The sequence below is a fragment of the Manduca sexta genome, chromosome 26 (assembly GCF_014839805.1).
Source record: "Manduca sexta isolate Smith_Timp_Sample1 chromosome 26, JHU_Msex_v1.0, whole genome shotgun sequence".
NCBI classification, from domain to species: Eukaryota; Metazoa; Arthropoda; class Insecta; order Lepidoptera; family Sphingidae; genus Manduca; species Manduca sexta.
In genome coordinates this window covers 12,864,596-12,925,543 of record NC_051140.1, presented here as the reverse complement: position 1 = coordinate 12,925,543, position 60,948 = coordinate 12,864,596, and the positions used below count along the sequence as shown (strand labels likewise).

Below are 60,948 nucleotides of genomic sequence, written 5' to 3'. Positions count from 1 at the left end.
ACTAAAACTAACATATATTACCTTCCATTTTATACTATATGTAAGCAAATTTTATCCACTCTTAACTCTGTTTATTTGAAAAAGACAAAATACAAACGCACATTCATACTGTTATTAAGGAAGCAGGATTGCGAAAGGGAAGATGTTATCGCTTAGCGCCTTTACATATGACGCCTGTATGTATATTGTACACACCCTTAACTCCTTACCAGTGTTACTTACAACCGTTACAATATTTGCACAGTCAATGCCAGTTCGTATGAACACAGAAATGTTTACTTAAATTCGCATTTTCCGTACAGGAACATAATTTGTTTACTTTCACAAAATTTTACAATGAGCAGGCATTGTTTACTTTTTATATTCTGGTGCAAACACCATGTATTACTATGCAATTGAATGGTCAGAGTGGTTTTTTTATTGATTTTTTTTTTATTGTCAGCACTTACTTTCAGTTTAGCGCCTTGCCCGTCACGTCAGCCAGTAGTAAAAAATATTATGCATAAAAGAATATAAAGAGGAGAAAAAACGGAAGGCTGTGGTTATTTAGGCATTGAAATACGACGACTGACAAAACATGACGTCATCTAAGGCGAGTAGAATAAGAATTTGTACTTTGTAAGGACCAACCCCAATAAACTTTAGCAGTTATGTTGGAGTCATGTAGAAGAAATAACCAGGTAATTAAGTAGTACTTTAAAATATCAATGACTTCCACTTTAGGTCCTAAAACAAAAAGTATGATTTTTCATCTATGTTTTCAATCATCGTTTTTTTTGTATTGAGAATTATTTTAAATATTTAACAAAAGGATAGTGTTAATTAAAAGGAGTCCCCTGTCAAATCATAGGGATCATCAATAGCGACTAGTTATTACATACGCACAGAGGATGCCCGATGCATGCGCGATATCATATCCTAAGAAAATGATGTCCTTTTTCTATAGAGCTTAGTTACCCTAGTGGTTCAGTCGAATATTCATTTAGTAAAAGTGGAGATTAGGTATTTAGTTCGTGAATCATAAGTAACGTCACCAGACGTCCCGTTTTGAACGGGACCGTCCCTTTTTTCGGTAATCTGTCCCGGTGTCCCCAGAAAAAACTCTGGAACACAAAATTGTCCCGTTTTTCGAAACCGTGCGAAAATTTAAGAGCCGACCAGGCTGCTACTTGAGACTACAACGCCTACGAATCTTTTATCTAATGAATAAAATGTAGACATCTGAAAAAACTCAGTTACAGATTCCAGTTCTGAAAACGATGTTGATAACTAATGACAATATATAAAAAAAAACAGCTGTAATAAAATAAATTTGTTCTTCAGACAAATATAAATAAAACTGAACATTTGTATCTTACATAATATTTTTAATTTATAATTATCTAATAATCCAATCCTATCTTATTTTAATAATATGAATACAAAAGTTTGTAAAAAGGTTTGGATGTTTTGTAAGTTTGTCAGACGTTTGTATGTTTGTCAGAAGTAAACACAGAAACAACTGAACGGTTTTGTATAAAATTTTGTATTTAGATCAGGTTTTGCTTCTTAATTTTATCTTTACAGTTGTTCGGGAAAACGCGATTTTCCGAGTTTTCATACGTGCAACGCTCGGTCGCTGAAGTACAAATTTTCTAATAAGCGTGTGTAATTTTTTTTCCATTGTTTTTTTTTATGCTTGACGTAAATAAACCGATGTCCCGTTTTGAGACGAAAAATAAATGGTCACGTTAATCATAAGTTAACACTAGATTAACGCACGGGATTTATTATTGACCGAGGCGATCAAATTTGATAATAAAACTAACATAGTTTCTATCCTTTGGACAAACATTTCTTTAACTTGCAACACCCAAATTGGGATAGTGTAGTGTTTTCAAGCCAAACCTACTTACTGAATAAAATTATAACAACATGTAAGATACATCTTTCTTAGTAATATTATAAATAGAACAATGTGTGATCATCATGGGATGTATCTTAAAAGTAAACGCCGTATCTTACCTTTTAAAGAATTTGAAAGATATGTGACATGCAGATAGAGCATAACCCGAATAATCAAAATGAATTAAAAAGTACACAATGGAAGTTCTATCCCGAGAAAGGTCTTTTCTCAAGGCGGAAAACCTAACAACTAGTTTATATCATAGCTCACAAATCCAAATACAATCTAAATAATTTAAACCAAATTATGTATTTCCACAAGAGGTACTTACTTAATACTTTAATAAAAGTTGATCTAGGTAAGTAGTGTGTTTTTTCTACATAAAAACAAGAATAGGCGTATAAAATATTTCAATACATAATAAAAGTTGTTAAAATTACTAGAAAAATTTGGACTCATGATAACACTGTTAAAATGCCTAGACTTTATAACGCCTGCCTCGCTATAACACTAAGGCGCTGTTTCACAACTTCTGAGCAAATGCTACTCGTTACAGATATAAGTTGACCAAATACAAAACTCATACTTTAATCTGTGATCCGAAATAAATGATAATAAATGAGTATTATCTACTTTAACTCTTAATATAAAGACTGTTAAATAAAATTTTCTTGAAACGTATGAAGCAGGCCTTAAAACTAACAAACTAGTGAATAAAATACTTTGGGTAGTTATGTTTCAAGAATCTACTTATCTTTTTTTATCTTAATACCAAAGATATGGCTATTACGTTTATATTCTAATCTTCAACGTGCAAAGCATTCAAGTTCATTGCCGTTTTATATAAGACATTAGAAAACCTTGTAAATACTACTGGATGGTACGCTCTTGTATGAGAGTCCGTCTAAGTCACAGACTATAGAGTTTTAAGTATGTGGTCTAGTTGGACCGCAGTATATGTTTTTGTCGCTAAGCACCACCGCGAAGTTGTGTTTTAGTTTAAAGGATATGGTAGTCAGTGTATTTACTACGCTTCATGGAAATATGTTGGAAACATTTTGGGATCGTAATGGAAAGCATTACTTTGTAGTTTAAAGTTTTGGGTGCTGTTCTTTTTATTAATGGATAGTTGTGTTACACAAGCGAACGGCTTGCTGTTTACAAAAAAATATATAGTGGTAAACCTCTTCCATTTGTTTTTATCAAGCGCCACTCACCTATGAACAATAGCGATAATAAAAGGGCGTCCAAGGTATAATCAACATTGTCATTCGCCACTGTTGACAAATTTCCGAGGTTACGTGATACATATTTCATGAAATATGATATGAAAATAATCATGACTGATACCAGAAACTGCCAAATGACGTAACAAATTACTGCAATCTACACTTATATTATAAATGCGAAAGTAACCTTGTCCGTCGGCGTGTCGGATTTCGATAAGAAATTGGTATGTAGAGAGTTTGAGATCCCGAGGGCCTAAGCTACTTTTATCCCAAAAAAATAACGGGTCTTTTATCCCGGAAAATCTTTTTCACGTGGGCGGAGCTTCGAGCAATAACTAGTATAAAAAAATCAGTAGCTCGCACGTGGAAAGAAAAATAGCAACAACTTAGTACTAAGTATATCTGAAATTCTTTTGTGATATCAACTGTCATTAAAAAAAGTAATAAAGAATCTATACAACATAAATCTTGTACAGTGAAAAACAACTACCTATCCTGTATAATGAAAATTTACTTATTGGTATTACTAACTAGATTTAGTATATACATAATAAATAACTTTGATCCTATTAAAATCAGCGGGGCATCATCGTATCGCCTTTAAAAATTAATATAAAAACTTTACACAATAACATTATAAAGTTGCCAGTAGCAAATTAAAATGAAAATAAATACAATCAAAGAATTCTACCATAACCAACTATATAGATTAATGTCTTTGAATATAATATTTTTATTCCTTTGGTTCATCTTGGCATCGGAATAGTTAATTAAAAGTAAGTTATATGTTGCGTGGTGACTTTGACTACAAAGTCACCACGCAACATATAATATGTATATAAGTACTTTTCAATTCTTTATTTATAACATACCTAAAAAATATATATTTTGTTTGATAAACGGGGCTATACACCCACCAGGCAACACTTGGCTTAAAACGCATAACTATTTGCCAAGTTTTCAATTCTTTAAGAGTTTGAGAGTAGAGTCGTATGCAACCGTAGATCCTCATATTTATTTGAACCTTGAAGACTTTAAATTTTATCTCTATTCTTTATTTTTTATACAATTGCTATGTTCTCCAAAAGATTTAACCTCTGTAGACGATAAAAACCTAAGAATTCTTATTTGAGTTTTACAAATTTCACATTTCTAGAGCCACAGCTAATGCTTTCCCTTGTTGCATAATTATCTACCAGCTTTAAGAATTTTATTAATTAGATTGATATAACAGATGCGTTTATATTAACTTGGAGTATGCATTTAAAAATGACATATTTCAACGTTGAAATCAAAACAGAGTTTAAATGTGTTGCGACTATCTACAAAGATACCTATTTTGTTAATAAGAAATTCCATTATTTTGTTCTGTTTACAATAATTTATTTTATAGAACCTAGTCTTAATGTTATAATTAATAGATCAAAAGCAGATTATTGTTGATGATAGCTCGATAATAGAAGCTTTAATTGAAGACTGCAACCATCTGACATTTATACAAAATTGCACCATGTGCCATTTATATCTATTGAGAGCACCGTGGTAGAGATTACGTTTAAATATATGAGTCATTTTAAACTTTTTGAACTTTATTTATTTAATAAGGGTACCTATTGGAAATAATTACTATGTATCTTTTATAATGAACACACTATTTGAATAATATTTACTTCTTGTCTTTGTTCCATTTTAGGTAAGGTAAAACTGCTAAAACTCTAAACGTATACTACACAGTAACAGTTTTAAAACCATTATAAGACCCTGCATAAACAACGGTTAATTGTAAATAATGGATAATAAAACAATTTTTTATATAAATATATTAGTAAAATTATATTTGTGTGTCGTACGAAATCTTACATAACTTACAAACTACATATTGTCATTGTGTCAATAATGATACATTTTAAGAATTATTCACATCAAGTTAGTGTACAAGTACAATAATATCCAAAGTGAAATTCTTTTTTTCACTAATCGCTAATCAATAAGCGTGAAATTGTCATTCACAACCAATAGAGAGGTCTACCCGAAGACAAATCTGTCCCCCAGCTGATTACAATAATTTGTTTTATATATTTAATTGGACTTCGAAATAAATAAAGAGTGTGCGGAATTGGATATAATAAAGATTTTACATGAATGTGAGTTGATTTGCGTCGTTAGTCTTATAGATTTTTCTCGTGCATCCTACTCGAAGTTGACCCAGAATACTTTCGGTATCCCCGGTTGTCTCAGGCACTCGTTCCAGCTGTCCGCATATGCAGATTTCTCATCGATGATCGCTTTGCCGAGTATTTCCTTCTTCGCCATTTTCGTTTTACACCCCAAGCTGATGTAAATGCTGACTTTATTCAAATTCGCTTTGAAAACTGTTAGTTTCACGGTTGAAGATTTCGGATCCCATCTGGCGGATATTGTGGGAACAAATCTGTCGCTTTTCCAAAAACATTCGGCTTTATTCGCCTCTAATATGGTTGCTTTAAGGTACAGCGGCGCTGGAAATTAACATCGGATAAAATTAATTACACGGATTTCTAGTAAGACCTACTTTACAAATAAATAGACATTTTTGTTAGCTGTATTTCGTTATTGTTTTAATTTTTTTACTAAGAGGTTCTAGATTTTTTTCATAAAATGTAAAAACGAAAATAAATTGTAAATATAATTCACATACAACATCAGACAACTCACTCAACAATGTTAGTTAAAAATAAAAGTAATATTTATGCACCAGTTACATAAACTAAGACATTACTCAGGATGTGAAGTTACAACAAATGGTCAAACAAATCCATCACTCTTACAAATAAACAAAATTACTTTTTATAGAAACATTCAAAAACCATTATGAACACAAAGAACATTAGTTATACGGCAGCCGTAAAATTTAGTATAAAAACAGCATTAGTTATTGTCGAAACAACCATAGTATCTGAAGATTGATGGCCTATTTTGACAAGGCCTTGAGTTTATTTTGGGAATAGATTCGCCAAAAGAAAGTATTTTGTTGCAGGATTGTTATGTTTGTCGTTTAAACTGTTGTTGTAGCACATATACCGGTAACACAGTTGTTTGTAATGTTATGCGACGCGCGTACGTTTCACTCTCTCCTCTATAAGTATAGTCCGAGCTATGTCGTGTATAAAATATTTATGCTTACATTGCTAGTTTTGAAAATGATAGGTATCAAAATCAAAATACGATTTCTGAGTATTTACATTGCCGGTTAATCCTTAACCTATATTATGACGCCACTATAATTGGCGTATTTGTCAGAATACTTTTTAATTTGCGAATTTTGGGCACAGTAATATCGATTCTATGTTCTTTAGAGAGGGATAAAACTGATGTTGCAGTTTTTTTATTGCTGCTTGAATGGCGAAACGAGCTTGCCGTTCGCCTGATAGTAAGCGATACGACCGCCCATAAACAGTAGAAACACCATCCAACATCTTGAATTACAAAGCATTGTTTGATATTCCACTGCGCTTGCCTTCTTGAGACATGAGATGTTAAGTCTCATTATGTCCAGTAGTTACACTGGCTACAATGTCCTTTGAACCGAAACACAACAGTGACTACACACTGCTGTTTGGCGGCCTAAATAGACATTGCGGTGGTACCTACCCAGGCGGACTCTCACATATGAGAGACCTACCACCAGTAACGGATTGGCGCAATGACGCACATATTTAATCAAATACGTCAAGTTTCGTGCTATCATTAGATTTCTCTTTGTTCAGGTCAAGCAAAGACGGTACTAGAAACGCACGAGTGGCCAATAAGCTATCTGCCACAATATAAAGGGTATCATATACGTTTCCGAATCGAGTGCCCGTGGCCGCATTTTTAACTGACTCCAAATGAGTTTACTCAAGTCGTCGTAATTGTTTTTATGTTTCTTCAGCGATCATTTTTTTACTCCGTGATCCGATTTAAATGATTATTTTTATTGCGTTCAGCATAGCTTCAACATAATACCACATTAGAAATATTGCTGTTTGACCTTGAATTTAGAAGATGCAGCTTGAAAATTATTATTTTTGCGTTGCGTTCAATTAGGTGTGTTTTATAACTAAAAAAAGAATAAAATAAAGACTTTTTGACAAAAGATAAAGCTGATTTCAAACCCTACCACGATCCAAAAAATAATTACTTTTATTATAGTTACTGGTTACTAATACATTTTTAAAACACTTGAGCAATCTTTATTTATTGTTAAAAAGTTATTATAAATTGTCAAGTGTGGGGAGACTCCGTAACATTTGTGTGAATGGGGCCGGTTCCGCTACAGCATTGAACTGAATAAAGTAGCAAGTAATAAAACATTGATTACTCTCTTATATGCTTACTCAGTTACTAACTAAATCAAATATTAATTTAAGTAAGTTTATTTACTAATATAAAATTATTTGGGATAAGAAATATTTTTTTAAATAATGTTTACTCGCCATCTTCATTTTTAAAAAGCTGGCAAAAGATATAAATATTTAAATTTCTCTATAATTTATTATAATTTGCGTGTAAATATTTTACGAAGGTTCCGGAAGCGATTCATCATTACGATACAGTGTAACGACACTCATACCTAATTTAGATAAAATTTAAATTACCTTTCAACGAAGATAAGTCACGTTATGTCGTAAACAATGTGCCTACAAAGAATGGAATGTGTCAACGGGTTTATATTAAACAATTTAAATTATTTCCATTAAGTAAATTATAATGTTTAAATTAATTCCAGTTAATTTTAATTGTGTAGGTACTAATCACACTTCAACGTCAGAGGAAGCCCGCAGCCGTCCCTAATGCGCCGAAGAGGGCCACCGCGGAGTTTTAGCTGGTAGGCCGTGCATAGGTTTAAGTTGTATATAGGGTTAGGGACTCGGCCCGGCGGTCGCCCGAAGGTCATCATCAAATCCGGGCGGCTCTACGCCGGGCCGTAAGGCACGGTTACCCCAGCATAACCGCTCAGTCGCCCCCCACGAAGGCTGGGCGGTAGTAATAAGGGACTTTCTCCGCGAAACCAAAAAAAAAAAAAAAAAAAAAAAAGGTACTAATCCTGATTTTTATTTATTAACACCTATGTTGATTTTGGTGCAGGTAAATATAGAAAAAAATATTTTTGTAACACAATTTTTTATACAATTTAACGTAAGGTTTCGAGTACGATTCCTAGCTCAGGTAGAAATGGTTTAAATTCGAAATATACATACATACTAGTTGTATATCTTTAAGATATTACCTTCTTTTATTGGAGTCGTGTTAAAATAAATAAAGATATATTACATACGCAATCCCAGCGGTCGAATGTAGGATTTGTCACAATATAGATCGCCACATTTGCTCTATCCAATGATCCATACTTCACATCTATTCTGCTTAGACCCTCATAGTGTTACTAACTAAGTAATCTCAAGGTTTGACATCATCCGATATAGCCGGTCGTAAAACAAACAAATCATAATTTAGTACATGAAATGCTGACGCCAAATTAAGGGCAAGTATTTTGTGATATGATTGTGCAATAGCTTTATAAACTGCATCATTAAATCAGTAAAAATAATAGAAGCTTATTAAACTGTTTAAGTATATAACATTTGAAATCGTACAAAAGACGCGTTAGTGTGGCGATGATATCTAATAAATTGCTTGCTTTGTTTGTTTGACCGCTAATTTCTGGAATAGTACCGTTTCTGCAATTTATCACTGATAGGAAGTTACAATGTCAGTAAGCTCGAATATTATACTTGGAACGGACTGTTATCCGGTCGGAGACGTGAGGAGGCTAGTTGTTAATAAGAGGGACAAGTTTCTTGAAACTATTGTATTATTAGTATGATCCTAACTGACTTCTGGGCGCGAAGTTACATAACTCGTGTCGTGTTGCCAAGTAGGTTCGATATAATCCCCGGGGTACAAATTGCAGTGTCGTATGAGAACTAGGGCTGTCGACATTACGCCCACAGCCTGCGTAGCATACAGAATTTAGCCTCTTGGCATGGGGCCCTTTTAATTTACAATTTATTCATAATTTTCAAGTAATGATTTAAATCGTATATTTATCTTTGTGAGTATTTCATTTCTACGCCACATAACTTACCGTTTGTCTTGTTTTATGCACATTTCCCAAGAGTTACACAAAGGCGAACTCATAAACTACCCGACTTGAAATGCATACAGCTATATCATTTGAAATTGCGTTCACTTTACACCGGTTGTCTTAAAGTGCTATTTCATAGCTACTTAACCAAGACGGGTTTACGGGCAGCTTATCACGTTTTCATTAGTTTTCTGGATACAACATAGCGCGTGCGAAGTTTGTAGATGTATTAATGTTTAATGTAAACCTGGACTGCGACCCTGGAGTTGAGTGGCTCATTAAAATTTTGATTTATAGTCACCTTTAAACTGTTCGTGTTCCTGCATTGTTTGCACACTACACCGCAGCCTGTTGACGGTCAGCTGCACCACGTCATTGAAGCTGTCCTCACTCGCCGTGTACATAAGAGTTATCTCCAACTGACCCTTTCGATTCTCCCTCTGTCAACAAATGTCGGTTTTAATTAGTTTAAAAAAAACCTCACATATTTTTTTACCCCATACCGCATTACTGTGCAATGCAAAAATTAAAGGAGAAAGAAGGTATAATGACACGCATGCTTAATAAATAATTCGTGTCATACGGGAATCAAACGCGTCTCGAAACCGTCTTTGGTAGAGCAGTCGACGACTAGCCCCGAAAGTCGTCGATCATCGAGATTGACTTAAAATAATACACGAGTCAAGCGCGAATTTATTATTACGTGGAATGTATGTTTTATTAATCCGGTCTTTAATCAGCACCGGCAAAACTGGTAGACAGCAAGATAAAATGTAACAAGCTTCCAACTAAAATACGTAAAACATTTTTCAATCCAATTTGCAGTGTAAAGTTTACATTGCCATAATGTTTTACCCAATATTTCATTCCGACCTATCAAAGTACATTCACAATGGTTTTAAACCACGGATATTTCTAAACTTAGTTATTCCTAAGGAACACATACTTACTCCTTTATGTATTTTTGCGAGCTCTTATGAAGACTATCAGTACAAGAAAAAAAAATATTTTAGGATGTTAATTTTTGCAATTATACAACTACCGTTAAATTAAATTCATTGTCGAAACCACGGTTATCACCGCAACATGGTATGATGCTGATAATAAAATAGCGAGGTCGTTATTCGACAAGTCCGTATCAAACATCATTAATAACATGCTTTTGTACGAGAACGTGCACACATCAATCAATACAACGCTATCGACCATAGCTACCCCAGTGAATATCAAAGTTCACGTCAAATGTATACGATGTAATCAACTTGTCGATCCTCTAATTAGTTTACCGATGACGCGGGCAACCTTAAAAATCTGTGCACGTGCAGAAAATTGCGTTGATGTATTACCCAACATTATATTCCTTAGCAGTAACACGCAGTACATAGTGAGGTACATTCGAGGTCACAGCTATTCTATTGTCGGCTGCGCCTACATAATAAAGAAGCAAGATTTCACACGATATGACTCATACGATTATTTAATCATGTTTTTTATATGTCGTGGGCCCGTCCTATGGAATTTACAGAATTATTTGTATTTCTAGCTCGTATAAAGAAAACCTTAATGACTGAATATTGACTTTACTTTAATTCCATGTAAATAAGAGGTTTTTAATTAATGCCCAAATATCTTCAATATATAATCTTCGTCTTAATTAAAGCAAACGGGTGTGTTTCTAAAGATCCTCGGCAAAGACAGCGCTTTGTAAATTATCCAAAGATATGACAACCTAAAAATAATTACTCAAGTTCGTCACGAAGAAATTTCTGAGTAAGCTATAAACCTCCGTTAATAACCGTGAACACTAAACCCAAGGAACGCTTTTGCGTCAAACAATTCATAACAGAGTTACAATAACAATGCTATTAAAACGACAATAATATTACACTAACTTAAATTTTAACTGTAATATATTAGTATTCATCACTTATTAATAAATTAATATTTTACAATAAAATTGAATATATACCCTTGCATCAACTGCTGTAAGTCCACTTGCGATCGCATTTATAGGTCTCCAAATATCCGGAGTACCGGTAAGTCCATTTTTGAGATCGTTCTGAAACAATTTTGTATCGAAATTCCACGTCGCAGCGCCAACAGTCCGCCTTTTTTCTAAAATTGATTTCTGGGCTATCGCTTCAGCTTTTGTGGATTTAAAACTATTAAACTTTTCAAGGAAACCGGATTTTGGCTTAGACTCTTCTTGATCGGTCACTTTTGATGATTTTTTCGTGTCTATAGTTTTGCTGCTGCGTTTTTTATCACTTTCCTGTTTAGGAGGTTCTAATATAGCGTAAATAGTCAGCGATAAGAAGTAACCCGCAAGGAGGCTTTGGAGGTCAACTTTATCAGTCGGTTTTTTCGCATCTTTTTGCTTAATTTGGAACTTAAAATCTTCATTCCATACCGGCCAGGAGCTCTCTTGTAATGTCGTTTCATATTTGCTGTCACCAGGGAATATTTTAACCTGGAAAGAAAATTATTTCGTTTAAATTTTCATATGAGTAACGAATAGTGTTGAGTACATCAAGTAATATAATATCTACGTATAATACGTAACTGGGAAAGATTTTATTTTTCCTCTAAGTGCAGTGTTGCCTACATTCGTATAAGGAAAACACGAATAACGATGTTTTTAACCATGTTACCTGATTATTATATAAGCTCAATAAAATACCCCGCGGTCCTTTCATAAGATTAAATAATAAAGTTATTAGTAAAACGTAAAAATTTACGAAATTATAACAAATGCCGAAGACCAGTTGAAATGAAAGTGTATGAACTTAGGATTTAAGAAGTCGGATTCCTTCACCTAACCCTAATAATCCAAGTCAGAAAGAAACACGTAAATATTCTCATGAGTGTAATATTAAACAATAGATAGATTTGCCTTCAATAGTAGCACTAGTGGTAGGGCATTTTAGATTCGATTCCCAGGTCTGCCAACCTTTTTTCTAGAATACCCTTTCGAATACTATGCCAGACCACTAAATTATAATTCTTAAAATCTTTATTATATCCAATGCAAAATTTGGAAGGCAATTTATGATTGTACTTTTTACATGATTTACAAGTTACAAATTAATTAAATTCCCCTTGGAACTGTAAAGCTATCTATTCGTCTCGAAATTGCAATACACTAGCTTATCTGCTTAGTTATTATGCATTTAAGCCAAATTTACTTTCTTTTTTATTTAGTAATTAATATATCGAAGTCCAAATTAGCGGTATGTACCGTTTCTAGGATGATACTTGGCTCGGAGCGTCCTTGTATCAACATTGCATACAAATGAGTAAATTTTTGGCGAGTCCGCATACACCATTTGTAGACCGTTCCGATTCCAAATCAAGGCTACTGTGGAGAAAAGCAAAGGGCATAATAAACGGGTTTCTTTTGTGTTTACTTCAGTTGTGTATATTTTCATTAATTATTTATAGTACTTATCGATTATTTGTTCTTTACTAATAGAGGGCACTGAGTTTTATTGTCAGAGGATTAATATCTTTTCTCAGTCACACCGTATTAACTAGGGTAAATAGAACACAAACCTTCGAAACACTATATTTCTGTGAAAGATTTTTAACTAGTACATAAGTCTATCAGAAGTGGTGAAGTATGTACTATAAGTCCTAAAAAAGTAAAAAGGTTTGCATGACTACCGCAGTGATGTCACCGCCTGCCGCTACTACGCCACCAATATTTGAAACATTAATTGATGACTAATATTTAGACGGCCTGGATGGCGTGGTTATATTGCGTGCGTAGTACGAACGACGCTCCGAGATCCCTGTTTCGAATCCCAGGACACGCAAAGCGATATTTGGTCTCTGCTCAATGTCAGTCCGAAGTCTTGAATTTCTGCGGCATATGCCGATAGGCTCGCCCCCTATCACATCATGGAAGGAACACAAATGGCAAAAAGTGGATGCCTTAATTGTGAGATGTATATTTGTTTTTCTTGATGTCTTTACATTATTTACTTGAAAAAAAAAACTAAATAAAATTTATAAAAATTAAACATCGAAAGCTATATCGTATTAGCCTTAAAAAATATAATATGCTTAATTAAGTATTTGATAAAATATCAGTTTTTTAGTTACTCTTTTTTATATCAAAAAGTCAGCCCAACACAAGTGGGTCACTTGATCGTACGTGACCCCCTCCGACCACAGGTTATCAATGTCATTGTAATTATTTTGGGCCACATGCAAGATTATGGATTGTAGGAAACGCACCACCGAAGCTGTTACTGCACGTCGCCTTAGTTTTTTTTACCGACACTAGCAGCAACACAGTCCAAGCCTTGTATGACAATACAACTAAATAATATTGTCTAATAATTGATTATTACAATATTAAATAAAAATTATAAATGTCTAACATTCGCGTAAACATAAGAAATCATTATAAAAATATTCGTACGATAAAATGCAACACGAACATAATTGAGTGAATAAAGTTGTTCAATTGTCTCAGTTTTATGTTCATTCAGGTTATAATTTAATTAATGTATGTATGTACATATAACGTTTTTTGAATATTTTACAATTGAAAAAGCAACAGCTCAGTCCCCTCCGTAACTTGGAAGGCTGCATAATGCTCGAAATAGCGGCAAAAAATATAATATTAAAACTGCGATATTTTCCGAAAAAATTGTCTTATATTAATGTCTAACACTCGCGTGAACATAAGATATCATTAAGTATGTCTGTTTTAAATCTATTCTTGCACTTCAAAAAAACTGAAGCTTCAATCTTACAAGAAATTGACACTAAACGTCCTGATTGAGGTATAATAAACATTAAACAAGATATATCCTTTACTAGTTTGCAAACTTCAGTATTAGATTAACCCCCAAGCGCCGAATTTAGTAGACCAAGTAAACTTTAAAAACCCTTCCCGGAACTTTTTAATATTTATAATTATTAGATTTTAACTATCATCAAGTTTTTCAGCCATCGGTAGCTAGCGATATTGTCATAAGTGATAAGACATGCGATTTTTTAAAAAATGCATGCGATAACACCGATAATGTTATGTCTGCTTCAACTGCGTGATAGGTTTGTACTTAAACCATTATTAATAGGTATTACGTTTTTTATCTTGTTATAATTTTATTATATTTTCACCAATAATATAACGTTGTAATATCACGGTAATATATACAAAGGTTTCACTGCAAGATTATGTCGAAAATCAATAAAAATATTATAATTTTTTTTACCAGATTGCAGCAAAGTCATAATATTAGGTTTTTCTGCTCGTATCAGCCCTGAGTTTGGTATTTGCAGCTAATACGACAAGTCACGAGACGTTGGCTATCTCAGGTCTCTGCCTACCCCTTTGAGTATAAAAGGCGTTAGTGTACACACACTAACGCCTTTTATACCCAAAGGGGCTATTCACGCACACACTGTGCGTGAGTAGCAATATCAGTAATCTCTCGTGTGGAAGGTGTGGAATATCTGTGCCTAATTTTCTAAGAATGCTTTCCTATCTGTTAAAAAGTTAGGACAGCTCAATCATACTCTGCCCAAACTTACCCTTTCAATACTAATATGACACATCAATTGAATCGCTTACTTTGGTTTTAATACTCGAGATAAACGTCGAAATAACAAGAATCCTTGAATCGACGCGAAGCCTTTCAAGACATGACGTCATATATAGCATAATTTAATTGGTATAAACTTTAAAAGGAACTACGTGTGGTAAGTTTATTATTTTGAATATATTATAAGTAAATATGAGCAATCCTCTCTGAATATAGACTGATACAACACACTCGCACCTACACAAATTTGGCATTAAGATCAAACTCAAATCACCAAAATGTCTTTTCATTTCTAAAATTACCCGATATCGAAAACTATTACCTACACAAAAATATTATGAAATAGATATGATAGACCCTAAGATTTGCAAAATAATTATAACATTGAAGGAACGCTGTTTTAAATCTCATCAACATATGAAAGGTACATTACGCATATGGTTACAAAGCCGACATTTTTAATGAACAGACAGATAGGTTTTAGTGCAAAATGTGACGAAGTTACAAGTAAAGTTAAATATTAGATTAATAGATTTTTATGCGAAATTAAGTTTATGCATTTTGGAGGTGACTCCCGACACAAAAAGACGTGTGTGTGTGTGTGTGACCATTCGATGGTGTGGTCCGATTTTATTGCATTTTACGTTTCGATACGATGAAAATGTTCCTAGCTATGATTTATAAAGATCTATTCAAGAATTAGAATTTCAGCCCACCTTTAAAATTCCGATGAATTGGAATTTTGTTGGTTCAGTGGTATTTCCAAGAGATTGCAAAATTGAGCTAATGCTGCAGCAACAGGTATTCAAAGGAATACCGTACCCCTTAAAACTTTAACAGCAGATATAATTTGTTTGGGCTCATCAGAATGGTCTCTAACATTTGTTATGTCGGGGGTTACTTAAATATTTATTTAGTTTTTTAAAGATTTCATAATACTTAATATATTATATATCTTCCCGTCATCTATCTTCTATCTTCTATACTTATAATAAATCTGTAGAGAGGTCAATTCTGTACATGAAATATATTTCCAAAATAACTATCAGGGGGTGATTAGGGATCGATACTGATGCCAAAAATGCAATTAGTAAAATTTTTGTCTGTCTGTCTGTCTGTCTGTCTATCTGTCTGTCTGTCTGTCTGTCTGTCTGTCTGTCTGTCTGTCTGTCTGTATAACCGTTATAGAAACAAAAACTACTCGACGGATTTTAACGAAACTTGGTACAATTATTTGTCATACTCCTGTGCTGGTTATAGTATACTTTTCATCACGCTACAATTAATAGGAGCAGAGCAGTGAAGGGAAATGTTGGGAAAACGGGAGAAGTTACTCCATTTTTTAAGCTTCCGCCGCGTGTACATCCTTAATGGTTAAAGCTACACAGAAATCATGTATGACTGAAATGTTCGCCTTAAAATTATATAAAAAATATCCTACGACAGCATATGTCTATCTTTTATGGTTGACTCACAATAACACGTGTAGCTCCCGATAGCATAGCAGTTCGAAGCTTTCTCATTATATTTGTCTACTCTTACGTTTATAACACTCTCAGTCAGCCCCGGATCTAGGGGGGGGGCAAGCCAGGGCCCGTGCCCCGAATTTAGAGGGCGGGAAATTCAAACTTGGCAGACGAATACACATTTCATCATTAACGCAACTTTGACTACTGCGACATCTATACTCTATACTATTATATAAAGCTGAAGAGTTTGTTTGTTTGTTTGAACGCTCTAATCTCAGGAACTACTGGTTCAAACTGAAAAATTCTTTTTGTGTTGGATAGCCCTTTGTTTGTGGAGTGCTATAGGCTATATATCATCACGCTATACCCAATAGGAGCAGTTCAGTAATGGCTAATCTCAGGAACTATCGGTTCGAACTGAAAAAATATTTTTATGTTGGATAGCCCTTTGTTCCTGGAGTGCTATAGGCTATATATCATCACGCTATGACCAATAGGAGCGGAGCAGTAATGAAACATGTTGCAAAAACGGGGAAAATTTATTACTTTTGAGAGCTTCTGTTGCGTGCGCTGCGTAAACGGTTAAAGTTATGCAACAATGATGTATGACGGGATTGTTCCTCTTAAAAAGTTATACAAAAATTTATTATAAAACAAAGTCCCCCGCTGAATTTGTCTGCCTGAACGTGTTAAACTCAAAAACTACCCAACGTATTAAGATGAAATTTAGTATGGAGACAGTTTGAAACCCAGGGAAGAACATAGGCTCCCGGGAAACTATTACTTTTATAATGGGAAACTTTAGCCTGAAAAACTTTATAACGCGGGCGGAGCCGCGAGCAAAAGCTAGTACAAAATAAGATGCAACTTTACGGCATGTAAAACGTAATAAACACAACAAAGAAACTAATTTGTATGTTATCGGTTAAGTTTATATTTATTGAAAATTATTTCAGCCCTAATTCAACGCCAGTGATCTTATAATTTAATACAAGTAAAAATATTGATTCACCTGTTAAATGTATATTTGTGTTAAAACAAGAATAAAAAATTTAACATAACGAATTCATTAACAAATTAGTAGGATTTATAAGATCGTTGAAAACAGGTGTTTGAAATCTACAACTCCGCCAAGCTTGAATACTGAATATCAATCAGACGAAACCGAAACGAGTGAAAACTACAAACACGTTATAACTTATCGGGACGAATGTAGAAGGTTAATGTTTACAGGTGTTTGTATTGCAAACAACGTGGGAATTGTGAAACTATCACTTTAGCGATCTACGTAAAGAAAATTTTAAACAAGTTCTATTTTAAATTTCACAAAAAAGTGATACATAAAAAAATTACTTATTTGAATGTTGTAGATTTTATTTTTTAAGGAGTTAGTATAGATTTTATACTTATACCTTCTCTTACTATTTTCTATTTTACATCTTATCCTGTTTTACTTGTTACTCTTACTTCTTACTATGTTGTATTATTTATATCTAATATTATAATATTATTATAATTATAAGTATATACTTATGCCAAAGTTTGAAAATGTTTATATGTTTCATGTTATATATTTGAGTTTTTGTAAGAAGTAAACCCAGACACAACTGAACGGATTCGGATAAAATTTAACACACAGGTAGGCCATGTCCCGGATTAACACGTAAGCTACTTCTTATCCCAGTTATTTGCTCCCATTAGAAATAATGGAATATTTTAATACGATTAAATAGATGGCGCTGGCATTAATAGTATTTTAGGAACTTTGTAGCGGAAAAAGTTTTCATCGCGCGAAGCCGCGAGTAACACCTAGTATATTATATTATAAAATTACTACAAATATAAATAAAATATTCTAAGCTAAAGTTCATTTCAACACAGACCCTCGGGGCTCGTATTGCATAGCAAATTTGATTTACATCGCAAAAAGTAGAATAAAAATAACAGAATACTTTAATGCAAAAGTCGAAACAAGTTATTTACAAGGAAAAACAAGTGTCGTACTACAAATTTAGTACATTCTATTAAGTACATGTTCGATATTAATCTTTGAAGAACTCAGCATTTTAAACATAGGCATTAATTGTAAATTCTTACTAATTCTGTCGACTGGCGTTGCTTAAAGGAAACGTCTGCTGGCTATTTTGAAAGCTGTAGAATAAAATTATGTACAGGAATAATTTGAGTTTTTTATGGATATCTCGTAGAGGCAATAGCAGTGAAAAAGGCAGCGTTTAAAATCGACAGTCATACAAATAAGAACAGATAAGAGTACCTGTGTAATACACACCGATAAATAAATATTATCATATGGGTACTACACTCATCACTCTCGATTTTATTATATTTGTATATCTAATCAAAACTGAAACACCTATGTTTACAAAATTGTTGATTAAGTGTAAGCTATGATACATAATAATGTTTAATGGCTGTGCTGTATAGTTATAGACTATTGGCGAAAAGTTTAATTATAGAAGAATGGATAAGTAATATATTAAGTAGTCCGTGTAGATAGACCTTGATTTACCTATTCAATAGTTCTTATAGCCGACATGGATATTTTCAATATTTTTTTATGTTTACGCGGATGTTAAAAATCTAAATAAAACTATTTTTGGGATTTTATCGAGGTTTCATATATATTGATTGTCTCCCGACATTTCGAAAGCAAGCCTTTATGTTAACGGGGCGGACTGAGGTATTGGTCGTCCGAATTGTCAAAGTTACAAAAATACAAAATATATCCTACCAACAGCAAATTCACCACCTCTCTTAAAAATTTTACTAATTTAGACGTGGAAGCAGTACAGAGATGGAATTGACTTCTGCAAAAACACTGCATCGACTAAAGCGAGAATAAGTAGGAATTTATGTGCTACATTTACACTATCCTCCCGACCAAATATAAAATTCAAATCTGTCGGACCTGTTGTAGAACCTAGCATTTGGCAACTATATGACTCCTAAATTTTAATAGAATTTTCTCTCACTGAATTCATCGACAATATGCCGAAGAGGAGTCGTGGCTTTATTCATGTGTGGCATTCAAAATAATATGTGAAAGTTATAGGGCCCGACGTTAACAATTCTGTCTGAAGCAATACCTGTTTTGCTTTTCCCAAAGGCCAGGCAGACAAAAAATCAGAAACAAATATTTAGGGTGTATTACTATAAAATTTTGATAGATATATTGCGTGGAATTTTCCTTGTACCTAGGTATTAAAATATATTAAGATTAGGGTGCAAGTATTTCGTAATTGGGGATAATTAATTCCTTAGATGAAGTTTTCTACACGCTTGAAACGCCTCTATTGGTCAGAAATTTGAAAGCTAATTACAATATACTTCGATATACATCCAAAATGTATCCATGACTATGAAATAGCTATATTAGTACGCTGTAACACTGCATAGTGAACGTTGCTCAAGTTTCTTCTACTTAATAAAAATCCATGGTTCCAATCCAAATTGACTTGGTACGTGAGCGAAAGATAACAAAAAATAGTCTATTGTAATAGTACGAATGGGCTACAATATTCCAGAACAAGACTTAGGCCTACCTATACTTACTGACCTATTTTACGGTTTTTGATAAAATTATTGATCTACAATCATTTTAAAAAGACTTAAGTAGTTGGTAATCCTTAGATTTGGGAGAAAATTAAATACTTATAAGTTTCACAAATGTAAATTAAAATATTCTTACGAGACGCAAAGTTTTGTTGTTATTCTACTTAAACCCTACTAAGACTTCTTTTAAAATATATCATCAAAGTATCTCAAAATTAAGTGTTCACTCGCTCGTTTATATAATAATATCAGCCCTGTATTATATACTTGCCCACTGCTGATCACGAGCCTCCTCTACTACTGAGAGGGATTAGGCCTTAGTCCACCACGCTGGCCTAGTGCGGATTGGTAGACTTCACACACCTTCGAAATTCCTATAGAGAACTTCTCAGATGTGCAGGTTTCCTCACGATGTTTTCCTTAACCGTTAAAGCGAACGATAAATTTACAAAGAATACACACAAGATTTTAGAAAAGTCAGAGGTGTGTGCCCTTGGGATTTGAACCTGCGGACATTCGTCTTGGCAGTCCGTTCCACACCCAACTAGGCTATCAACGCTTCATATACTTCATATATTTAATTATATACGCTCGTTTATATACTTAATTATATTATCTTCGTATAAGTTATTTTGACGGCACTTGATATGTTAAAATGGTCAATGCGTTGGTGTCAATAGAGATGTTAAATCATTTAAAGGTTTGTTATTATAGTTAGATATTTGAATATACTGCAGACGAATAAAGTAGTAAGTATGTATTATTTTTGCCAATTCTCGTAAAATTGTTATCTTAACTTTATCCAAATTTTCGCAAGCAACTCTATGATTAACACAGAAAAAACGAGGTGAATAATTCTAACCTGAACAAAAATATTATAATTGTTAGGTATTGCTTCGGACAAAAACGACTCAACAGTGATGTCATGCATCAAGTTGCTATGAGCAGTACAAATTTCCGTTCTGTAAGCAATTCATAAAAAATACCTTACCAAAAACAATAAATGATAACAATCCGCCTCCGCAGCGTCGAGTTGGCCTCAATTAGGAAGACAATTAGATGGGTGTTAAATGGGTAAACGTAGAATCTACATAGGTATGTGGCTATAACTATTACTATACACGGCACGTAACTGCGCCGGTATACTTTTAAAGAATTTTAATATTTCAATAGGTATTATGAGCACGTATTTGATCTGGTCGGTACTGGAAACTTTAGTCCTAAATAATATCTACCACAAAAATACGGGATACGCCCGCGAACTGTGGCACCTACGAGTAAGGCACGAACTAATTTTGCATATTGGGCAGGCTGTTTTACTAATAAACTAGGTGTGTAACAAATACTGTGTAGATTAATTTATAAAAAATATCCTATGTTAAAGTTTTAACATTATCTCGAGAGTAAAATTTCCAAATTTATGTTTATGCAATCCTAAATATTCAAACATTCGTCCAGGGAACATATATAAAATTATAAAGTAATGTTTTCTTTAATATAGGCCAACGATCGGGCTAGTAGATTATCTGATGATAGAGAGCAGCGTCAAGCATTTATAAACACACTAGCTTATGTCTCGGGATAAAAGTAACCTGTAGCACTCAGGAGTATAGTAGCTCACTATTAGTGAAAAAATGTCCAAAATCGGTTTCGTAGCCCCTGCGATTAGCGCGTTAAAAAAACTCATCAGCTTTATATTATAGATTACACAAGCATTGCAAACACTAACGGCAAAGGGAGGAATAGGCCGGAAAGGAAGGTGGTTTTTGGATTCCAGTAATATCATTAACTATACGAGACGTAGGTTAGTTTTTCCTGATGAAAATAGTCGTAACTTTATTAAATCGGTCTATTTAGTAATGCTCTTTTTTTTTCTCTCTCTGGCAAGGCGCGGTTTGCGCATCTGCCAAAGTAATGCTCTTTACTACCAATATATTTATCGACTTTGTAAACGAAATAAATCAAATAAAAACAATTATTCTAAGTATTAAAAATATGTGTATTATGCGTATAGCCTAATTACTTAAACGTATAAAAACATACAAGTTACTGTTGGTTAATTCCTTGAAATATTATTAGTTAAGTACATACTAGTATCGCTATCAACCGAAACACGTTTGTATCAATCAATAACTATTGTAAGAATAATCGATACTATTCATAATAATATAGTTTAAGGCGATACCTCAAGGTCCATTTTCATACATTTTGTTTCACCTTTAATCTGGGTAACTAAACAAGTATTGGCAAGTAAAGAATTTAAATTCACGTCTAGTCAGTGATTAGTTCTCGCAGTTGAAAGAAAAACGTAAAAATAATTAATAATCATGGATATTTCGGCCTTTAAAATTTAATATGACGAAATTTAAAGGTGAAACAAAATGTATGAAAATGGACCTTGAGGTATCGCCTTAACAAGCACCAACCCCAAGCTCGTTACTTTGATAGCTGTCACAAGAGCTTATCCTAAATTTTATAAAGTATACCTACATTAACTCAGAACACTTGGCGCACTTGGCATACAATTAATAATTACAAGCATGAGCCAAATCTGCAAACATAATTTTATGATGCATGTGCAATCCTAAGTACCTACCTATTGATATTTCTATTGGCAAAACTTTTCACTCCCTCAAAATAGGTGCTTTATTGTTAGATTAAAATAAAACCATTTTTTTTTTAAATTAAAATTAAATTATTAATTTTGAAATTATTATAATAAAATAAAAAGTTAAAATTATTCTAATGTATTTTTCTTATGTTTTTTGTTTTACATGGTTTAAAATCATAATAAATGTGTTTTAGCCTGTGCTTATCCCAAAGAAGCAAACCTTTTCGTAATACTTACCTTCAAATTTTATTTTACAATAAAACTAACTAGGTATGTAGATCTTTTTCATGCTAGTCAATTTATTAAACCAACTCGATATTAATTATGAACTAAAAGTGTACTTAAAAAAGCAAACTGTAAATCTTATTAGACAGTTAAGTACCTACTGGCTTCTGATTTGTAACATGCTCAGAGTCAGGCCCCTTGTCATAAAAACAAATATTAGGTAATCAAGGTACCAACAAGATAACATATAATGTTTTATTTTTTAGTGTAAAAAAATACTTAAATTATTTACTACACACAGGTGGAAGTTACCTTAACGAGGTATCCATGGGCACGGCTTAATCCAAACAATGACGGGAGGTGCCGGGCGCCGATAACGGTCACGTATAATGTTTTATTTACGGGATGTAGAGCCAATTTAAAACCAATTTCTGGTTCTAAACTGCCACTCCCTGCCAGCTGGCTGTCCTTATTTGTGCTTAAAATATTTTTCAATTTATTAAGTGAAAATGCCATTGTAAACAAATTCGCGTCTTCAACTAGCTGCTTAACGCGAATAGAACTCGCATATAAAACCGGTTTTTGAATATTAATTAAACACGCAACTCAATGAATCTTCATTGATTTAACGATAAATGTTTGATTCACATGTTTAGATTTCACTTATTTTCACCACCACTAACAAAACACAACACCAAAAGACTGTAATATCATCGCACGTCTATAAAATGTAAATTGATCTAAAGTAGGAACGTTCAATTGAAACCCATGTTTTGTGTAGATTACTATGAGCGCATTGTCACTTGTATAGCCTACTATCAGATCGCATACGCATAAGTGAAATATCTGTACAATCGATCATTCACCACTCGGATCTCTCTTTCATACACATAAAGTTAGTAACCGTTGCATGTCTCTATTCATTGATAAGAGCATACCATTCCTTTTAATAGCATTATACTTCGCAATGTGGCGTCATCTATTGACATCCAATATTGTTCTTCATTAATGTCACACTAGATGGCGTATTTCACATTTTGCAATGATTGCCATTTTAATGGAAGTAAAACAAAAACGTACATGTTCATAATAATATACTCTCGTTATAAAAAATATAATTCATTCATAAGCGACCGCGACAGCCAAGACTAAGCATGGATGGCACATACTATTTCCGTTATGGAAATTTAAATCGACAATTTATATTTTTTACCGAATATCGGGTATTTTTTTTCATTTTTCCATCATTATAATAATTATTTTATTTCTTAATTATAATAAAGACATACCAAAAATACTTTAATCACCAATATCGTAGTATTATAATATAATGATTCCATGCTAAATATTCTTCTTGACATAGTGAGCGATAAGTCATAAAGGCCGCGGATTTGGTTTCTGCAAGAAAGGACGTAGCTACCGCAGTATCAGTGCTACGATGCCCCCGGTATATGTAATTTCAGACTACCGGGGAATCGGCTTGTATAAATGCTGTACCTCTGATAGCCCACCCAGAAAATTTTAATACTGGGCTTGTTTAGTGCAAGCTACTCTATTGCTCGCATATAAAATCTGCAAGAAAAGTAGATTAATAAATTGAAATATATAAAGAAAAAAAATTATATTACGACTTTAGTTAAAGTGTAGCAGCGTTTTAGTTTTAAATTTGTTTAACTACTTTTATGTCAGTACCTATATTGTCCTAAACCCTATGTTTATAATATTCAAGCTGGATGTTATAGGGTTAAATGTGCTTTACGGTTCACGACACAAGACTTGTATATTGATCTATTCCAAAGAGCACTATACATACCAGACGCCCTTGGACTAATATTGCACTGTTCAGTGCATCGACATATTTTCATATAGTAATAATCACGAGAAACAAATTTCCATTGCCAAATATAGACTACCAATTGATTTTTAAAAATCACAAACCTTTAGGCAATATACATCAGATTTATATGGATAGATAATTAAAGGTAACATAATATAAAAATAATAATAAGGTAATCGCAGATAAAAGTTTATGAAATATTATATGCCTTTAATAAAAAACCACGGAAATGTCATTCATTTGTACGTAACATAATCATGAATTCGCCAATTCCAATAACCACAATTCGACGCATTAAATACGGCACAAAGCAAAGTTAGAACACTATATTATACAAAATGTTGAAACAATAAAGTCTTTTAATACTCTAACAACATTATAAGCATAGTTTAACAATACATATTTATGCACAAATCTTGTGTAGAAGGTCATATACATTACACAAATGTTTCAATTGTTGAACTATGATATAAAGTTGCATTCAAGGAGCATTTAATTATTATTATAAATAATATATATTTTAAGACTTGGAAACAACTTTGCTGAATACTTGTACGATGCTATCGTAATAATGAATGATGATCGAAACAATGAGTACGAGCATGGCGAAGCAAATGCCCGTGATGTACATAAACTGACTGGCTTCTTGTGGCGTCGCGAGGAGTTCTTCACTGCTTGCATCTCTGTCCAATGCATCGAACTCTGACGTGTCTGGAAAATTTACGATTTAATTAAATAATACGAAACACCATAGTTTATATCTGCACCGACTTTCTTCATTGCATCTTTTTGCATTCCACCAATCCATATGGAAATATTTTTTACAAGTAAATCTGGATTCTTATTTTAGAATTTACAAACTTATTTCGTCATTTACTTTTGTCTTATAAAACAAACAAAAACGTAAATTGATGCTAGCATCATGGAAAACTACCTGCTGGAGTTTCCACATCACATATAACATCTGCCTCTGTGATCTGTAAGTCAAGTAGCTCCCGTACAGAGAGTAGAGCTTCGGCCGGGGCTTCCCCAGGGAACAGGTAGTCACAGAGGTGAAGAGAACCAACAGGCACTAACACGCGTCGAGGAGGCTCATTGAAGCATACTTTCTCTGTAAAAAAATATTTATACAGCAACTTAAAATTAACGTTTAAACCATACAGGTTTGAAAATGTAAAAATTCTATGTATAGATATTAATTGTAGGAAATTTCTTTTCAAATTCAGAATGCACCTTGACATTCATCAGGATGTCCAGCACATATTTTATTTTAACAGCTGCTGGACTATTCATATCACATACATACTTACCCGCATAGTACACTACTAATTGGAAAAATATATACTGAGGTCAGATATCTAGAATTAATATTTCTGAATTATAATCCATTAATAAAAACAGGTATAAATAGATTTACATAATTTTAACTGATCTGATCTCATCTGATTGAAATTTAAATACATTAGAAATTAGCATAGCCTCAATTTGCAAAGCTTGTTTTGACAACTTCCATAAACTATAAGTATATTATGTCTAGTCTCCACAGACCTTTAACGCAACAACATAGTTAAATCAATGAACATATTTTATAATCACCTTCGGGTAACAAGTTATCATCAATAAGTGCATCACAATGCATTGTAAACCGTGATGCTAATGACCTTATTATGTCTTGTTTAACAGCTGCAATAGTTTCGCTCACTGTTGCTTTTGGGTACATAAACACACTTGATGATACAACACCGCTAAAATGTATGCTGCCATCACATTCAAGATATTCAACTGTCTCCGGGAGAGCATTTTCCTAAAATTTTATTAATTAATAAGTTTTTCGGAAGTATTGATAAATTATCTGTTTTGATGTGAAAAGAAATTATGTTTGATTGGCTCTGACAATTTCCTTGCATATAGCACTATGTATTGTGTTACAATTTGTTTTAATAATTTTATAGGTTAAAATTACTTTGAAGGTCCCACATCCGGCAAAGTCATTTACCTGCACAACTATCCCCTGTACTTCTTTAAAACAGCTGTTTAATCTACCAGTACATATATCCCATAAAAATATCTACATATTGGTTTATAATTTTTTTTTTGCCCTGATTACAAATGTGTAGTATTTTTTTCCAAAACTATAATAATAATAAATTCATGGGAAGTTACAAGTAAATCAGGGTAGTCATTATTATCAAGCAGTTAAATGTAAAAAAATAGCCATATATTAATCATAATCATATAAGAACTTACAAATGGGACAAAGAGGGACACATGCATGGATTTGGGTGTTTCATTTTGAGTTTGTTTTGAATTATTTTTGGTCTTTTTCTTCTTTGTGAATTGATCCAATGATTCTGAACCATCTTTAAGCTCTCCATCAATGAACATAACACTAGACTCAATAGTTTTGTGAGCCGACTCCAGTATTTGCTGAAAATTAAAAATACAAGTTGAACATTGTCATTTTTCTATTTATATAATTTAACATATGTATTAAAAAGAATATAAATTTGGTGTGAAACAATATAGAACTTACTTGAAACTGCTGTTTGACAGATATGCCACTCTTCTTCACAATAACAGGGTAAACTTCATCAAATTCATAATAACAATCTAATCTCTGCCACTGCTGTGGTTTTGACAGAAACTTCCAGTCAACAGGCTTGATTACTGTGTTCTTGTTGGGTGCATTTATTTCAATGCTTTTACATGTCAACACTTTTGTACTTGTGGACATGTGAAGAATAAGTCTGTCATTTGAATAAGGAGAGTTTCCAAACATATAAGAATTGGAACCCAAAGCTTTGTATGTATAGTTAAGTATTGATCTTACTTTACTAAAACAATTGGGATCCTCAAATATATCTTCATCACTTGTAACAAAAACACCTGAAATAGTAAATGTTGCATTTTTGGTTATTTTAATAATTAATATCTTTACACAATTGTCTTAGTAACTAAATTTAATCACATTATATTATAATTATAGTGTAACCTTATTTGTATATCTCAGGCTTTAAATGTAAAGTCTATTATAACCTTGAACAAACATGCCACCAGGCAGCATCCTTGTGACATGCTTGGCATGATCAGCAACCCATGCTTCCGACACGTCTAACAGAGTCTTCACTGTTTCCACTTTATCCATGCTGTAGTTCGATTCTGAGCCATTTTCTGAAGTTTTCTCCTCTGGAGTACGAGCCAAATGTATGACATTTTCTCTTACATTTGTAGTCTGAAATATTTTTCAATTCAATGTGTCAAATTGTTAGTATAAGATACCTGTTATTCAACTTAAACTGCATGTGTAATATATTTTTTCACGTTCATTACAGTTCACATATTGCAAAATAATTCTTAAGTGTTCAATTAAACAGAATCAAAAGTTAAAATATGAAAATTCATATTTTACTTTTGTAGCTGTTTCCAAACTTTAATAAAAACTTAATCAGGCTAGCGGTTTTTATAATTATACAATATATACATACCTGACCAAGTATTAATCCAATGACAAAAATCTCTTTAGATGCATACTGCTCCAAATATTGAAGGCAATACTCAGGCGAATAAACCGTTCTAACCATAATGTAAACACGGAAAGTCGGAAGTTTTATCAGAACAAATTTACTTGTAGTTGTTAGCTGTTAAATAAGATTGTAATAGTTGTAAATATTAGTATAATCCGTTCTGTATGTTATAAATTATACTGTCATTTCAGTCAACTCGTACCAAACCCATCGGCAATCGACATTCACAGACGGCGAGACGCGTCAACGGTGATGTCAATAGTTGACAGTTGTCAAGTGTCAACTAGGAATAACTAGTGAGGTATATTTAATCATAACAGATAAATATAACAGGTATGAAAATATAACAAACAGTAACGAAACGATTATGAAAAAAATAAACATAAACACTTACAGTTCCACAGGATCGCCAAATGTTCCTTTATGAAGTTCTCTATATTCTTACTTTTGGTAGTTTATAAGTAAGAGGGATGTCATCTGTCACTTGTGAATCTTGTTGCATTTCGTGCCATTGCGTTATGATATTTCCAAAAGTTATATAGGGTCCGTACACTTTGGTACAAGTAACAACCGGTAACAAGTAGTCGATTTAATCCAAATTCCAAAACATATTTTCTTTCTGTAATATGTTTTCCTAGCTTTGTTCACATTGGCATAGGACAATAACATAGTACTTGTAGCCATATATAAAAAAATACCAATAGTCGTCACTGTATAGTATAGACTGTAAAGTAAGATCCTCTTGTTTTGTAACAGGATTTGGAACTATTATTTGTCACTAGAAACACTGTAACAAGTATGTGATTTTGTCTGTTATGTCCAAGAAGTTTATATTCTACCAGTTATGGCTCACACCTAGTGTCAACTGTCAAGTCAAATATAGAGATGTACTTACGTTGAATCAACGACGACAAACTAGATAGCAAAGAGCATTCTTTTATAGTAACGAACGTTAAACATTACATGTTGCGGGGCTGGGGCATATAAAAGTCAATTCATTCAGTATCACACATTCATAACATAATAGTAGCTACACAAATTTTAAATTTAAAATCCCTGTATAGGTACAATTTTGTGTTTTTACAAATATATTTTTCACAATAATAAAATAAAAGGGGTTTACTCAAAGACAGTATAGTTAGTTATAGACCGCACATCAGGACCAAATTTGTGCTCCAAACGTTATTACGTATTGGTAATAGGAAAGTCGCTGTCATATTTGAAACGTCCTGTGACAAGACGTCACAACGTATAATACTAATCATTCTATAAATTTTCATACATAATAAAACTGCCACCTATTGCCGAATAGTTTAACTATTTCTGAATAGCGATTTGGTGTGAAATTAAATCCTATAATTATTTTTCGTAAGACCTTTCGAGAGTCTAACTCTACTGTTTACTTTAATATCTACCAATTACGAATTTAATTATGAGACTTATACGCTTGCAATAAATAATACGCATACATACTTATGTATATTGTGTAGTATCACTATACCTATATTTCTGCTAATAAGTATATTCGTTCATGAAAAATGGGTTTGCTTGACCGATCCTCTCACTCTATAGACAAAATTATCTGCAGCGTGTCAGTATCACTTAAACTTTATATTAGAGGCAAGAACAAAACCTACTGTCGTTGTTTTTACACCTTTTATAAGTAAGTATTAATTTAATATTTACAATAATTAGCGGCGATAGTCTAGTTGGTAGTGGAACGGACTGCCGAGACGAATGTCCGCAGATCCAAAACCCAAGGGCACACACCTCTGACTTTTCTAAAAAACGTTATGAGTATATTCTTTATAAATTACCGCTTGCTTTGACGGTGAAGGAAAACATCGTGAGGAAACCTGCATGTCTGAGAAGTTCTCTATAAGAATTTTGAGGGTGTATGAAGTCTTACCAATCTGCACTTGGCCAGCGTGGGGGACTAAGGCCTAAACCCTCTCAGTAGTATAGGCTTATGTCCAGCAGTTGGACAGTAAACAATACAGGGCTGATATTATCTATACTATTATATAAAGCTGAAGAGTTTGTTTGAACGCGTTAATCTCAGGAACTACCGGTCCAAACTGAAAAATTCTTTTTGCGTTGGATAGCCCTTTGTTCGTGGAGTGCTATAGGCTATATATCATCACGCTATACCCAATAGGAGCGGAGCAGTAATGTCTTATCTCAGGAACTACCGGTTCGAACTGAAAAATTCTTTTTGTGTTGGATAGCCCTTTGTTCGTGGAGTGCCATAGGCTATATATCATCACGCTATACCCAATAGGAGCGGAGCAGTATTGTCTTATCTCAGGAACTGCCGGTTCGAACTGAAAAAATATTTTTGGGTTGGATAGCCCTTTGTGGAGTGCTATAGGCTATATATCATCACGCTATACCCAATAGGAGCGGAGCAGTAATGGCTAAACTCAGGAACTACCGGTCCCAACAGAAAAAATATTTTTGCGTTGGATAGCCTTTTGTTCGTGGAGTGCTATAGGCTATATATCATCACGCTATACCCAATAGGAGCGGAGCAGTAATGGCTAATCTCAGAAACTACCGGTTTGAACTGAAAAAATCTTTTTGTGTTGGATAGCCCTTTGTTCCTGGAGTGCTATAGGCTATATATCATCACGCTATGACCAATAGGAGCGGAGCAGTAATGAAACATGTTGCAAATCGAGGAAAAATTATTAGTTTTGAGAGCTTCCGTTGCGTGCGCTGCGTAAACGGTTAAAGTTATGCAACAATGATGTATGACGGGATTGTTCCTCTTAAAAAGTTCTAAAAAATATATTATAAAACAAAGTCCCCCGCTGCATCTGTCTGCCTGAACGTTTTAAACTCAAAAACTACCCAACGTATTAAGATGAAATTTGGTATGGAGACAGTTTGAGACCCTGGGAAGAACATAGGCTCCCGGGAAACTACTACTTTTATAACGGAAAACTTTAGCCTGAAAAACTTTATAACGCGGGCGGAGCCGCGGGCAAAAGGTAGTTATATAATATTTACAAACCGAATTTCTGAAATTAAATCCTATGTTATTTCGGTTTGTAAGAGAAAATATTATACTAAAAACTTTTAACAAGCATTGAATAGACATCAATTATAAGTTATCGTTTTTATTAAATTTATTTGTCCCTTATGAGTTTCATAAGTTAGTTTTAAATTTGAATATGAAGTATATATTATTTTTTTAATATAAACAACCACGTTAATAATATTCATTACTAGCTTTTGCCCGCGGCTCCGCCCGCGTTATAAAGTTTTTCAGGCTAAAGTTTTCCGTTATAAAAGTAGTAGTTTCCCGGGAGCCTATATTCTTACCAGGGTCTCAAACTGTCTCCATACCAAATTTCATCTTAATACGTTGGGTAGTTTTTGAGTTTAACACGTTCAGGCAGACAGATGCAGCGGGGGACTTTGTTTTATAATATATTGTTTAGAACATTTTAAGAGGAACAATCCCGTCATACATCATTGTTGCATAACTTTAACTATTTACGCAGCGCACGCAACGGAAGCTCCCAAAACTAATAATTTTTCCCCGTTTTTGCAACATGTTTCATTACTGCTTCGCTCCTATTGGTCATAGCGTGATGATATATAGCCTATAGCACTCCAGGTTCAAAGGGCTATCCAACACAAAAATATTTTTTCAGTTCAAACCGGTAGGTTCTGAGATTAGCCATTACTGCTCCGCTCCTATTGGCCATAGCGTGATGATATATAGCCTATAGCGCTCCACAAATAAAGGGCTATCCAACACAAAACGAATTTTTCAGTTCAAACCGGTAGTTCCCGAGATTATCCATTACTGCTCCGCTCCTAATGGTCATAGCGTGATGATATATAACTTTGAGCACTCCACGAACAAAGGGCTATCCAACGCAAAAAGAATTTTTCAGTTTGGACCGGTAGTTCCTGAGATTAGCGCGTTCAAACAAGCACACAAACTCTTCAGCTTTATATAATAGTATAGATATTATGTTTACTTAGGAAATCTTAGAAATACCTACTCGCACGAGTATATGTACGGATCATTGTTATACTTAGTCTGGCCATAAATACTGTTACACTTAATTATAAAAAAATATTACATTTGAATTTCGAATCTGTCATTTTTATACGATTGTTCATTGTGTTTTCTCATTTTGGCGCCAATACATTGTAAAATATTTTGCGATATTAAAATGGTGTGGGGTGATAAAGAGAACCGAATCGCTGTGATAGCATTACACAAAGTAAGTATGGAGCCAAATGCAATTTTTAAAACTCTCCATACACTTGGTATTAGTAAAATGTTTGTGTACCGGGCTATTAATAGGTACAATGAGACCTCCTCTGTTTGTGACAGAAAAAGATCTGGCCGTCCACGTAGTGTTCGTACGAAAAAGGTGGTCAAAGCAGTAAGGGAAAGAATTCGAAGAAATCCTGTCCGAAAGCAAAAGATTTTATCTCGGGAAATGAAGATAGCACCTAGAACCATGTCGCGTATTTTAAAAGATGACTTAGGACTTGCAGCCTATAAGAGACGCACTGGCCATTTCTTAACTGATAATTTAAAGAAGAATAGGGTGGTAAAATCGAAACAACTACTGAAGCGGTACGCAAAGGGAGGTCACAGAAAAATTTTGTTTACGGATGAGAAAATTTTTACAATTGAGCAACATTTTAACAAACAAAATGACCGTATTTATGCTCAAAGCTCTAAGGAAGCTTCCCAATTAGTCGACAGAGTGCAACGTGGACATTATCCGACTTCAGTGATGGTTTGGTGGGGTGTTAGCTATGAAGGAGTGACTGAGCCATATTTTTGTGAAAAAGGTATCAAAACATCGGCACAAGTGTATCAAGATACCATTCTTGAGAAGGTAGTTAAGCCCCTTAACATCACCATGTTCAATAACCAAGTATGGTCCTTCCAGCAAGACTCGGCGCCGGGTCATAAAGCTCGGTCCACGCAGTCTTGGTTGGAATCGAACGTTTCGGACTTCATCAGAGCTGAAGACTGGCCGTCGTCTAGTCCCGATCTTAATCCGCTGGATTATGATTTGTGGTCAGTTTTAGAGAGTACAGCTTGCTCTAAACGCCATGATAATTTGAGTCCCTAAAACAATCTATACGATTGGCAGTGAAGAATTTTCCCATGGAAAGAGTGCGTGCTTCTATTGATAACTGGCCTCATCGTTTAAAGGACTGTATTGCAGCCAATGGAGACCACTTCGAATAAGCTTTTTATATTTTTAATTGTTTTATATTTATGTATTAAACTGACACACTGTAAAAGTAATAAATGTTATTTGCAGTTAACAATTTTCTTTTTTCTTTATTACAATATTTATGGCAAGACTAGGTATATCTTTGAAAGCAAATTATTAATATCCAGAAATGTCAATGGTAAATCCTTAATACAAACTCTGAGATACAAATTGATGCTATCTACCGTGCAACAGATTAAGCATTTTCTAATTTATTTTACATATGTAACCGTTTTGCTATTTCACGGTAGGTTGAGTAACCATCGCATGAGTGCAAAATTTTTGTATGAAAATCTTCTCAATGTCCGCTCTGCGGCTCTATATCAATATTTTAGATCTCTTCGGGTTTACTTTATTTCACACAAAGAAAAAAATGTTCCAATTAAACTACACCTGTAGTACTTATTAGTGATTTGAAATTTAGAATTTATTCAGCTATTGTAATGCCTAAGTTTTTAGGGACAGATTTAGAGGAAATTATTTCTGTTGTTTTAAGAACGACTGAAATGACGGGCAACAGCTAGTTTTTTATAAAAATATACATTTCTAGGAAAAATTTTTTTTTAGTAAACTACCTAGACCGGCACTTACTTAATATATAGATTTAAGTATTTGATATTATAAACACCTCTGTTTTACAAGTTTTCACTAGCAGGAAAATTACTATAGAAAACTCAACAGAGACAAGGTTGTCAGTCGATAAATTACGGTTCACGCAAATGAGACTAACATTCATCAGGAACCAATGCAGTCATCAACGTAACAACACTGACGCGATGCTGCATCCGGGACATGTGAAGGGCCAACTTAAGATACTATCAAATGATAAACGACCCTGTAATGATTGTAGCAGGTATGCAGGTAATGAGCGCCATCTAATTTGAAAAATTGAACTTATATTTTTAGTATTCACTATGAAACAAAAATGGCCTTTGTGTGAAGCCAATAAAGTAGGTAGCTAGAATGGATCAATCCTAAATTTTGTTTATAAATATTCTGTAGGAATTCATGTACCCAAATTTTATTACAGGCCCTTATATTTATGAGTTTTTAAAAATGCCTACTCATGAAGTAATTACTTACACAATATAAATTTTTGTATACCATAAAGGCGAAACACCCAAATACAAGACATTGGTATAAAATATCACATAAAAATAAAAAGAAAATTATAACAATGAAAACTCACGCGGTATTGATCAAGCGTACGTCCCGCTCCGCAGCAGGAAGCGAGCAGGACGTGTGCGGGGCCGAGGGGTGAAGAAGGGAGTGCTTGTAACGACCAGATCTAGCGGTAGGTATCAGTAAACGACCGACATGCATCGGATTTTTATATACATCCAAAAGGTAAATATGTTTTTACGATAAAATGTTAAATATTTGTGCACCGTTGGATTTTGTTACTGATTCGAGTTTTGTAATATACTAAAAATAATGTATAATATTAACATACCGCAGAATATAATTATTAATCACCGTTTTAAATAAAATACCTCAATAGCTTTTTCGACCCATCGCAAAAATGGACCAAAAGAAAAATCAATTATTGAAAACGACTCGTTACTGAGTAATTTTACTACCCAAAATATAGCAGGCTAGTAGCTCCAATTAAAATAGTTTGCTTTTGCTCCTTTACATAATTAAGATATAAGTAGCATTATAAAGTGAATAAAACTAAAATATCAGTAAAAGAAACCACATTTTATAAGGTTTTAAAAAAATATTTAAACAAGATTCAATGAATAGACTATTTTTAAATTATAGAATATGTTTATTGGTTCAATGCCATTTGCTCACATATCAATAAGGAAACAGCAATACTCATAAATACATTATGAAATAATGGTTGGTAAAGCATCTAACCAGAAAAAATGCAAAACCACACAAATTATGTTGTTGAATATAGAATTGATAAACGTAATGCAATATTAGTGCTTTCACTTAAAATACTGTTGAGCGTAGGTGTTATTTAATTAAATTTACACTTCGAGAAGTCCATTTCGGGATGCTGCTCCATGAATCTGTTTTAAAGAAAAATGTTCAAATATTAATAATTTGTAAAAGTGTTCAATTTGATGACCTCATTCAAAAAGGGTTTTATCTTAAAAATATTTAATTTATAGGTATCTATATAGGTAATTTTGATAGTGACGCAATAGACGAAATATATGTTTTGCGATGAACATCCGCTCGCGGTCGTAGATTATGTTTATATTTTTGAGATATGGCATAAAGGGCATCTTTCTTAGGAGAGCGTCTTACATTTTTTAAAACATGAAGAACAACATTCCCATATTACAAAAAAAACTAGTCACCATAAAAATGGGCAATTTACACACAAAAAAAATAATGATTACAATCAATTCTCTGCTTATACGGATTAAAAGACTATGGCACTATCTGAGGTTTGAGTATTTCTGAGGTCAGAAACCGCAAAAAACCTTTCTCCATACATATAGTTGCAAATGCGACTAGAATTCACAAAAACTTTGAAAGGAATAAAAATGTATTTCGAGGACTGTAAATTAAATACACAAGTATTGAATGTGTTACTAATTAAACATAAATGGGTATTATGCAACGTGTAGTAGAGATACATTGTGAAACGTGTCGTTTAGAATATTTCCCCATGATTGATTATGTTGATTATCTCATAGGCACAAGCTTATACCTATTTAGTATTTCTAGAATTATTGTAAATCGTATTCACAACCGCGACACTTCAAGGAAGTCTCATATGCCCATTTATCTTGGATGTAATAAGTAAGACATCATAGTCACAGGCCTTGATCAATCTATCTAAACGACGTCAGCTGGTTAAGTAACCTTTCCACTAAATCTGCAGTCTGTATCCTTGTTTTTAAATGACGTAGACATAATAAAATCCACACTAGCATTTGATTCACGTACATAGTCCACAGTAATGATAAATTAATATGTGCTGCTGTCTTTGTGTGTGCTATGTCTTTTTCAAAACATTGGTCTAGCCTAAAAGTAGTCCGATCTGAAATTTGTTTACGTTTCCCTTCTACATGTGGTAAGGCGGTAGATCGCTAAACATAGATCTTAATTGCTTTCATCAATCCTTATACGAACGGAAAAGAGTGATATTCTACGATGCTTGATATTTTATAGAATAACATAAAAAATACTTACTTTTTCAGAACATCCTGTTTCTTTTGTTCATCACTGGTGGGAAGTCCCATCTCTTTCTGCCGTTGATCGTACATCATTTTTTCAACTAAACCACGTGTTTCACCGTCTAGATCGGATAACTTAGATGGTTCTGAAAGAGACGTAGGTAATAATTGTAAATAATAATTAACATTATTTTTTATAATTTGCATTAAATTGCAACAGAGGATACCAATTTTATTAAACCATTAAACTTGCCAATACATAAAAAATCTTGTGCTAATTAAGAATTTAAAATATTTATTCTTGAATTATGTAAATTTTGTGTGGGCGAACAAAATTTTATTGCTGTATTTCCACATTGTGATGTGACATTAGCTGCGTTAAAAATATATTTAAAAGCATTATGTCGGTATATGGAATGCCGCCGAAGCGCCACATAGGTGACACATATTTAAGTAATGGTGATTTTATTTGTTATTTAATAATTCGATTGCCTTGTTTATCGAACACGAGTCCCCGCCCCGATCCCCGTTGGTTCACACATTTTTTCAAGGCATCAACAATTACCATGACTTGTTTATTACAACAATTAATGTGCTGTGTATAATTGTTCATGATCTGGATCATAAGTGACATATTATCCTCGTGACGTGACTAAGGACGACACAACCTTTAAAATTATAGCGGAAAAACAACTTTCATTCGTTGTACGTAATCAATTCTAACACGAGCCCATTTAGACGGACGTAGGTATAAAATAGTTACATTGTATTCCCCTGGTCGAGAATTTATTTAAATTTTATAAGATGCACTTTATAAACTATCGACATAATAAATTTGCATAGTTGATCTCCCAAGGTGGATGCATCGACGTCAATGAATTTGCTTTGTGTATAAATAATGTACGAAAATGGTAACGTATTTTCTGTATACTGCAATGGATCGCTTTGTGATTACGTGAGAAAAAAGCCCAAGGAAGTGTTATGTAACCTCGGGTAACGGCGACTAAGTTATATTATGTTTGTCATTTGGCCTGTTGCGTCCGTGGCCAGTAGCGTTAAACCAAACAGGATGCTCAATGCGATCATCAACAGATACTATCTATAGTTATAAATTCTGTTACATACATTTACCTCGTAGTAGGTGATAATATAGTGAAGTTATTCCACTAGTAGGCACAATATATGCCATAGGAAATTCGTATAATTCTACACGTCGCAATTACGGGTGGATTTTTGAGACAGTGGAGTAACCACAGCTATCTTAAACGTTCTAGCTACAAGAAAATTTTCTTAGGTGACTGTATATAATTTTTGCTGACATTAAGATTTGCATTCATAGTCAGAAAATGGACAATATATGCAAAATCGTTTTTAGTGCCAATTGACCCTGTTTCTTAAAAGGTTAAATAGACCCTGTGGGTCCATTTTCTATCGATCAATCGATTCTATCGATTAGTTTTAAGGACGGAAATTACAAAAACATTTCACCATACATTTTGTAAGAAATGCAAATTCAATTCAATTTAATCTTAACTAAACTTTGTATTCAAGGTTAATTAATATACAATAGTAACGTATTTAGGAACTGAACATTTCACAAATATCAATTATAGTTTGTCTTAAATTATACTTTCTGTAATGACGGAAGTTGCTTCGAAACTATGCGATGTTTATAAATTACTACTCAACAATTGTTTTTTTCAGTTCCTAAATATGTTTAAATCGGTTTGTTTTGCAGATTAATCGATTTTGAATGTTTGTTATTTTTAAACGTATCGAGATCGTCGACCGTTTCCAGTAATTTCAGACCTTAAAAGTACTCAAACCTTGGAAGGTTCAATAGAGTCTTTTGATCCTTATAAGCAAGCGTATCAATTGGCTTCAAAAATATTTGCGCATTGTTTTCAAAATCTATAAAGGCAGAATTAAACTTCAAAATAGATACGCAGTCCTTGGAAAGTTTTTTTTATAGTTACAGCGGTTAATATAATAATATAATATCAGTCCTGTATTTTATACGGTCCCACTGTTGGGCACGGGCCTCTACTACTACTGAGAGGGATTAGGCCTTGGTCCACCAGGCTGACCTAATGCGGATTGGTAGACTGCACACACCCAAAAAAATTCGTATAGAGAATTTCTCAGGTATGCTGGTTTCCTCATGGTGTTTTCCTTCACCGTTAAAGCAGGCGATAATTCACAAAGAATACACACATAATTTTAGAAAAGTCAGAGGCGTGTGCCCTTGGGATTTGAACCTGTGAACATGCAACCAACTAGGCTATCGCCGCCTCGTTACAGCGGTTAAGCAGCTCTTACTGCCCCGTCTAATAAATCCACTCTGTACACCCTACTATTATTTTTTTAAGTTTGTAAAATAGGTACTAAATCTACTACATCTACTTCCCTCGATCGGATCCTGTATTTATTTTAGTCATAACCTAACCTGTTTATGAATCAAATGTTACTAATGTATACAAAAACGAGGCATTTCAATATATCCTATTGACATTTTATACAGTGATTTTGAATTAATTAAAAAGGACTATGTTATTATGTTTTTCAAGAGAATCATGATGCACAACTATTTGGAAGAGATATATTTAAATTATTATGGTACAATTATTCGCATATCTTAGATAAAACAAATTCAAAGACCAATTATTCGCCCCCTATTCGCGACAACCATAACCTTACGTGAGCTTTGAATGTAGAAAAATGATTACCTGGATTGATTTTCCTCGTTGAAATTTCGGGGTCTGTGGTGACCAGCCTGCTCCACCAGTTCATTTTGTTCACCTAAACAGCACATAAAACAGATAACGAATCATTAACTCAAATTGGCATTCACGTAACGCTTCATTTGAGTGATGAAGAAGTTACCTACAACTTAAAAATAATTACACAAAGCAATTTTAGAAGTGTTACAAGGTTTGTACGACATTTTAGAAAAACTACTAGATGTTTAAGTATCTTCACGAATCGTGATTTGTGTAATATTGGCGCCAGTAAGTACGCCATGAAAACAGTCGAAGTTGTTATAGCCTTATACATAATTCGAGATGATAACATACTCGTAAAGATGACATCGTAAAAACATACTTTTCTAATGAATCATTGTTGAATCTTTAAATATGGTATGTTATTTAAGCATAGCTTATGACTTGGATTGTTCTGTGGCTTCTCCGCCTAATAATTAATTTGTTTCTCCACAAAAGGCTCAAAGCATATTGAATTAAGCAGACGTTTTTAGCTATGAGTAGTACAGATTTTTTTTTTATTACTTATATAATTTATTGTTCGATACGTCCATATTTGAGGAATGCGGTTGTTTTCAATAAGCTAGCCAATTTTTATTTAGCACGGGTTTCTTTTGCATTTCACATTTAGATGCCACTTGCCACGGAGTGTCTTGACTGACCCCTCCATTTACTGTACCTATGGGTTATTGCTGGTTATGTTAAGTAAGATATAATAAAATTTGTCCATTTCTAAAACATTTTATTCCTCTTTAAATCTCTTAAGGAGCATATTGATTACTGGCGAAACAATAAACTTAATATCTTTCCTTTTGTAAATTTCCAAACAATGTCATATTAATTAATTCATCTTCTTAGTAGTTTTTGTATAAACTTTCTTTATTTATAATTATTCAAGCATCTGCGTTATTAGTTTCTGGACTAAATGGTTCTTCATAAGTATGCCTATATTCGAAGACTTAAAATGTTTTAATAAAGATTAAATTAAAACACAAAAAAAATGTACAATGCTAAATATGACGATATTACATGAATCAGCCTAAAGTAAATTTAAATACTGAGTAGCGCTACTAATCTTCGTCTTAAAATTCATCTGATTCATGATTTTGTAAGTCTTTATTACAATCTCTCAACAGCTATTGAAATCTTGATACGTTACTCATGGATCGAAGTTATGCACATATGAATTAAAGTCATGTAAACATCACCAGTAGGAAACTAATTATACGACATACAAATAACAAAAACCGTTACCTTTTCCAGATTGACAAGCAAATTGCGTCCATCTTGCAGCACCCACGTGGACTCTTCGATTTTAACGTCGGCGTCGAGCTCGCCGTCGATGATGAGCGGTTGACCTTTGATGCCGACCTTCAGGTATCGTTTGTTGATAACCACAGTTAGATCGCGCGGCCGCAGCACCTGCCGCAGCGGCACTCGCAGCTGTCAACAAACGTGCCTACTTAATACTTGTATTCGTATTATTCATTTTCTGGAAAGTTCATATTATACTTTGTTCTTACGCTAGAAGCACAAGCGATAATAATAATGTATAATATTTTTTTTACACAATTCAGTCACATTTAAATACTGGTTGAACACGCAGGTGGGTAACAATAACAATAAAATAAAAGTAACAGTATTTAGTGATTGGAGTTGCGTAGACGGATATAGCAGGAATGGACAAGGTTCATTACAATATATGAAAATTAAAAAGTAGAAAGACTTTTAACCTTTGAATTCCACTTTAAACTTGTGCAGTATAATGTGAAAATGACAACAAATTTCATTAAAATCGTATTACGTCACACACTTGCAGCAATTATTCAGATAGTTACAAGGCGCGGTACTGCAAGGGTTACAGTGTAATGTTAAGGACATTATTTAGAATCGTTTATGGAATGGTCAATTACATGTCAGCTCACTCACGTTGTAATTATGATTGTACAACGGTTACTTATTATTACGGCTTTGGGCAAATGTATTTAGATACAGGGACAGATAACGAACGACACACGAAAGAACTGACATCAAAATAGTTACATGTTAAAAATGCAGAACAAGCAAAACGAAAACGATTATTATGTTACACAAGAAGACCGCTGCGGAAAATCACGAATGCTCAATGACCTCGCATTCCTGACAAGGACGATGCGTATGACTATGAACACATCTACGTCATATTATTGGTTAGTCAATAGCTTGCTTCTTTATGAGGATAACAAACTTCTACCGAACAATCTGACGACGCTTGATTAATACCTCGCCCACCGTCTATTTGGAAAAACACACTATTAACTGTTCATCACAAACAAATCTGATCATACAGGATACTATGTATATTAGGCCTCGTGCAGTCATTAAATCGTGTATAACCTTTTAAAATCATTTGTAAATCCCTCTTTTTTATCACAATTCTTTTTGCTTTCGCTTGGGAAACCCTAAAATATATTTTTGACTTACTAAAATAATTAATGCGAAACTTTGTGAAAATATTTGGACGTTTGTTAGAAGGAAACGCAGAAACAACGGATTTGAAAGAAATTTGGCACACAGATAGATCATGTCCTAGATTAACTCGTAGATTACTTTTATCTCTATAATTTGCTCATATGGAAATGGAATTGATTTTTAAATAGTTTTTTTTTTAAATAGATGATGCTGGTGTCATCCATGTGGTGCTATAAATTTGTAGTGTTTTAATGATTTTTATAGCGGAATAAGCTTTTCACGCGGGCAATGTCGCGAGCAACACCTGGGCATTAAACTACGATGTATTCGTTTTTCAATAATCTGAGAGGAACAATCTTACGTTGGCCGTGATTATTATTCAAGAATGCAAAGATGATGTATAAAATAAATAATAATATTATATCATCGTTTTGTTTCGCAGCACCTCAATGTTATTCGAGTCTATAAAAGTTATGTAACAAAAAACGAAGCATCCCGTTCACAAATAAAATCAGTAGTATTTTGCCATAAAAACGAATATCATAATATCCGCCGTCGTATAAAAAAACGATTAAACCTATGTATTTTGAACATTAATATCGATCATTGGATAGTTTCTCATCCCAACAAAAAAACATCTATGATAGTCTTTTATTGAAATGGTAAATACTAACCAGTATATAACACTTAAAGAATAACGGATTGACACAAACTATAGGCTGCTGGCTGTTCAATTTATTGCATTCGTAAATAATTATTTATTTCACATGTAGCTTTAAGTTTACTGCCTATATCTAATATTGGGCTTGGCAGTCATTATTCCTCACAAACTAGAAAATTCATATATTTTATTAGGTACCTATACGTGTGGTATGCGAAAAATAATTATAAATGTTTTATTTGAATCATTGAAAAATTTAGGAAAATACTTAATATATATTATATTGCAATTATATAGTTAAATTTAAGTCATGAATAGTCAATTAATTAAGATTGACGCAAATTAATCGCCCAATAATAGATCAGCACCGGTGTGACGAGGCGTGTTTCAAACAAAGCGTTAAAAAGATTAGGTTCTATGCTATAAGCTATATAATATGCGGTAATTGAAAGACATATTATATAACACATAACAATGGGTAACCATAGTAATACGAAAGAACATGAACGACTCGTTGCCATTAGGCCTTTATCAAGCTAACGTAACCGATTGACGTCTCTCGGCCAGTCTGTACTAGGCTCCGAAATGACGTTTACAAGCTGTCACTGTGATGACAGACAGTCGTAGTCACAGCATTATGACGGGTTACTGTTTTTCTAGGTCTACATTACCTTGAAAATTCTTTAACAACGAAGCAAGGTGCCTCAGCCCACAGCAACATAGATACGATCTCTTTGACAGGGTGATAATCCTGAATGCGAATCAACGCTAACCCGAATCTCAAAAAAATAAGTATTGCTGTTTAACATTATCCCACCTGATATTTCACATACTATTATAATATGAATTTAATACATATAATAAGAACAACGGGACGGTTTTATTAAAATATTAGATATACTATGCTTAAAATAATTCATTCAGAAAATTACTTACTAATTACTTTACCATATATAGGCGATCCTTGGTTTACCATACATATTAGATACGTACATTAAATAGCCACTAGCGCATGCAGAATTGATCAACTTTCATTTAATACGATCACCTCTAAGCGCTCGGCAACCACGAGTACGAGTATGTTTAATACTTTGTTTGCATTGGCGTCAACTTGAGATGTGTCTATACGTGGGTGTATATGTTAGTGACGGATTTATAATAATGATATGGTGGAGTTGATGGTATGATTACATTCCAATTAAGCCCGAGTCGTGCGTGCGACTGAGAAATTAAGCAAGCCTTCAATCTTTTGTTGCTTTAACGAATAACTTCTTACAAGAGCCTTGCAGTAACTGCGCTCAATAGCGTGGTGTTCTAATACCTTCACACGATTACGCGCTGATTACAGCCCCGTTCTAATGGAAACCCAATTTACTGGGACTACTATGTACTTTTAGTTCATAGCAAATATGCACAATATGTTAATACAGTAGATTTTGTCTGTAAACTAAAATTTGTTACTGTCTCAAGCGGACCGAATTTATGTAACTTCAACCTTAAAAAATAAGTCCATGCTATACATCTGGTCTCTGGATATGTATTATAGTTTTGGGCTTGAAGAGAGCATCATTCTTAAGATCGATCAGTCGGATATGTTTAGCCAGGCGATCTTAGAGGCGTAAAAGTCGTATGCAACAACTAAACTAGTTATAATCTTAAGTACATAAGAAACAACTACGCAACTAATTCTTTACACATATAGCCTGAGGATGCTAAAGATTAAAATGCTCTTAAATCTCTTATAGCAAATAACACAATGGATCCGGTTGATAATACTTATAATAAAATTTATTTTGTACTTAAATGCACTACATGCAAATTTTCTAGAATAAATTCACGAGTATATTAAAAAATTAAATTAAATTTAAGGTAATTATACTAACACAAACCCAAGTAACATTACAGTCCATCATGTTCAAAAATATTTAATGACCCATCATCAAACATTTTAAAAATCCTATCGCGTCATGTGTATACCGATGAACTCATGATATTTAATGATAATTACTTGTTAATTTGCAATAATAAAAAATCTGATTTATTTGCTTTTGTAATTACGAGCGAGATCTTTTATAATATACTGTTAAGATCCGATTAGTAAAGGAACAAGTGATGTTTTGTTAACCTCGTGAAAATCAATAATGCGAAAAATTATTGAAATGTAAATAATTGATAATTATGACCATTAATGTTAGGCGGATATAAACCAAGTACAATTAGAAAAATCATTGAATGTAGTCATCAACATAATATTATCTTTCACTTACTAAAAAGTTGTTACTAATATTAATTGAACACTAAAAACATCATGTCGAGATGATCTGGCGCCGTTTTTATACTACTACTTCTACTTCTAGACGCCGGCGCAAAGTTTATTAAACCAAACGAACTTAAGTAAAGAGTTACACATAATGTAGGTAAGGGAGATTTCCCTTTATAATTATCATCTTTGTGTTTTTATCCGATGTCCGAAATCATCCTAGTTTTACCATTTTACGATTGTCATAAGAAAATTATAGTTTATTGGTCTTATTCATAATAAAACCCTTATCCAAGGTATAAATCGCAAATAGTTAAAACGTCCTATAAGCTTATCGAGCCTTCGATAAAATTTCTTATTCATAATGGTTTCATAAACCTCCGATAACAAAAAGGCCTTTAAATGTGCACAATGTTGCCATTTCGTAGAAAAAAATAATTTAAATAAGTTCTACCAATTACTACCAAGTTTTGTCTCTGGAAACAGACAATTCAAAAAAAAATTCTGCCATTGTCACAATGGCGTTTGTCAAAAAAGTAAATAAAATAAATACAGGAGGAAGATTTATTTGTTGTTCTCGAAATTCTTTGTAAAACTTGGAAGAACGCAGGCAGCAAACTGCGATAAAATGGTAGAGAAGTGGAAAGTAGTTGGAGGAAGACTAGGTTGGTGCACCTCTTTTCTGTATTTGAACGTTTGCGCTATGCATTCCTGCATTGCTAACTATTGCTTTTTATACAAGATTATGTTGAAGAAATTGATTAGGGAGCCGGTATGAACCCGCTCCCTAACCAAAACCCTCCCTAAAAGAAGAATATGAATTCTTGAACGTGAATGTCGACACGAACTACAATTTCATATAGGTGTCGTAGATTCATTTGGGGGAGCTGTGCTAACTGAAATGTAATATTGCTACTCTTGCATTGCGTATGTCAAACAATACGCACTATGATAGCCACTCTTAAAGTATCCATATAAATAAAATATTTGGATAATATACAATAGTGATTATGTACCCTGGTGGCATTCAGCACAAATAATAATGTTAAAACAGCACAATGAAATATAAAAGGAATAAATCAATTTTATTTTTTAGATCATGCTCATTGTGCCTCCTCAGACCCCACTTCCAATAGAAAATATAAAGGAGATATGTATGTATCCATTTTATGCTATAATCATGTAGAATATTGTTGTTTTAGGTAGGCCATAAGTAAAACATATTTTTGAGGTCATTATTAGTTAAAATAACAAAGAAAATAAATAAAAACCTTTATTTATCATGTAGGCATATATATAAAAGGCTCTTATGACAAGTCAACATATAATCAAATATGATTTACAATTTGTAAAGTACACAGATTAAGGCATGCATATGATACATTAGTATACTATAATCCATCTCCACCTGGAAATATAAGGGAGGTATTAACAAATCATCATTAAGTATTTTAAATTTATTCTATAATCCTGTGGGATACTACTGTTGTATATTTGAATAAACATTTTTTTTTTATTTCAAATTATGTTGAATACTTATATATTGCATAATTTCAGGTTTGTCCCACATCTGCAGAATAAATTGCAACAGTAGAAGTGGAACACACGAAAGAGTTGCATGCTATTCAAATGGACAATGAGCTCCAGTGAAATAAACTAAATTAAAATTGAGATATATTAATAAAAGAAAAATATAAATTTTATAAAAATAAATGACAATGACTAACTTTAATTATGTTGTATAATTAGTTACCTTTCAGTATGAACAACTTTAGTCTAGATTTTGGGGGTCAATAATGATAATAATTGATTCTGACACCTCTTCAATATTGGACACACTATTCTGTGGCATATATCTCTCTTTTAGCAATTGCAATGTTGTGCAACACTGCAAGAGCCACAATAGTCTTCACATTGCCAAATTTAAGATATGCCATGAAACAGACATTGAAAATGCTATTTCCACACACCAAAGTTCTTGTTGCAATATCCGGGAGTTATGAGTGCTGCTTTGCCATGTAACAATATTTCTGATCTGAAGATTAGCATCACAATTCACCTACAACAAACCTTTAAATCTTACCTGAACAACGACATTGAGGAAATAATATCCTTTTCTATATAATATTAGGCTGCGTCACAACCATATTTTTTAAGGTTATATGGGTGTAATAAATACAACCAATTATAGATGGGAAGTCTTTTACATGGTGAAATTCCAGCCTTAACAAGGGTTCCTCTGAAAAGAAGTGGGGCATAATTATAATCTGCAGCATGTAATACGAGCGCACGCTCCACTCTGCTACATATACCACTGGTAGTGGCTTAAGATAATCCATAGAGGTCTCCAACATCTTACATCTATTAAGAAAACTAATGTAAAAGTAGTTCATCATTAGGTATACGTATTTACCGTAAGTCTGTATAAATACGGAATAGAATTAACTTACCTCATGACGATCCCAACATGTCAATGCAGTTAATTAAAACTTGCAATTCTTATGATCTGCCACAATCTATACGGTGAAGCTGCAACTCTTCGCGGACTATCAGTCACTTATAAATGCAGCCATATGTTTGGAAAAATAATACCGTTTACGGAATTCATCATTATCCAGAGAAAACGGATCTAATTTCTGACGACACATTTTTCTACCTAAAGCAGCCTAGCTTGCATTTTTAATACATAACTAAATAAAATTATTTCTTGAACCGAAAATGATCGAAATGTTGTTTACTTCTAAGTACAGACTGACTTTGGCAACAAGCGTCAAACACGAAACAGCTGACCGACGTCAGCCATTTTTTTGCTATCGAACGCTTAACATAGGTGTAAAGACGGGGTTAGGCTCGATAAATCAAAGCATCTTTATCGGAGACTTTTAGCGCAATTGAACCATTATGAATACCAATTTTTTACATGCCTCCGATAACGCCCAGATAAACTTCCGATAATTCTGATAGTTTTATTATGAATAAGACCATATATCTAATCATAGTTATTAACAGATTAAATTAAAAAGTCAGTTTGTCAAAAACTAACGTCCCTTGTTTTACCTGTAGGGTCTGCAAATATGAGATTTTAAATATGATGTCTTAAAAAATCCAAAAAGTATAAATCCAGTTTTACAGCTTGCTTTGCCTATTCCCTAATAATTATTGAAGTCGAAGCGTATAAATTTAGCCTTTGGTGAAGGTAATTTACGACCACGTAAAAAAAAAGTACAACAACTCGATGTAACGCCTTACGATTCCAAGATCATGTCATGGATCCCATGGATGGGAATAAGTTATATCTTATATCATGGGATCTTTTGTTGTTCGGAAAAAATGCTAGGCCGCAAGTCCGATTTATAGCACATAACATATACAAACAGTTTTTATAAAATCATTCGCGTATAGTCAAAATAATACAACAACAACTTAGACTTACGCTCTAATGCAATATTACATATCTATACTATTATATAAAGCTGAAGAGTTTGTTTGTTTGTTTGTTTGAACGCGCTAATCTCAGGAACTACCAGTCCAAACTGAAAAATTCTTTTTGCGTTGGATAGCTCTTTGGTCGTGGAGTGCTATAGGCTATATATCATCACGCTATACCCAATAGGAGCGGAGCAGTAATGGCTAATCTCAGGAACTACCGGTCCAAACTGAAAAATTCTTTTTGCGTTGGATAGCCCTTTATTCGTGGATTGCTATAGGCTATATATCATCACGCTATACCCAATAGGAGCGGAGCAGTAATGGCTAATCTCAGGAACTACCGGTCCAAACTGAAAAAATATTTTTGCGTTGGATAGCCCTTTGTTCGTGGAGTGCTATAGGCTATATATCATCACGCTATACCCAATAGGAGCGGAGCAGTAATGGCTAATCTCAGGAACTACCGATTCGAACTGAAAAATTATTTTTGTGTTGAATAGCCCTTTGTTTGTGGAGTGCTCTAAGTTATATATCATCACGCTATGACCAATAGAAGCGGAGCAGTAATGGCTAATCTCAGGAACTACCAGTTTGAACTGAAAAATTCGTTTTGTGTTGGATAGCCCTTTATTTGTGGGGTGCTATAGGCTGTATATCATCACGCTATGACCAATAGGAGCGGAGCAGTAATGAAACATGTTGCAAAAACGGGGACAATTTATTAGTTTTGAGAGCTTCCGTTGCGTGCGCTGCGTAAACGGTTAAAGTTATGCAACAATGAAGTATGACGGGATTGTTAATCTTAAAAAGTTCTTAAGAATATATTATAAAAAAAAGTCCCCCGCTACATCTGTCAGCCTGAACGTGTTAAACTCAAAAAACTACCCAACGTATTAAGATGAAATTTGGTATGGGGACAGTTTGAGACCCTGGGAAGAACATAGGCTCCCGGGAAACTATTACTTTTATAACGGAAAACTTTAGCCTGAAAAACTTTATAACGCGGGCGGAGCCGCGGGCAAAAGCTAGTTATAAATAATTCTATATTATAATTTTCATGTAATTATAAGTATCTACTATCGTATTAATCCAACCCATAGTAACACATTAGCCTTGAGCTTGACACTTCATCCTACAGGTCACTACGTCATCTTTATTACGGTCCTCCTCAGACGCGTGTTTTGGTAATAGCAAGATCGTTCGACGGTGTACAAAAAGCTGTTTAGAATGTAAATGGGCGTAATGTCCGGTACGTATTGTCATCTGGTGAATTCCAATTCTCAAGGCGCCGCATCAGTATCCGAGTCCTGCAGCGGCCGACGCGTCCTCGCCGCCGGTTGTGTAACATGGCGACAAAGGGATAAACGTCAGACATGATACAGCCCGTCTGTGGCGACGCACAACGTGACACGCCACCTGTATTGCTTCTTTATTACCATTTTTCCTGTCAACCAAAGGCTACACACGAGCCTCACTTACTCCATTGTAATTCTTCGCAACTTTAATTTATTTTACATATGTTATATGATATCAATTACATGAAATAATATGAATGGTCAGTTAAATATGATGCACATTGAATATTACTTAATTTATATTATACCATTTTCATTTTTTTGTAGGAAAACATTTTATGGCTCATTCAAATTGTTATGTGAAAAACAATCCCGTTATAGGTTACGTTAAAAATGACTCTTATGTTCTTTCACATATTTTTACGGGAATGTATTATTTTAACACAAATTAATTAACGGAGTTTTATCACAATAACTGTTATAATTAATAATTAAGGAATACAGTTTTAATGTTCCAAATAGGAATAGTACACAATGGTCCGAAGTATTTTTGAAGTTTTTAATTCGCAAGATTTGTGCACTGAGCAGCGGCGTGCAACCTCATATATAAACCTTGGCGATTGTTGCAACACTCTCAGTACGACTCTAGTCGCTTTGCCGCTTGGAGCAGGCGCGTCCCACGACGCCGGCCACACGGAGAGGGCGAGAGAGGAAAAACTCGAGACGGTTCAAGAGCTGAATGTAACTGAGACATGTGGACCGAATGAGTGCAGTGTACAGTGACATAATATTAGTGAACAGCCCATTAAGCAACCACAGTAACGAGCGTGTAGGTGGCGAAACATAAACAATGGACACAAAAAGCTCGGTAAGTGATGTATGCGACTCATTAGCTCATGGTTTATGCCAATAAAACGTGCATTATGATATTTTCATGCAAAATCAACCAGTAAAATGGGTCTTACCCTATTACATCTCTATTACACGTGTTGTACGAATAATGTTTATTTAAATAAAGTTTATTGCAATAAACTTTAAAATTTATCGAGTATACTGTAATATCACTGATAGGACTTGACGAGTGTAAATAACAATTAACTTCCAATCTACCGTAATTTATGGGATGTTTCAGTATAATTACGAACGATACATCTCGTAGGATATACTTAATAAATGATGATTACTTCATTTTTAATATTATGTCTTATTACCATGGTTACCACACGAAGTTCATCTCCGTCAATTTTTTTGTATAAAGATTTCGCATTTTAGCACGGTCGATAACCTTTTATGAGGAATTCCAATTTCAAGCAATACCAATACTTAAACATAATGCACTCAACCTGGAAATTGTAACAATTACTCCCGGATCATAAGATAAGTATATATTACTGCCACTAGATCAAGGTAGTGGACTAATAGTGTAAGACAGTTGATAAATTGCAATAAATATTACAATTATATGAAAACATCGCTTAAGTAAAGGAATCGTGAACGCAGACACGTCTGTTGCTAGCCGACTTTGCTATGGAAATATTTTGTTTATAGCCACTAATCAAGCGGTATAAAATTATTCTGACAATGAATACATCAAATTATATGCAGTTTTAGAGAGATCTAAGAATGATGATGAATAGCAATTAACCTCTTTAACAGATACTTTGACTTTCAAACAGCAAAAAAGCGAACTTCATGGTTGGCTTTCAGGACAGGTGGTAATTCAGTGAAATCATTTTACGTTTTGTACTAAGATCGCTTTCTGCCTGTATGCTCTTTGGATTACACCTTAACGATGTTAACTTCGAATTATTATGATATTGATACTTCTTACCCTTAGTACCTTGATGCACAAGTAGTCAGTAAGGTTGGGTATCACAAACAAAATATAAATATTTTCCATATAAAAATATTAATTAGAAGTTCGACCAAACCAATGTCAAACAACAACAGTGGGTAATATCAAAAAAAGGCAAACATCCTCTTGTATTAAAATAATATGCATATTAACGATTTGTGCTACTTGAATCTAAAAAATTGACATTGATTAAACCTTGTCGCAACTGGTTGCCGGACACGAGTCGGCACAGTATTTAAAGGATTTTATATTTATAGTAAATAACTGTTACTATTCTTAGAAGTAAACTTATTCGATACCTAAATAAAAAATACGAACATTAATCGTCACTTGATTATGACATTAGTAACAAAATAAGACATTTTTATACTTGTGCCACATATTAAAGGTATCTTGTATACAGTGTACCTACCTATGTGATCATATTATTTTTTACGTATTAAAGACCTATGTATTGAGACGATCCTTCGTATTCATTTATATACAAAGTTGAGTGACTAGTCAAATATTTTAGGGATTCATATTTATGAATCAATTAAAAAAATCACAAACAAACCAGATTATTAAAATTTTTAGTTACAACCATTAATACAAAATCAGATCATACTTAAACTGCATATGTTAATCTAAATATCAAGACGATAAAATATGTAATAATTGTAAAATATCTGCACCGTGAACAAAAGAATCAAGATTCGAAAGCGTCTGCTGGAGCGGGCGAGAGCTATTTAGTGTGAGGTAAATGGCACAGGGACTGACAACTAAAATTGCCCTCGACGGGCGGCCTTCACATTTCACAACACCCGGACTTACGGAACATCCAGTCAGCTCGGACGGTTGTCGTGCATTAATTCAAACTAAACCATTGAAATGATAAAATGAACTGGAACAACCAACATATTCTATACAGGCACTCTGTTGCAATACTAAATGACTCATTTGAGATTGCACCAAGTAAAAAAATACAATAGCATTGTTGGCTCAAATATTATTTTATTCTTTGGTCTTATACAATATCTACTAAGCAAAGTTTTTAAGCGATTCTATGTACTATACGGTTAGAGCAGTAGTAGGTGCCGGTAGCAATAAAATGTGTCTGATGATAACCTTATAAAAAAAGAAACAGACAACCAGACATTTGGATTCAATAAAATATAATTGCAAATAGAAATATTTACGAACATTGCAGAAGCAATAGGTTCATGGCTAAAAGTATTTATTAAATATATATTTTTTATAAGAGAACGATCAAAACAATTTCCGTCCCATTCATACTGACCTGGAAGGTCAATGAATCTTTTTATTTGCATTTCATTAAGTCAATATCTAAAGATCTATAGAGATTGCTTAATATGGTGTCGAGATTAAGTTTGTTGGGAATTACCATTTAGTGATTTATTAGCCACATTTCCTACAGAATTTATTTAGCCCCCAGATGATTTCAGAAAAAAAAACTTTTTGGACCACTCTTACGTTATGCATGTCTTTGGAATCTGGTGCCACTAATTTAAGTTAAATATTGTTATTTAACGTAATTTATTTTATTAATTAAATAATTATCAAGAACCATTTTCTCAACGTTATAAAATGTGATTTTTGATGTAGTCTACTAGTTCTACAAATAAATACAGCGTGACCTTCGTAGTATAAATAAAATTTCCATAAATATCAACGAACTCCGTTAAATATGCGGTATTATTAAGTTCAGTAGTTAGTTGACTTGAGGATTACCTTTTATTACAAATAATATCTTTTATTGTTTTAAAGTAAGGACGTTTAATAATATTCTTGGTTTTATTGGAAATACAGATAAAGTTAATAAACTCTAATTATATAAAATTTCTTCGGAATTTCAAGGCCTTCTAGGTTTTTGCGTCAAAGGTCAATGTTTTAAGCCTTCGTGCATGCTTTGTCTTCATAAAAATATAGCTCTAGTCTAGTTTTAAAGAAAACATAATATACTTCCTAAAATTTCGAGAGTAAATTTTGCTAGAATATTACAAGGATTGTATTTTACTATATACAGCAGTCCCATAAATGGTACGACAAAGATCTTTAGATGATAGCTTAAAGGGTGGTCTAGCAGACATAAAAAAAAAACATATAAAAATTATACGATTTTCAAAATATAATTTTTTTTTCGAAAAATTTCATTTTAAAATTCCCTATTTGTAAGTATTGGACCAAACACCAAAACGAAATACAACTTCGTTTATCCAACCTAACATTACGTCTCCGCAGCAAATAAAACCGTAAGCTCGCTAGATTGGACTTCCCACTTGCAAAGCGGATCTACAGAGTCTGTGATGTAACTTATCGCAAACATTTATAGAAACAGCATAAAAACTTAAATGTACTGCTATTGCCAAACATGTCTTTTGTTTATTCAGTATTTTCTCAGCGAGTTCGATCATGTGGGTGTTACATTAAATATATTTTCACATATTTTAAGCATACCGACAGCGCCGCAACCGAACAAGTTTCGCCTTACGAAATAATTGGTAAACATATTTTTTCGCGCCATTGAGCGCTCTTCACGTGACGAGTAATAAAGGTCGATGTATTTACCTCATTCGATACACCATGGCGACACATTCTCAAAAAAGTTTAATCGAAGCCTTACATGTCGTATAAAATAAACTTAAATCTTGTAATTGTGTCAAGTGTCTTGCAGGATATTCGGTATCCGTATCGTAACCTCAGAAATAATAATAGAGGACGTATTTATCCAAGGTCCAAAGAATATATTTAGTTGAGACACAGATTATTTATACATAATATTAATGAACTGTCAATAGGTGCCCCCTAGATATAGCTCAATATTATGCATTATGACATTCTTTAAAAATTACGGTAACCCACTAAACTACTTTGTTAGAAAACGGTCAATCCGGCATCAAAATTATTATGTGCCAAAAATACTTATGCATAATATATCATAGAAGACTACTTTATTGTAATAAAATTAAGTAGGTTAAGCTCACGGGCTAAGCTATTATATTGACAGTCGATTTAAACGTAATTTAATGAAACGACTATGACCTTAGACTCAGTTGACATAATAGTGACAACGTTGTATTTGTCATTCAGTTAACAAGATCGCCAGGAAGTACCACTTTTGATGTATATGCTATTTTATATAGACCCTAAGACGTCAAGGTAACAAGCCTTTGTCCGAAACAGGCAACTGCGTTGATCGTTCAACATTTGAACATTCGATCAGAAATAATAAAAGTCCATGCTCTAAGAGTTTGTTTCCGATTTTGTAACGTTCAAAATAAAGGGAATAAATACTAAAATCCTATAAACACAGACATACTAGCCCTACCCATGTGTGAAATTATTCATGTGCGATGTGAGCGCCACCCCGTACGTTATTATAAATTGAGGTTGTATAGATGTTTCTTAACATATGATGAGGTGTAATTGGTTTAATGAATTTGGGTGAATATTATGCCCACAAAGTCTTGGATTATAATCTTAGTTTAAAGTACTACCTAGAAAAGTCTAAGGACATTTCAGACTACCAACACCTCAAGCCGCCATGTGACCATGAAAACTGCAGTATTCGAAATGTCGAGAGAAAATTAAAATATAAAAAACCGCGATAAAATCCGGAAAATAGATTTATTTCAATGTCCAGCCTTCGCGTAAAAATAAGAAATCATCAACATTATGGTCTAATTTCGATCGTAAAAAATGCTCAGTGTGCTTTCTATGTTTTTTTTTTAAGATTTTCCAGGGAACGAACCTTCTTGGGATTAATGTTAAAATAACTAATTTTAGTATAAATTGATAACCGAATGTAAAAGCTTTCGATTAAGTTGATTATGTCCAGTCGCTTTGACAAGTACATCATTTAAATGTAAATAAGGCGTTGAAAACATCGATGAGTCACGATAGTCTTCCTGGCGTAAATAACCGAAGAATCCGGCTAAATAACCATGTATTCATGGCCACTTTTTCTACCAGTACATATCATTTGGGCATAATAAATAACACGTAACCACTTTAAAATGTATAGATGATAGCATCACTTTTGCATCTACACTATAAGATTTTTTATAAGTACTATAATAACTCACGAGTTTGGCATGAAACAAGTGCCTCGTCGGCAGTTCTTATCGATCGTAATTCGTAATTTTATTGCAAATAAAATTATGAAATCATAATTCATGCATCTCATCATTGTCAATCAGTAGTCAAACAGCTCCGAAGCAATTTGCATTGACACGGATCCCGTTAATACAACCAATTGAGTTCAAGGACATGTATAAGCATCATGTCAGTGTCTGTGACCAGCGTGAACAATGAGTTATACTGCGGTGCGTCCTCATGCAATCGCGTATAAAATATGATAATTGGACACTCCATGACACGTCTCTGCATCAGCGTAGTCTAAACTGAATATTCTCGTTAATAGTTTTTACATCTCATATTGCCGCTAATATTCTTATAAAATTGGTTCTTTTCTTCATAATAGTGCTGTTAGTACCTACCAAGTATGGTCATCATAGCAACCTAAAGTCTATGAGTAATTTAAGCAATAAGATTACTTAGGAATCAGTGGAGAAAAAAAAGTGAAACTAAATATTTATATTTATCGATTAAGACCGTTACCCATTGTGACATTTACAGCATTGCCAATATTCCAAGAAGAGCTATGAAACAGGAATGTACGCTTTCTCTTTTTAAGGAGAACAGTCTAGTTACACGTTAGCCGATACTCATAGTAAATGTAACTACTATTGTTCGAAATTAAGAAAGTTGTTTAGGCAGTCATTATTCTTGACTGAAAATGGGACGACCGCGAGATATTAACTAAGTACTTAAAAATACTGCAAAGTGAACTTTGCTATGTAAATGAGAAAGAAAACATTGGCCATAGCTATTTACACAAGTTCGACATTAATTATATAATAGATAGTGTTATGGTACACACTACGTGTATGTATTCTAAGTGTTTGTTTGAAGCCTGATCTACCTTCTACGTAAAGTTACAGTATTGGAGTGTCATCAACATCATCATCTTAGGGCAATCAAAGGTGCACAGACACAAGTTCTAATTACTTCCGCGGTTATAATCAACCGTTATGAGCATGCATGACGAAGCGCATGCGTTGACTGTTGATGCGTAAAGATTATTTCTTGCGTAACTAGACCGTCTCGTAGGACCGAACATGTTTCACAACTATACACCTGTTGTTATGAGGCTAACAGGTTCGTAGTCTTATATCTTATCCTATTAAACTACAATGGTTACATAGTTGTTTAAAAATGCTACAATTATGCATTACATTGAAATGTTATAAAATGCAGTTTATATTATGTTACTAAACAGATATTATATGCGGTGCACGAAATTAAAAGTGCAAATTTATACATGCAATTATTGTTTACTTTTATCACATAAACATAAGCTCACGCCTTAACTCCTTACAGGTTAGGCAGGAGACCGACTCGTGCATCCACATTTTGCAGAGATTTTCAAAATGTAATAAGGCAAGCTTGTTGCCATATTAAGGACAAATTACAAGTCTGGACAATCTGGATAACCTTTGATTTTCCAAAACGAAACTCGGACAAATTTTTGTTGCTCGATGTGGATCGAACTGAGAACTTCACAGTTTCAGCCTAAGTACGCTGCCATAGACACTAGGCGATAGCAATTATTATAAATATAAATACAAGATGGTTCTCACGGGGTATGCGAACGTGCCTACGCACGTGTTGATAGCAATTATACATTGAATCATGTAGGCACATATCCGTAAACGAGCACGTGCCCTACAATGCGGTTTATTAAAGGAATAATGACAAAAACCATTATATTCCATACAGAGAAGATAATATAGAACCGCGTGTTTTATCATTGCATAATTACATCCACTTAGCAGCTCGTCTTTTTGTACTGCAACAGGGTTGTGACGCTACGTGCAATAATTGGAAAAGCAACATCAGGAAACTAAATTCATAATTACCTTACGCTTGTGATTTCGTCTACATTTATAAAACTGTAGTATTTTGATATTGTAATAAAAAAACTTTTTTTTTTTACATATCCCATGACTAGAACTAACATACGTTTGTAAAATTGGTCGTTTCCGGTGATTACGATTTCGTAGCACAATTGACCTTATTCACAGCTATTTCATTTGAGAATAACTCTATCACTACGGAATAAACTCTGAGTGCAGATAATTAATTCTTGAGAGCATGCGGCATGTTGTTACACTTTGTAAATGGTACGGTGTAACAGTGAGACTGCAAAACCCCGGAACCGGTTGTTCGTATTTGTCGAAACGTTTTGCAATATTTTATCACTGGGCTCTGCATTTCATAGCAGAATCACAAGGCAAGTGTACAACGCTTTATTTCAAACATGTAGACTTTGTTTCTACATATTGTTATATACAAGTAGGTACTACAAATTCAGTATATCGCAAACATACTTCATAATTCACGAAAATAAATCAACAAAATAAAACACAGTGTGTATAACCATCTGACCTCGACGAACAACTGTAAAAAGTAAAAAACATTAATGATACTAACTACCTAAAATGCTTATCCGTCATGTTATCAGAGTAACAAAGAGGACCGTGAAGCCGAAAGTAAAGCTAAAATTTATTGCATCAGAGGCCGACGAAACGAGACCACAAATAAAGAGAACACGAACCTTGAGCACCGTATCTGACAAAATCAATCGGACTCCGCACAAATCTTGACCTAAAACGTAATTGATGAAACTCTATCGACAACCACCGAATTGTCTGATGAATGATCTAATACCCGAAATACTATGCATTACACAAATACTACACATATCAGAATGATAAATCCGATAGGAACCACAATACGTCTGAACTTAAATATTAGGCTACACACAATAGAACATGCCGATTACATCATTTTAACTGTGATGAAATTAAATGGCGATAGACATAAAGGCAGCATTTTATGTCTTAAGATGTCACAGGGAAGAGCTCTGCATGTTCTTCCGCAAGTATTCGGTAACAGCTAACCGATGTTTCAACATGTGTACATACCTATTTACTTATTAGTTTTTATGTTGACGTTTTTGTTCGAAGATCTATTATAACAGACTGGTTGCAGCAACAAACTAAGGCGTGGGCTAATTTTGCAACACCAATAATGTTTAAACTTTATCACAGGGCTTTGTGTAGTTTCGAGTAAACTGACACCGTCAGCCGATAATGGGTCGAAGGAAAACCAATATATTATAACAATCTTGAATAATCCATATAAAGACAAATTACGTTAATGAAACCAGTTTATCAGTATAATTAGAGATGTCCGCAGTCGCATCAAACATAGAAGCAGACGAGGCAAATACGTGTGTAGTGACGTAAATACAAATACGCTTTAAATTGATTCAACTTTCCGTTTCAATGCTTCCAGTACAAGCGCATGAATTTTAATCATACATTAATAAAGAGTTGTAATGTGGCACCGACTCAAAGGTTTCCTCCAAGGTTTTCTCGACTCAAGGATGGCAGGGTGTATAAGTAATGTAAATCATTGAATTCCTTACCTTCGTTAATCTATAAAGTACCTAAATTATTGTGATAAAATTTTAAACAAGCTTTATCTACATAATGAATTGCTATACATTTTTAAATAATAAAAATGAATATACGCATAAGTTAATTGTATAATGTAAACCATGTGTCGCAATACTCGACAATAAAGATACCACTCGTAAAACAGAAGACACGAGCCAATGAATACATTGTATCGTTAATTTATTTGTTGTACCTATGCAAGTGCATCGTACAATGTTCGTTCATTAATGCCTATTGCGAGATAAAACTTATATTAAAATATAGAAAGTAGGTTATGACGCAGCTACATTTTGGATGAATCTTTCACGTAGCTTTGAAATAAAACATCCAACACTCCCGCTTGCATGAAATATTCAATTAATTTTATATGTTACCTCTTTGTCATTAAAGCAGGAGGTTGTACTCTCTACTCATTTAACCATTGTCGTCATAACTTCCAAGTCATAAAGGCGCAAAATCCTACGCAACAAAATTTAAAAACAAGTAATAGATACTGACGAATAATGTCATGTTTTGTAATTCTTATTGTATTACCTGTGTTTTTTTTGGTATTATTGTACATACTGAAATATGCGTGTACTTCCATCTTTATTATGTGCCTTGGATTTAAAGTGGCAATGATCTTGTCACAACTTAGATTTTTATCTTTAGTATTATTGTGGTTATTGTTAGGACCACATTATTATCTTCCACCATTCCCTATTGCTCTTTCTATTTGGCTAACGAACCTAGTACCTACTCAATATAGAAATATAGACAATGTCAAAACTTAATCTTTTCTATTCATAACTCAATATAATAATATCAGCTGTCAATAACTCGATTGGCAGTCCAATGGAATGCGATGATAATAAATTAAATTTAACCCAGCCTCTATAAATGGTGAACGTTTTTAAAATTAAACTTATGCAGTATTTTTTATCAGTAGCGTTATTTTTGCGTAGGTCGAATCGCTTATCTGCAAGTCTTTTATGGCAATTTTGTTTTTTTCTAGATCTCGTCACATGAATGGCACATACCGAGACCGTCTTTGTCGGGCAGTAGCGGAGCCGGCAGCATCAGCGACTCACGATCTCGCGGCGGCTCCGCCTCCAGCCAAGGTTCATCTAGCAACCACAGCACCCACGTAAGACGACCTTTTGAGTTGCCGTATGCGTCACAACTTAATCGACATCTATACATTTCCGCTTCAATATATCATCCTCAATAAACTTTTTGTCTAATACTGCAAATTCCTACACTAATACGTTACACTATGACGTTATGTATTCTAAGGCTTTTTATCAATTTATACGTTACAAACCCGTAAAATAAAAACGTAAGGTTTTATAAATGTAAGTATCTTTTTAATAGTAATTATATAGTTAAACAAAAACTCTCAACTCTTTTTTTATCGCTAAGTCCTTTTTTGTTTCAAGATTTTTTAGTTTTATATATTCTCAGAATGAGCCCAATTGAACTTTGCCGGTCAGATTTGAGGTCTGACATTAAAATTGTGTACCTGGGGATACTTCTCTTTTTTTATTGCCAAGGGCGTTGGTAGGTAGTAGGATGAGGAAGATAGGGTGGTCATGGTGGTGTTTGCAAGTCAAGAAACATTGAAATCCTACTTATATTTCCAACTAAGCAAACTTATATAATTGTGCTACATCTTCAATTGGACAGTTAGTGAATTTGGAGTGACATTGGAGACATTTTTCGTTCCACTTAGAGGGCCTCTCTGGCTCGTATCAGCGACGCCCATGCCTGCTGTATTTGCAATCGTGTGAAAAAAGTGTCTACAGTCTCTTATACATATTAGTGTGTCAAATAGACGTTGTGTAATGCAACTCTGGTGTGCGAATTTATCAACACTGTGTAATATTTATGTACATGCAAAAAGATTTATACGCTCTAATTCTTTCGACTTGCATGAATTGGTCCGTATTGTTCCTTTTACCCACATTCTGGCCCCTTATTATAAAAATAAATTTGTGAAATGTTAACATTATTGGAACAATTTCAGAGTGTATCATCGGGCTCGCTGCTATTGAATGCGGCGCATCTGGCCCGCATGAATGGGAAAACAATAGAAAGAGACGAGATCGGAGGTTACCACAACAAATCGATGAATTATGAACGCAAGTCGGCCCTATGCGATTCAGTGGTTACCATTCCCGAGGAGTCGCATGAGGCTGTTGATTCTATGTGGAGCGGCGTAAAGCGAGAGGCGGCGCGCGGGCATGACGCCGCGT

General features: G+C 33.7%; 4 protein-coding genes across 4 annotated transcripts in view; 1 reads left to right on the top strand and 3 right to left on the bottom strand.

The window, feature by feature from the left end:
- Positions 1-4,919: 4,919 nt before the first annotated feature.
- LOC115444646 lies at positions 4,920-23,469 on the bottom strand. Its single transcript, XM_030170499.2, has 4 exons — positions 22,969-23,469; positions 11,190-11,690; positions 9,522-9,660; positions 4,920-5,612 (listed from the first exon to the last, which is right to left on the bottom strand). Exons 1-4 carry the CDS (start codon positions 23,170-23,172, stop codon positions 5,305-5,307), a joined length of 1,152 nt encoding a protein of 383 aa, XP_030026359.1. The 5' UTR covers positions 23,173-23,469; the 3' UTR covers positions 4,920-5,304.
- Positions 23,470-24,669: 1,200 nt separating this feature from the next.
- LOC115444644 (protein odr-4 homolog) lies at positions 24,670-28,268 on the bottom strand. The gene is made up of 7 exons (XM_030170498.2): positions 27,979-28,268; positions 27,530-27,725; positions 27,027-27,379; positions 26,741-26,920; positions 26,090-26,297; positions 25,428-25,604; positions 24,670-25,204 (listed from the first exon to the last, which is right to left on the bottom strand). The coding sequence occupies exons 1-7, from the start codon at positions 28,072-28,074 to the stop codon at positions 25,014-25,016; spliced, it is 1,401 nt and encodes a 466-aa protein (XP_030026358.1). The 5' UTR covers positions 28,075-28,268; the 3' UTR covers positions 24,670-25,013.
- A 6,760-nt stretch (positions 28,269-35,028) lies between these two features.
- LOC115444688 (nuclear migration protein nudC) overlaps positions 35,029-60,948 on the bottom strand; it is a 32,440-nt gene continuing 6,520 nt past the window's right edge. Inside the window, exons 5-8 of the mRNA XM_030170558.2 lie at positions 40,432-40,620; positions 39,145-39,217; positions 36,435-36,564; positions 35,029-35,299 (exon numbers count right to left, since the gene is read on the bottom strand). Coding sequence (XP_030026418.1) covers positions 35,248-35,299; positions 36,435-36,564; positions 39,145-39,217; positions 40,432-40,620 — 444 coding nt within the window. The 3' untranslated portion in view covers positions 35,029-35,247. The remainder of the gene's footprint in view (positions 35,300-36,434; positions 36,565-39,144; positions 39,218-40,431; positions 40,621-60,948) is intronic.
- LOC115444689 overlaps positions 49,896-60,948 on the top strand; it is a 12,879-nt gene continuing 1,826 nt past the window's right edge. Inside the window, exons 1-3 of the mRNA XM_030170559.2 lie at positions 49,896-50,141; positions 59,709-59,840; positions 60,720-60,948. The exon at positions 60,720-60,948 is cut by the window's right edge and continues 171 nt beyond it. Coding sequence (XP_030026419.1) covers positions 50,124-50,141; positions 59,709-59,840; positions 60,720-60,948 — 379 coding nt within the window. The 5' untranslated portion in view covers positions 49,896-50,123. The remainder of the gene's footprint in view (positions 50,142-59,708; positions 59,841-60,719) is intronic.

Bases quoted from the DNA above. Each gene is read 5' to 3' on its own strand.
- LOC115444646 (XM_030170499.2), bottom strand. From the start codon at position 23,172: ATGGCATTTTCACTTAATAAATTGAAAAATATTTTAAGCACAAATAAG. The intron at 11,691-22,968 runs GTAACTTCCACC...TTTTCTTTCCAG, and splicing joins CCCATGGATACCTCGTTAAG to GTTAAAATATTCCCTGGTGA. The intron at 5,613-9,521 runs GTGACTATAAAT...GTTAATTTCCAG, and splicing joins GGAACACGAACAGTTTAAAG to CGCCGCTGTACCTTAAAGCA.
- LOC115444644 (XM_030170498.2), bottom strand. From the start codon at position 28,074: ATGGTTAGAACGGTTTATTCGCCTGAGTATTGCCTTCAATATTTGGAG. The intron at 26,921-27,026 runs GTAAGTTCTATA...TTTAATTTTCAG, and splicing joins CTGTCAAACAGCAGTTTCAA to CAAATACTGGAGTCGGCTCA. The intron at 26,298-26,740 runs GTAAGTTCTTAT...ATAAAATTTTAG, and splicing joins TGTCCCTCTTTGTCCCATTT to GAAAATGCTCTCCCGGAGAC.